At 42.4% G+C, this 72,089-nt stretch overlaps 1 protein-coding gene and 1 non-coding gene across 3 annotated transcripts; both read right to left on the bottom strand.

Annotated features, from left to right (window-relative positions):
• Positions 1–22,230: 22,230 nt before the first annotated feature.
• LOC116529658 lies at positions 22,231–22,371 on the bottom strand. The gene has a single exon (XR_004259589.1). It is a non-coding gene; the product is annotated as a U4 spliceosomal RNA (small nuclear RNA).
• A 2,394-nt stretch (positions 22,372–24,765) lies between these two features.
• AGO4 (argonaute RISC component 4) lies at positions 24,766–71,416 on the bottom strand. Of its 2 annotated transcripts, XM_032246921.1 has the most exons (18): positions 71,000–71,416; positions 65,288–65,453; positions 62,765–62,885; positions 58,289–58,470; positions 57,965–58,101; positions 57,724–57,858; positions 56,647–56,734; positions 51,950–52,097; positions 51,588–51,707; positions 51,333–51,461; positions 50,947–51,080; positions 49,662–49,846; positions 47,907–48,066; positions 42,658–42,973; positions 42,388–42,522; positions 31,861–31,962; positions 31,107–31,306; positions 24,766–29,038 (listed from the first exon to the last, which is right to left on the bottom strand). In XM_032246921.1, exons 1-18 carry the CDS (start codon positions 71,016–71,018, stop codon positions 28,930–28,932), a joined length of 2,586 nt encoding a protein of 861 aa, XP_032102812.1. In that variant the 5' UTR covers positions 71,019–71,416; the 3' UTR covers positions 24,766–28,929. The 2 variants fall into 2 exon arrangements, with proteins under 2 accessions (XP_032102812.1, XP_032102813.1); XM_032246922.1 differs by lacking the exon at positions 31,107–31,306 and having other exon boundaries at positions 28,952–29,038.
• Between the last annotated feature and the right edge of the window lie 673 nt (positions 71,417–72,089).

Here is a 72,089-nt window from a genome sequence, read left to right as displayed (position 1 = left end):
AATGAGTTAACACATAAAAACACTTTAGTGGTCAGGCGCAGTAGCTCATGCCTATAAACCCAGCACTTTGGGAGGGCGAGGCGCGCAGACCACCTGAGGTCAGGGGTTCGAGACCAGCCTGGCCAACATGGTGAAACCCCGGCTCTACTAAAAATACACAAATTAGCTGGGCATAATGGCACATGCCTGTAGTCCCAGCTCTTCAAGAGGCTGAGGTATGAGAATCTCGTGAACCTGGGAGGCAGAGGTTTCAGTGAGCCAAGATCATGCCACTAGACTCCAGCCTGGGGCGACAAAGCGAGACTCTGTCTCAAAAAACAAAACAAAATAAAAATACTTTACAACAGTGCCTAAAAAGAATGCAAGCAAAGTATCAGCTGCTATTATAATCATTACTTGCCTCTCACACTATATTCTTTTTTTGAGACAGGGCATTACTCTGCTGCCCAGGCTGTACTCTGCAGTCTCAACCTCCCAGGCTCAAGTAATCCTCCCACCTCAATCTTCTGAATTGCGGAGACTACAAGTGCATGCCACCACGCCTGACTTATTTATTTATTTATTTACTTACTTATTGTAGAGATGAGGGTCTCACTGTATTGCCCAGGCTGGTCTTGAACTCCTGGGCTCAAGCAATCCCCCTGCCTCCGCCTCCCAAAGACTCTTCTTATGGAATGCTGAGGTCCCAGTTCATTTACACTAGGGCAAAGGTCCCAGCTCAGTTACACCAGGGCAAAGGTGAGCTACCACACCTGGCCCCACACATAATCTAAGTTCCTTAAAAACAGGGACAATATCAAATGCATTGCTGTCCTCCTTTAGTGCCTGGCACAGGCTGTGCCTAGAATGATCAATAAATTTGGATTTACCTGAAATTTACCTGAATCAACAAGACGGCATCAAAAAGCTCTTGGAAAAACTCAAAAAAAAAAAAAAAAAAAAAAAAAGGTCTCAAAAAGACCTCTGCCCTGATGTAACTGAGCTGGAACCTCGGCATTCCATAAGAAGAGTGACTCCCCTATTCTAAATACCATCATACTTAACTTTGTGCAGACAGTAGTCACTATTCTGACCTATCTCCAAAGCAGCTAGTGAAGTGAAGCCTGGTCCCAGCCTCTCAAAGTCTTTCTGCAGCGCGTACTCATAATCAGGGATTTCACTCTCAGCTAGGTGAAATGGCAGAGTAAAATGGAAATCCGGATAGCATTTGGCTTTTTTTTTTTTTTTTTGAGACAAAGTCTCACTCTGTTGCCCAGGCTGGAGTGCAGTGGTGCAATCTCGGCTCACTGCAACCTCCACCTCCTGGGTTCAAGTGATTCTCCTGCCTCAGCCTCCCGAGTAGCTAGGACCACAGGCACACACCACCATGCCTAGCTAATTTTGTATTTTTAGTAGAGACAGGGTTTCACTATATTGGCCAGGCTGGTCTTGAATTCCTGACCTTTTGATCCACCTGCCTCAGTCTCCCAAAGTGCTGGGATTACAGGTGTGAGCTACCATCTACCATGCCTGGCCACATTTTTTTTTTTTTTTTTTTTTTTGAGAGATAAGTCTCATTCTGTCACCCAGGTTGGAGTGCAGTGGCAAAATCTGGAGTGCAGTGGCACAATCTTGGGTAACTGCAGCCTCCACCTCCGAGGTTAAAGCAATTTTCGTGCCTCCACCTCCTAAATAGCTGGGATGACAGGCACGTGCCACCATGCCCAGCTAATTTTTGTATTTTTAGTAGAGACAGGATTTCAGCATGTTGGACAGACTAGTCTGGAACTCTTGACCTCAGGTGATCCACCCACCCTGGCCTCCCAAGGTGCTGCAATTACAGGGTGAGCCACCGTGCCCAGCTGCATTTTCCTTTTTTTATGCTGACAAACTTCTTTCAGTAACCTCTGATGTATGTTCCCCCAAACCAATTAGCTCCTTCTGTTTCCATTTCATCCTTGCATCTCAGTCCAGAGCTAACTCACATCTAAGGGCCTCTGCTGTGTGGGCCAGAGTTCTCTATCTAGATATCTTCTCTATACCAAGAATTTCCTGGAGCCAAAACAGTAAGAATGGCCTGAGAAAACTTTGCATGCCCATCTATGTTTTCCTCTTTTTAATATTAAAAAAAAAAAACTGAGAAAAAGGGAAATCAATGTAGTATAACAGATTAAATAAGTAGAAGGATTCAAGAAAATAGACAAAAATCTGTAGCATTTACTGCTGGTACCAGTAAAAACGAATTAGAAACTATATGATAGCCGGGCGCGGTGGCTCACGCTTGTAATCCCAGCACTTTGGGAGGCCGAGGCGGGTGGATCACGAGGTCAAGAGATCGAGACCATCCTGGTCAACATGGTGAAACCCCGTCTCTACTAAAAATACAAAAAATTAGCTGGGCATGGTGGCGTGTGCCTGTAATCCCAGCTACTCAGGAGGCTGAGGCAGCAGAATTGCCTGAACCCAGGAGGCGGAGGTTGCGGTGAGCCGAGATCGCGCCATTGCACTCCAGCCTGGGTAACAAGAGCGAAACTCCGTCTCCAAAAAAAAAAAAAAAAAAAGAAACTATATGATAAAATATCCAGTTCAAAATTCTTAGAAATAAACTTCATGACATGTTTGTGATTTGTGTGAGAAAATCTACAAGAACCAATAAGAAGACATACAAAATAACCTGAATTAAGCAGAGAGAGAGGCCGAGTTCCTGGATGGAAAATAATGTAATAACATCTATTGGACATTTGCTCCTCCAGCCTCCAAGTTCTGAGGAGGAGCATCAGGTATCCCTACCCAACCCCATGTAGTGTGCCCCAGAAATTCAGATACAAGGATGTATTTGAGCCAGTCTGTAGTTCTAAGAAGAGAAAAATACATATATCAGTCTTGTCCAATAGGAGTATCATGTGAGCTAAATATGTAAGTTTAGAATTTCTACTAGTTATGTTATGAAAATTAAAAAAGAAACAGGTGAAATTAATTTTAATGATATATTTAACCCCTAAAATCAACGCATCAATATAAAAATTACTAATATTTTATATTTTTATCTAAGTCTGAAATTCAGTATAGATTTTACACATAACACATCTCAGTTCAGACTAGCCACATTGCAAATGCTTAATACATGTTGTTAGTGGCTACTGTTCTGGACAATATAGATAATTTCAATGCAACTTTTAGTGTAATGACAGAGGCACATGGGTGACATGGGAACTAAGAGGAGGTATGTCTAATCTAGTCTGGGATAATCAGGGTAGGTTACATCGAAGAGATATCTACTTAAACAGGCCTGTGAGGATGAGCAGGAATTAGCCAGGCAAAGGAAAGATGGGAGAAAGGTGTACTAAGCATCATTAACAGAAAATAGGAAGGTGAGAAATAGCACATTACACCATGAACTATCAGTAGTAATATTCTTGCATAAAAATGGAAGCAAGAAGCAGTGAGAAAAGAAGCTAGAGAAGTATACCATCACTAAATCTGCCCATTCTTTCCCTATCCAAAGCCAGGGGAGAGGCGGCAAAGGTGACAGGGGGAGCTGTCCCTGGTTCTGACACTCTATGGCAATTCACAGTTCAGTTCCACTCAATCTGAAACCTAACTGACCCAGATCAATTCTATTTTTCTGCACCTTCTGTAGCACACATGAAGGCCCCAAAACCCTAAACTTGGTCTGGCAGAACAGGAGAGCCTAGCAGCTTTGGACAGGCTGCCCTCAATGAGCACAGGCAACAGAGTGAGATCCCCTCTTTACAAAAAATACAAAAATTAGCCAGGTGTTGAAGGAGCATGTCTGCAGTCCCAGCTACTCAGGAGGCTAAGGCAGGAGGATCACTTGAGCCCAGCACAGGGGGATCAAGACTGCAGTGAGGCATGACCACACAACTGCATTCCAATCTGGGGGACACAGCAAAATCCTGTCTTTCTCTCTCTTTTTTTTTTTTTTTTTTTTTTTTTTTTTTGAGATATAGTCTCGCTGTGTTGCATAGTCTGGAGTACAATGACACAATACCGGCTCACTGCAACCTCCACCTCCTGGGTTAAAGTGATTCACCTGCCTCAGCCTCCTGAGTAGCTGAGATTACAGGTGCACACCACCACACCCAGCTAATTTTTGTATTTTTAGTAGAAATGGGGTTTCACCATATTAGTTAGGCTGATCTCAAACTCTTCACCTCGTGATCTGCACACCTCAGCCTCCCAAAGTGCTGAGATTACAGGCGTGAGCCTCCACGCCCAGCCAATTCTGTCTCTTAAAAAATAAAGTTATCTCAGGCCAGGCGCAGTTGCTAACGCCTGTAATCCCAGCACTTTGGGAGGCTGAGGTGGGTGGATCACAAGGTCAGGAGATCGAGACCATCCCAGTTAACATGGTGAAACCTCATCTCTACCGAAAATACAAAAAAGTATCCAGACATGGTGGCACATGCCTGTAGTCTCAGTTACTCAGGAGGCTGAGGCAGGAGAATAACTTGAACCAAGGAAGCTGAGGTTGCAATGAGTCGAGATTGCGCCACTGCACTCCAGCCTGGCAACAGAGAGAGCCTCCACCTCAAAATAAAATAAAATAAAATTCCCCATAGCATGCAATACTGTTTGATACTATTTTACCCACAGTAGAACTTCCCTCAAAATTTGAGTCAATCCTCTCAAATACTATCACTGCCTTAGGAACTAGGTTTATGTAACAGTCTAAATATTTTGTTGACATTTCAACAATGTTCACAGCACTTTCACAAGAGTCGATTTCATCTCAAGAAATCACTTTCTTTGCTCATCTATAAGAAGCAATTCCTCATCTGTTCAAGTTTTATCATGAGATTTGAGCAATTCAGTCACATATTCAGGCTCTACTTCTCATTCTAATTCTCTTGCTGTTTCCACCACATCTGCAATTACCTCCTCCACTGATGTCCTGAACCCCTCAAAGTCATCCATGACAGTAGGAATCAATGTCTTTCAAACTCTTATTTTTGTTGATATTTGGACCTCCTCCCATGAATTATGAATGTCAATGGCATCTAAAATGATGAATCCTTTCCAGAAGGTTTTCAATTTACTTTGCTCAGATCCATTATGGGAATCATTGTATATGGAATGTATTTCTTAAATAAAAAGACTTGAAAGTTGAAATTACTCCTTGGCCCATGGGCTACAAATAGAGGTTGTGCAAGTAGGTATGAAGCAACATTATTCTCCTCGTACAACTCCATCAGAGCTCTTGGATGACCAGGTGCACTGTCAAGGAGCAGTACTATTTTGAAAGAGCTCTTTTTTTCTGAGCAGTAGGTCTAAACAGTGGACTTAAAATTTTCAGTAAACCAGCTGGGTGCAGTGGCTCATGCCTGTAATCCCAACACTTTGGGAGGCTCAGGCAGGCAGATCACAAGGTCTGGAGTTCGAGACCAGCTTGACCAACATGGTAAAACCCCATCTCTACTAAAAATACAAAAATTTGCCAGACATGGTGGCGCATACCTGTAATCTGAGCTATTTAAGTGGCTGAGGCAGGGGAATCACTTGAACCCAGGAGACGGAGGTTGCAGTGAGCTGAGATCGCACCACTGCACTGCACTCCAGCCTAGGTGACAGAGTGAGACTCCGCCTCAAAAAAAAAAAAAAAATCAGTAAACCATGTGGTAAAAAAAAAAAAAAAAAAAAAAAACAATGTGCTGTTGGCTGGGTGAGGTGGCTCACTCCTGTAATCCCAACACTTTGGGAGGCCGAGGTGGGGACATCACCTGAGGTCAGGAGTTCGAGACCAGCCTGACCAACTTGGTGACCAACTTTAGTATCTACTAAAAATACAAAAATTAGTCAAGGCTACTCCAGAGGCAGAGGCAGGAGAACTGCTTGAACCCAGAACCCTGGGGGCAGAGGTTGCAGTCAGCTGAGATTGTGCCACTGCACTCCAGCCTGGGCAACAGAGCAAGACATCTCAAAAAAAGGGAAGAGGAACACTTCGTCACCCTAAAAATTAAAAATAAATATTTTTTTAAATGTGCTGTCATCCAGGCTTCGTTGTTCCATTTATAGAGCACAGGCAGAGTAGATATAGCATAATTCTCAAGGGCCCTAGGCATTTCATAATTATAGCAGAGCACTGGCTTCAATTTAAAGTCACATTAGCCCCTAATAAGAAAGTTAGCCTATGCTTTGAAGCCTTGAAGCCACACACTGACTTCTCTCTAGCTATGAAAGTTCTAGATGTCATCTTCTTTCAGCAGAAGGCTATTTCAGCTACACTGAAAACTGTTGTTCAGTATAGCCACCCTTATCAATTATTTCAGTTAGATCTTCTGACTAATTTGCTGCAGCTTCTACATAAGCACCTTGTACTTTTTTTTTTTTTTTTTTTTTGAGACGGAGTTTTGCTCTTGTTACCCAGGCTGGAGTACAATGGCACAATCTCGGCTCACCGCAACCTCCACCTCTCTGGGTTCAGGCAATTCTCCTGCCTCAGCCTCCTGAGTAGCTGCGATTATAGAAACGCATCACCATGCCCAGCTAATTTTTTGTATTTTTAGAAGAGACGGGGTTTCACCATGTTGACCAGGATGGTCTCGATCTCTTGACTTCGTGATCCACCCGCCTCGGCCTCCCAAAGTGCTGGGATTACAGGCGTGAGCCACCGTGCCCAGCCCAGCACCTTGTACTTTTATGTTACGGTGATGGTTTCTTTCCTTAAACCTGATGAACCAATCTCTGCTAGCTTCAAACTTTCTTCTGTGGCTACCTTACCTCTGTTGGCATTCACAGAATTGAAGAGAGTTAGGGCCTTGCTCCAGATTAGGTTCCGGCTTAAGGCAATATTATGGCTGGTCTGATCTTCTTTCCAGATCACTAAAACTTTCTCCGTATCAGATAAGGTTATTTTGCTTCTTACTATTCATGTGTTCACCGGAGTAGCACTCTTAATTTCCTCAAGAACTTTTTCTTTGTATTTACAATTTGGTTAGTTGTATTGTGCAAGAAGCCTACCTTTTGGCCTATCTCAGCTTTCTGTAGGTCTTCCTCACTAAGCTTAATCCTCTCTAGCTTTTGACTTAAAACAAGAGATATCCAACTCCTCCTTTCCACTGAATACTTACAGATAATTGCAGGGTTATTAATTGTCCTACTTTCAGTATTGTTGTGTCTCAAGGAATAGGGAGGCCCAAGGAGAGGGAGAGAGATGGGGGAATGGCCTGTTGTGGAGCAGTCAGAATACACATAAGGTTGGGCATGGTGGTTCATGCCTATAATTCCAGCACTTTGGGAGGCCAAGACAGGAGGATCACTTGAGTCCAGGAGTTTGAGACCAGCCTGGGCACCATGGTGAGACTACATCTCCACAACAACAGTAACAACAACAACTTTTAAATGAGCCAGACATGGTGGTACATGCCTATTGACCCAGCTACTCAGGAAGCTGAGGTGGGTAGACTGATTGAGCCCAAGAGGTCAAGGCTGCAGTGAGCCATGACCGTGCCACTGCACTTTAGCAGCCTGGATGACAGAATGAGACCCTATCTCTGAAATAACAACAACAAAACCCATGACACTGATAGATTAAATTTGCCATCTTATTTGGGCATGGTTCAGGGTGCCCCAAAACAATTACAATAGTAACATCACAGAATACTGATTAGAGATTGCCATATAGATACAGTAATAATGAAAATATTGGAAATATCATGAGATTTACAAAAATGTGGGACAAAGGCACAGTTTGAGCACACACTGTTGGAATATTGGCACCAATAGACTTGCTTGATGTACAGTTGGCACAAACCTTCCATTTGTAAAAAACACGGTATCTACAAAGTGCAATAAAGCAAACCATGATAAAACAAGGTATGCCTATATTTGATATAAGTGGTCAAGAAGTATGGAGGGATATTTGGAGAGCATTGAAGAAGCTGACAAGACTAGATTTGAAACTTTCCTGCAATTAGATAAAAAAGGATTGCAAAAACATCACTTTGATCTAGGAAAAGTACTCTTTCACAAGAGAAGAGGTGGAACTGATCAGGAAAACAGAGGCTTCTGAAAGAACGGTCAAGATAGACTGAAAAACCAGGAAGACTGATTTGCAGTTATATCACAGTGCTCTCAACAGACAGATGGGGCAACAAAGAATTGAAAGAGAAAATTTGCCTTTATTGAAAAAGCTTATAGCTATGAAACCAAGAGTTGGTATGAAATAGAACAACTGAGAGACTATCACCATGATATAGGTTATCTCAGCTCATCACCATCACTGAGATGAGTGAGATCTACTCTCGGTCAATATAGCCCATTAAGAAAAGCTTCCAGGACATCCAGTGCTACCAGTGGTCTCAGTTGCTAAAGTAAGCAATCAGTTTTTGACATATCCAGTGGCCTGTTGCTAAGACCTAAGCCCCCAATGTCCATACAGCTTGGTTATAAAACTTTTTTATACGAAAAACAAAACAAAAAAAAAGGTGATTCTTTTTTTAATGGGACAGAACTAAAATACTGGTCAACAGCATGTAAGTTGGAAGATGGGGTGATCAGAGATAAAGTGTACTAAAGGTCCTTGTACTGTTTAGGACAAGGATAAAGGTATTGATTAACTTTAGACTTTGGTAAGCATAGACAGTAATACTTCAATTAAAGAAACAAAATAGCCAGGCATGGTGGCATGATCCTGTAACCTTAGCTACTTGGGAAGCTGAGGTGGGAGGATCACCGGAGCCCAGAGCTCAAGACCAGCCTGGGCACATAACAAGGCCCCCATCACAAAACAAACAAACAAAACAAAACAAAACAAAAACTAAAAAGAACAGAAATAAGCCAGGCATGGTGGCTTATACCTACAATCCTAGTGCTTTGGGAGACCAAGGTGGGAGGATCACTTGAGGCCAGGAGTTCAAGACTAGCCTGGGAAACATAGCAAGACTCTGTTTCTACAAAAAAGTAAAAAATAAAAAAATTAGCTGGGCACAGTGCCACATCACTATAGTCCTAGTTTCTTGGGTGGCTGAGGAAGGAGGATCACTTGAGCTCAGGAGTTTGAGGTTATAGTGAGCTATGATCATATTACTGCCCTCTAGCCTGGATAACATAGAGAAACCCTGTCTGTACTAAAAATACAAAAATTAGCTGGGACTACGGGCATGGACCACCACACTTCACTAATTTTTTAATATAATTTTTGGTAAAAACAAGGCATCACTATGTTGCCCAGGCTGGTCTTGAATTCCTGGGCTGAAGCAATCCTCTCCCCTTGGCCTCCCAAAATGTTGGGATTACAGGCATGAGCCACCATGCCCAGACAAATTTGTTTGTTTTTTTTTGTTTTTGTTTTTTTTTGACACAGGGTCTGGCTATGTCACCTTGGCTGGAATGCAGTGGCACAATCTTGTCTTACTGCAACCTTTACCTTCCAGGCTCAAGCCATCCTCTGGCCTCAGCCTCCTGAGTAGCTGGGACTATAGGCGTGCACCACCATACTTGGCTATTTTATTTATTTTTTGTAGGGACGAGGTCTCATTATGTTGCCCTGGCTGGTCTTGTACTCCTGATTTCAAAGAGTCCTCTCACCTCAATCTCCCAAAGTATGGGGATTATAAGTGTAAGCCATCACACCTGACTTACATTTATTTTTAATAAATCACTAGATTTGGTTTCCTGCTAGTTAGGATTTTTACATGGTGAGACTGGCCTGTCATATTCCTTTCCTGTACATTTCTTGTTGATTTTGATATAAAGACTATACTGAGTTGGGGAGTGTTCCATCTACTGTCCTCTGGAAAAGTTTGTACAAGACTGAAGTGTTCCGTTATTCCTTGAACATTTGGCAGAACTCACCTATACCATTTGAATTTTATTTTTTGTGGGAAGATTTTTAACTAGCGACTCAAATTTTTCTTTTTTTTTTCCTGGAGACAGTCTCCATCTGTTGCCCACGCTAAAGTGCAATGCCACGTTCTTGGCTCACTGAAACCTCCTCCTCCTGGGTTCAAGAGATTCTCCAGCCTCAGCCTCCCGAGTAGCTGGGATTACAGGTACCCATCACCATGCCCAGCTAATTTTTGTATTTTTAGTAAAGATGGGGTTTCACTGTGTTGGCCAGGCTGGTCTCAAACTCCTGACCTCAAGTGATCCACCTGCCTTAGCTTCCCAAAGTACTGGAATTACAGGTGTGAGCCACCGTGTTCGGCCAAGGTAATTTTTTTGTTTTTTGTAGAGACGGGGTGTCACCATGTTGCCTAGGGTGGCAACTCAAACTCCTGGGCTCAAGGGATCCTCCCTCCTTGGCTTCCTAAAGTGTTGGGATTACAGGAGGGAGCCACCATGCCAGGCCAATCTTGTGTAATTTCTGAAAACACACAAAATGCCTCCATATCTCCTCACAAATCTCGCATTTCTTAAGGTGGGCATTTTAGGATTGGCAACATCACTGAAGGGATTTGACTGATGAATCCTAAAACAAATACCAAATATTTTTATATTTTCATTGTGCTTTAAAGGAAAGACCTCAACGTTTGACGACAAAAAGATCTAGATTTGAATCCTGGCTCTAACAAGCCGCATGACCTGAGATTAGTCAACCTCTTCAACAAAAACCACTGGCCACAGGTGGAGGGGTACACTTAGGGCAGAAACGCTTGGCTGATAAATATGAGGTCCTTTCCCTATAGAGTTCACAGTTTAAGAGAACGCTGACAGAAAAAAAAATTAAATACATTAAAAAAAAAATATATATATATATATATATATATGTAGATCTCCACAGTCTGCCAACAACAGGTCTTTCCCCACTCTCTTGAGCTCATTTTTCACACAGCTACAAACTGCTTCTTTAAAATGCACACTGGGTTAAATTACTTGCCTGAATATAGTCCTCCAATTGTTCCTCTACCTCCTCAGGATAAAAGGTCCCCAAGTTCGGCCTGGGCCTCACGCGCTCCCGCGCACCCGACGCGCTCGCTTAACGGGCTTCCCTCTCACGTGGCGTCCTCACGGGTCAACTTTGACTCCTCCCATGCCGAGTCACACAACTGGCATCTGATTGGTGAGCATGGAGGAAGGAGTGGGCATGCGCGATCTAGCTCCACCCTCCGCCCCTAAGTTGAGTTACTCGAATCAGCAGAAAGCTTGGGTTCGTCCCCTTCCCAAGCCCCAACTTCTATTGGAGCATAATTGTCATTAGATAAATTGCATATGGCTGGGCACGGTGTCTCAGGCCTGTAATCCCAATGCTTTGGGAGGCAGAGGCAAGTGGATCTCCTGAGGTCAGGAATTCCAGACCAGCCTGACCAACATGGCGAAACCCCTTCTCTACAAAAAATACAAAATTAGCCAGGTCATCCCAGCTGCTCGGGAAGCTGAGGCAGGAAAATCGCTTGAACCGGGGAGGCAGAGGTTGCAGTGAGCCAAGATTGTGCCACTACATGTAGCCTGGGCAACAGGAGCGAAACTAAAAACAAAACAACAACAACAAAAAAAGCAAACAAACAAAACTACACACACTTAATGTGTGCGGTCTGATGAGGTTTGACACAATTACACACACATGAAACCTTCACAGCAATCAAGATAACAACCTTATTCATTCCCTCCAAAACTTGACTCGGGCCTCTGTTTCCTGCCTCTCGTCCCTCTCTGCCCTTTCCTCTACAACTGCTAATCTCTTTTCTGTCGCCATAGATGAGTTTTCATTTTGTAGTATTTTATATAACTGGAATAATTTGGGGGACAGCGGGTCTGGCTTCTTCCACTCACCACAAGTATTTTTTCTGAGATTCACCCATGTTGTTATGTGAATCAATAGTTCGTTTCCCTGGACCTTACCATCACTTTTCACAACAAGAAAGGAAGAAGAAAAAAGGTTCTTTCCATTTTATTGCCGAGTGTGCTCCACTGTATGGCTATATGACAATTTGTATGTTTATTCACATGTTGATGGACATTTGGGTTGTTTTCAGTTTGGTATCGTTATAAATAAAATTGCTATGACCATTTGTCTAAAAATCTTTTAAACATTTCCTTATTTTTATTTTGGAGACAAGATCTCACTCTGTCACCCAGGCTAGAGTGGAGTGCAGTAGCGCCATCATAGCGCACTGCAGCCTGCAGCCTTGGCCTCTCAGGCTCAAGCCATCCTCCAGCCTCAGCGCCTGGAGTAGCTGGGACCACACCACCACTCCCGGCTAATTTTTTTTGGCACAGGTGGAGTCTTGCTATGTTGCCCAGGCTGGTCTTGAACTCCTGGCCTCAAGCATCAGCCTCCCAAAGCGCTGGGATTACAGGTGTGAGCCACCACATCTGGCAAGTCTCTAATCCATTTCCAGCTAATTTTTTTATATGGTAAAAAGTAAAGATCAACGTTCACTTTTTTGCTCATGGCTATCCAATTGTTCCAGCATGATTTGTGGAAAACGTTGCCTCCATTAAATTGCCTTGGCACTTGTGTTGAAAATCATACTGGTTAGGTATGTCTTGGGCTATTTCTGGATTCTCTTCTCTGTTCCACATATCTCTTTATGCCAAATACCATACTGTCTTGATTACTGTGGCCATATAATAAATCTTGAGATCAGATAGTATAATTGGTTATCTATTGATACATAACAAATTACTACAGATTTAGAGGCTTGGCCGGGCTCAGTGGCTCACACCTGTAATCCCAGCAGTTTGGGAGGCCGAAGTGGGTGGATCACTTGAGGTCAGGAGTCCGAGACAGCCTGGCCAACATGGTGAAACCCCATCTCTGTTAAAAATACAAAAATTAGCTGGGGGGTGGTGACATGTGCCTGTAATCCCAGCTACTCAGGAGGCTGAAGCAGGAGAATCACTTGAGCCTGGAAGGCAGAGGTTGCAGCGAGCGGAGATTGTGCCACTGTACTCCAGCCTGGGTGACAGAGTGAGACTCTGTCTCAAAATAAATAAATAAATAAATAAAATAATAAAATTTGGAGGCTTAACGCACACATATTTATTATCTCATAGTCTCTGTGGGTCAAGAGTCCAGGTTTAGCTAAATCCTCTGTGAAGCATCTCACAGACTGTAATCAAGATGTATGTAAGCCAGGGCTGGATTCTTATCTGGAGACTAGACTAAAAAATAATTCACTTTCCAGCTCACATGGTTGTTAGCAACCTGAAACTGAGAGCTTCATTTTTTTGTTGTTTGGCAACTGGTGGGCACCCTTATCTTCAAGGGCCCTCCCCAATTCCTTGCCACATGAGCTTCCTCAACATGGCCAGAAAGGTGAAGAGGAGGAGACTGTAGAGTGGATCTGGTAGCAAGAGAGTCTTTTATAACTTAATGTAATCATAAAGTGGCATCCCAGCATCTTTGACATATTTTATTGGTTAAAAGCAAGTCACAGGATCACCCACACTCACAGGAGGTGGGGGTCATGGGGCCATCTCAGAATCTGCCCTCCACAGGTAGTGTAAGTTATACAACTATGTTTTTCTTTCTAAAGTATTTGTGTGTGTGTGTGTGTGTGTGTGTGTGTGTGTGTGTAGTTATTCTAGGTCCTTTTTATTTCCATATAAATTTTAAAATCAAGCATAAATTTCTACCAAAAAAAAAAAAGAGCTCAAGTGATCCACCCCCCTTGGCCTCAAAAAGTATCAAAATTACAAGCATGGGCCATGGCACCTGGCTGGTGCTATTGTCAATGTTTGGTGGGGTTTTTTTTTTTTTCAATTTTATCTTACTGTGTTTAATCAGTAAGCTTAGAGAAGTAGGCTCCTTCCCTGTGTGATCTGTGTGATAAGCCAAGGTTGTCCTGCACTTACTGTGTCTAGGCAGGCAAAGTACATTAAATAAAAAGGAATACTAGCATTACCATTTGCCCTCACTTCTAAGCATGCCCTCTCATCTAAGTCTTATTAGCAATTAAGCCAACCTCTTGCTCTTCAGCAAACTTTAATTTTTTTTTTTTCTGAGATGGAGTTTCACTCTTGTCGTCCAGGCTGGAGTGCAATGGCACAACCTCGGCTCACTGCAACCTCCGCTTCCCAGGTTCAAGAGATTCTCCTGCCTCAGCCTCCCGAGTAGCTGGCACTACAGGTCTACAGGTGTGCTCCACTACACCTAGCTAATTTTGTATTTTTAGTAGAGACAGGATTTCACCATGTTGGCCAGGCTAGTCTGGAACTTCTGACCTCAGATGATCTGCCCACCTCAGCCTCCCAAAGTTCTGGGATTACAGGTGTGAGCCACCACACCCAGACTTTTTTTTCTTCTCGGCCCACTACAACCTCTGCCTCCCAGGTTCAAGAGATCCTCCTGCCTCAGCCTCCCAAGTAGCTGGGACTACAGGTGTGTACCACCACACCCAGCTAATTTTTGTATTTTTAGTAGAGACAGGGTTTCATCATGTTGGCCAGGCTGGTCAGGAACTCCTGACCTCAAGTGATCCTCCTGCCTCAGCCTCCCAAAGTTCTGAGATTACAGGCATGAGCCACTACAGCCACTACGCCCAGCCCTTCCTCCACCTTCTTGATATCTACTTTTCAATGTGTTCTGAACTGGTACAGAAAAGAGGATATGATTTATTAACACCCTATAACGTCAACATTTCCATCTGACTAGTGAAACCCACTTGTATTTCAAAACTCAGGTCATGCCTTCCTGCCTTCATGACAACTTCCTGACATTCCCTCCCCTATGTCCCTTCTTGCACTTCCTGTGGTGCAACATAAAATACTTTGCTGGTCTCCTTTGTTGACATAGCCTTCCTCTTCTTCATCCTCTTTCTCCCATTAAACGTGTAAATCTTAAAAGCATGAAGAAAACCATATATTATTTATCATTGTAGCCCCAGTGCCTACCACAGTATCAGGAAGGCCATAGATGTTCAGTAAATGCTTGCCAAATAAATTGTGACCACATGATCTCAGTCTTGAAAGGCAATGACTGCTCATTATTTGGCAGTTAATGCAAAATCGGAATATAAAATTCTAAATGTATTAACATTACAACTATATAAAATATTATGTATTGAAAGATCACATGTAAAATAAATTGTCATTGCATTTGGGATCTTTTTTTTTTTTTTTTTTGAGACAGAGTCTCGATCTGTGGCCCACGCTGGAGTGCAGTGGCGGGATCTTGGCTCACTACAACCTCCAACTCCCGGGTTCAAGCAATTATCTGCCTCAGCCTCCCGAGTAGCTGGGATTACTGGTGCCTGCTACCATGCCTGGCTAATTTTTTTTTTTTTTTGTATTTTTAGTAGAAATGGGGTTTCACCATCTTGGCCAGGCTGGTCTTGAACTCCTGACATCATGATCCACCCACCTCAGCCTCCCAAAGTGCTGGGATTACAGGCCTGAGCCATCGTGCCTGGCCGCATTTGGAATCTTTTTTAATAAGAATTTTAAAACTCTTCATTATTCCTAGTGTATGGATTCTCTTCCCAACAGCCCACACACTTGGGGGGCTGCAGGGTTAATATCACATGAGACACTAAGACCCTGAAGGCAGCTGGAGGAAGCAAGACTAAATATAAGAGAAACCAAGCACAAATGCCAAGTGCAGGGGCCAAGAGGCAGGACAAGGAAAGAGATCGCAAGGCCTGGAGTTCAGGATTCAATGAGACAGTATTACCAGAACAGCAAGGTTTAGGGCAGAGAGAAGTTGGAGCATTGCTTCTTTTTTGTTGTTGTTGTTGCGGGGGACGGAGTTTCGCTCTTGTTGTCCAGACTGGAGTGCAATGGTGCAATCTTGGCTCACCACAACCTCCAACCTCTGCCTCCTGGGTTCAAGCGATTCTCCTGCCTCAGCCTCCCGAGTAGCTGGGATTATAGGCACGAGTTGCCACGCCCTGGCTAATTTTGTATTTTTAGTAGAGATGGGGTTTCTCCATGTTGGTCAGGCTGGTCTTGAACTCCCGACCTCAGGTGATTCACGTGCCTCGGTCTCCCAAAGTGTTGGGATTACAGGCATGAGCCACCACGCCTGGCCCCAAGCATTGCTTCTATAAGTATCTGTGGAACCCTATGGATTTCATTTGTTTACCATACATTAAAAAGCAGAGCATCTACTATATGCCAGACACTGTGTGCTGGTTTCACAAACATGAATGAGACAGTCCTCAGAAGGATAATACAAAAATACCTAGGCCTATTATAGTAAAAGTGTTGCAAATCAGAGAGTAAAAGAAGATGTTAAAAATAACCAGAGGAGGCCGAGCATGGTTGGTGGCTCACGCCTGTAATTCCAGCACTTTGGGAGACTAACGTGGGTGGATCATGAGGTCAGGAGTTCAAGACCAGCCTGGCCAACATAGTGAAACCCTGTCTCTACTACAAAATACAAAAAAATTATCCGGGCATGGTGTTGTGTGCCTGTATTCCCAGCTACTGGGGAGGCTGAGGCAGGAGAATTGCTTGAACCCAGGAGGTGGAGGTTGTAGTTGAGATCGCGCCACTGCACTCTAACTTGGGCAACAGAGTGAGACTTCATATTTAAAAAAAAAAAAAAAAGAAAACAGAGGGAAAAAGGAAATTACCTTCACAGGAGCTTGTAGTTACATTTCCAATAGAACAACAGAAGCTGAAAGACAATAGAATAGCAGCTTCAAAGTGCTAAAAGAAAAAACCATCAAACGATATTGCTTATTGAAATTGTCATTCAGAAATAAGGAACTAGAGTCAGGCATGGTGGCTTATGCCTATAATCCTAACACTTTAGGAGACCTAGGTGTGATATCACTTGAGCCCAAGAGTTTGAGATAAGCCTGGGCAACATAGCGAGACCCCTGTCTGTACAAAAAAAATTAAAAAATTATTAGCTGGGTGTTGTGCCATGCACCTGTAGTCCCAGATACCTGGGAAACTATGGCAGGAGAATCTCTTGGGCTCAGGAGGGTGAGGCTCTAGTGCGCTATGATCATAGCATCACATTCCAACCTGGAAGACAGAGATTCCATCTCAAATACAAAACAAAACAAACAACAAAAACAGGCAAAAGAATTGAATAGATATTTCTGCAAAGAAAACATACAAATGGCCAATAAGCACACTAAATTATGTTGAATAACACTAACAGTTTGAGAAATGAAAATCAAAACTACAAGATACCATTTCACATTCATTAGGATGATTATTATTAAAAACATAAAAACAACAGAAAATAACAAGCATTGTTGGGAATGTGGAGAAACTGGAACCCGACCTACCCTACATGCTGGTAGGAATGCAAACTGGTGTAGCTGCTATAGAGAACAGTATGGCAGTTTCTCAAAAATCAAACCTAGAATTACCATATAATTCAGCAATTCTACTTCTGAGCATATGCCTAAAAAAATTGAAAAGGGGCTTTGAAGAGCTATTTGTACACCCATGTTCACAGGAGCATTATTCACAACAGCCAAAAGATAGAAACAACCACAGTGTCCAAAACCTGATTAATGGACTGTGGCCTATTCATATAATGGAATACCATATAGCAACAAAAATGAACACATCTCTGTTATATACAACATGGATGAATCCGATAAATATAAAATTGAGCAAAAGAAGCCAAAACCAAAAGATTCTATTTATATAAATTCAAAACAAGCAAAACCACCTGTGGTGTGACAAATTAAGACAGTGTTTTTGTTTTTGTTCTTGTTTTTCAGATGCACAGCCTTGACCTCCCAGCTCGATTGATCCTTCCACCTCAGCCGCCAGAGTAGCTGGGACTACAGGTAGGTGCCACCATACCTGGCTAATTTTTTAATTTTTTTGTGGAGACAGGGTCTTGCCACATTGCCCAGGCTGGTCTCAAGTTTTTGAGCTCAAAGGATCCACCCACCTTGGCCTTCCAAAGTGCTGGAATTATAGGCATGAGCCATGGAATCTGACCTGTTTTGTTTGATTGTTGCGTTTGTTGTTGTTGTTTTTTTTTAGACAGAGTCTTGCTCTGTTGCCCAGGCTGGAGTGCAGTGGCACAATCTCAGCTCACTGCAACCTCTGCCTCCAGGATTCAATTGATTCTCCTGCCTCAGCCTCCTGAGTAGCTGGGAGCACAGGCGCCCTCCACTACACTTGGCTAATTTTTGTAGAGATGGGATTTTGCCATGTTGGCCAGGCTGGTCTCGAATGCCTGACCTCATGATCTGCCAGCCTCGGCCTCCCAAAGTCCTGGGATTACAGGTGTGAGCCACCACACTCAGCCTGTTTTTATTGTTTTTAACAGACAAGGTCTCACTCTGTTGCCCAGGCTGGACTGCAGTGGCTATTCACAGGTGTTATCATAGTTCACTGCAGCGCTGACCTCTTGGCTTCAAGAGATCCTCCTCCTTCAGCCTCCCAAGTAGCTGGGACTACAGACTTGTGCCATCAAACCCAGGTTAAGACAGTGGATATGTTTGATTTTGGTCATGCATATGTTCAAGCCCATCAAATTTTAACATTAAATATGTGCAGCTTTTGTGTATCAATTACACCTCAAAAAACTGTCTTAAAAAAAGATAGTGGCAAAGACAACATGCACACGTATGTTCATTGCAGCCCTGTGTACAATAGCAAAGACCTGGAACCAACTCAAATGCCCATCAATGATAGACTGGACAAAGAAAATATGGTGCATGTACACCATGGAATACTATGCAGCCGTAAAAAACGATGAGTTCATGTCCTTTGTAGGGACTTGGTTGAACCTGGAAACCATCATTCTCAGCAAACTGACACAAGAACAGAAAGCCAAACACCACATGTTCTCACTCATAGGTGGGTGTTGAATGATGAGAACACGTGAACTCAGGGAGGGGCGCATCACACACTGGGGGCAGTTGCGGGGGGAGGGTGCGGAGGGATAATGTGGGGAGAAATGACAGATATAGTATGCACCTAAAGTAAAAAAAAAAAAAAAAAAGATAGTGGCTATCTTTGCGCAGAACAGGCTCAGGTAATGACTCAGAAGGGGTTCTGGAGGGCTTCTGTTTTTAAATCTGGGTGGAAGTTACATGAATGTCTTTGCTTGTGAAAAGTTGAGCTCCACATTTGAGATTGGTATATTTTAGGGCCAGGCACAATGGCCCATGCCTGTAATCCCAGCACTTTGGGAGGCTGAGGCAGGTGGATCACGAGGTCAGGAGTTCAAGACCAGCCTGGCCAAGATGGTGAAACTCATCTTTACTAAAAATACAAAAATAAACCAGGCATGGTGGTGCATGCCTGTAATCCCAGCTACTTGGGAGCCTGAGGCAGGAGAATCACTTTAATCCAGGAAGTGGAGGTTGCAGTGAGCCGAGATCGCACCACTGCACTCCAGCCTGGGCAATAGAGCAAGACTTTGTCTCAAAGAAAAAAAAAAAGGCCAGGTGCAGTGGCTCACACCTGTAATCCCAGCACTTTGGAAGCCTGAAGCAGGCAGATCATGAGATCAGGAGTTCAAGACCAGCCTGGTCAATATGGTGAAACCCCGCCTCTACTAAAAATACAAAAATTAGCCTGGCATGGTGGCAGGTGCCTGTAGCCCCAGCTACTCCAGAGGCTGAGGCAGGAGAATTGCTTGAACCCAGGAGGCAGAGGTTGCAATGAGCCAAGATCATGCCACCACACTCCAGCCTGGGCAACAGAGCAAGACTCCATCTCAAAAAAAAATTGTATATTTTTCTATATGTATACATCAAAAAAAGTTAGAAAAGGGATACAGTAGTTTTCTCCCACTCTTTCCTCTTCCAGTTTTTTCCACTTGTACATCAGATCTCATTCCCTTCCACTTCCTTCAAGTTTGCCCTCTATCATACGTCTTTGCTCTTTCCAGTATTTCCAATTTCTCCCTCTTCACTGACTTGTTCCCTAGTGCATAAATGTGCTCAAATCTCTCCCATTCTGAAAAATGAACCATTTCCCACTCCAGCTAATATCAGAATTCATTCTTTTTATAGCCAACCTGCCAATGATAGTACTACAGGTCCTTCAGATCTCTATAGCCAAGCTTCTGCCTTCTCCAGCCACAGACATTCCTTCCACCAGGGTCACCTATAACTTCCTTGCTGCAAATTCCAATGGAAACTTTTCAGATTTTGTCTTTTTAGATCACTATTGGATAGTTGGCCACTTCCTTCTTCTTTGTAGCTTATGTTTACATGTTTCCAAGCCTTTACATATATGATCGCATCTAATCCTTCTAACCCCGGAATGTAAGTACTAGCACTATCTCGATTTTATGAATAAGAAAACTGAGGCTAAGAGAGGTTAACTTGCTCAGTGTCACACGGCTAACTCCTACACAGCCTATCCTGTACATACTTGATGAAATGCTCTTTTCCCTTGATTTCTAGGACAACTTGTTCTCTTTTATCCATTTGTCCACGGTTTTTTGTTTGTTTTGTTTGTTTCGTTTTTGTTTTTGTTTTGAGATCCAGTCTGTCTCCCTCTGTTGCCCGGACTGAAGTGCAATGGCACAATTTCGGCTCACTGCAACCTCTGCTTCCCGGCTTCAAGTGATTCTCTCGCCTCAGCCTCTTCAGTAGCTGGGATAACAGGCGCCTGCCACCACACCTGGTTTTGTATTTTTAGTAGAGATGGGGTTTCATCATGTTGCCCAGGCTGCTCTGCAACTCCTGATCTCGTGATCCACCTGCCTTGGCTTCCCAAAGAGTTGGGATTACAGGTATGAGCCACTGCACTGGGGCCATTCATGTTTTATTTCCTTTGGACATTCCCCTTCCTCTGTCTACCCTTTAAATATTTGTGTCCCCTAGGCTTCTATGTTTCTCTTCTCTTCTTGGCCTGCATGAGCTTTCTGGGCACACATTTGAATGGTTTTAATTACCACCTATATATTTATGGCTTCCAATCTGTTTTTCCAGTCCGTAGGCACCAGTTCTCATCTCCAGCTTGTACAAAACTGAACTTACCACCTTCTTCCTTCCTAAAATCTGCTTCTTCTCCTGTGTTTATTCTCTCAGTGGCAATATTTTTTCCCCAGCTGCCCAAGCCAGAAACCTCAGAGCCCTTCTAATGAGTCTGCCTCCTTCCCTCACTCTCTGTATCTACTTTGTCACCAAGTTCTGCTTTTTCTATTTTCTGACTACCTCATGTGTTCACTCCTTCTCTTCAAGGGCAGTATCACTGCTTGAATTCAAGCCTCATCATCTTTTGCTTGGCTATTGCAGTAAAACTTGAACTTCTCTTCAGCAGAACTTCAGCTTTAATCTACTCACAATACTGCTGGCAAAATGAACATGGATCAGAGTCTGTTATTTCCCTGTACCTATGAGATAAACTCTGAACTCTGTAAAATGCCATTTAACTTCTGTCCTGTTCTGTCAGGAATTGGTGCCTGCCTTGAGTCCAATTCCTCCCTCACCCCTTATAATTAAAGACTACTAAGATTACTTGAAATTCAGACATATCATGATCTTTTTCTTTTTTTGTCTGTGACTTTGCCCATGACCAGAATTCCTGGAATGCCTTCCTTCACCTTGTTCATTTATAAAACTCTTATTCTTTATGAGGCAACTCAGTTATTAGTTTTTCTAAGAAGGCTTCCTTGATCCCCTAGACTGGGCTAAGGACCTCTTTAAGTGATACCATGGTTCCATGTATACATTTTTCATAGCAGCACTTAACTCTCAAAGCGACCTTTTTATACATATGGCCCCAGGTTTGCAAGTGAACCCCTTGATGGCCAGAACCTTTGTCTTTCATCTTCGTATTTCCTAGCACGTAATAGAAACTCAAGAAATGTTTGTTAAACTAAATTTATTTTCTTCCAACCCACTTGCCCCTGATTTTGTCCCTTTTCTCCCTAAAGACTTGCCACTAGCGAGGGCCAGGCGCGGTGGCTCACGCCTGTAATCCCAGCACTTTGGGAGGCCGAGGCAGGTGGATCACAAGGTCAAGAGATCAAAACCATCCTGGTCAATACGGTGAAACCCCGTCTCTACTAAAAATACAAAAAATTAGCTGGGCATGGTGGCGCGTGCCTGTAATCCCAGCTACTCGGGAGGCTGAGGCAGGAGAATTGCCTGAACCCAGGAGGCGGAGGTTGCAGTGAGCCGAGAACGCGCCATTGCACTCCAGCCTGGGTAACACGAGCGAAACTCCGTCTGAAAAAAAAAAAAACTTGCCACTAGCTAGGCGTGGTGGCTAGCACCTATAACCCCAGCTACTTGAGAGGCTGACGATGGGGGAATCACTTGAGGTCAGGAGTTTGAGGCCGACATAGCATGATCTCATCTCTTAAAAAAAATGTCAGCCTGGGCAACATAGGAAGACTACATCTCTACAGTTGTTTTTATTTATTTATTATTTATTTATATATTTATTTTTAAAATTCAGTCTCCGTAGAGACTGTCAAAAATTGCCAATGCCGACTATATTTCAAGTTGTCATGGCAGGGTATTGGGAAAAGTTTTTAATTACCAATAATCGCGCCTCGGATAAACCTCATTGGTTACAATACTGCCACTGCGCAAAGCTACAGTTGTTTTTTTAAATTAGCTGGGCATGGTGGCATACTCCTGTAGTCCCAGCTTCTTAGGAGGCTGAAGCAGGAAAATCACTTGAGCCCAGGAGTTTGAGGTTGCAGTGAGGTATGATAATACCACTGCAGTTCATCCTGGACAACAGAGCAAGAACCTTGTTAAAAAAAAAAAAAAAAAAAGACTTGCCACTAGCTTCTGGAGAATAGTCAACACAGAAGAAATCAGAGGCAAGAGACAGAGAAAAAGAAACAGAGAAACAGAAGGAACACATGACTTGCGATGGTGCTGATCAGTCTGTCATTGCCTTACTTATTGGCCACCACCCCACAAACACGAGTGGGCACACGAGCCATTCCTGATTGATGTTAGACATTCCCCAGAAATTCAGGGACGGACATGAGCATGGCACAAGTGGTGAGGGGTGTGAGGTGGGAGTAAGGCCATTTGGACACACCTGAATCATACAAAATGAGGTTTCCAGCTGGGCATAGTGGCTCATGCCTGTAATCCCAGCACACTGGGAGGCTGAGGTGAGTGGATCACCTGAGGTCAGGAGTTTGAGACCAGCCTGGCCAACATGGTGAAAGCCCTGTTTCTACTGAAAATACAAAAATTAGCTGGGTGTGGTGGCCCACACCTGTAATCCCAGCTACTTGGGAGGCTGAGACAGAAGAATTGCTTGAACCCGGGGAGGTGGAGGTTGCAGCGAGCTGAGATTGCACCACTGCACTCCAGCATGGGTGACAGAGTGAGATTCCATCTGAAAAAAAAGATTCTATCTCCCAAAATGAAATTTAAAAAATAAAAAATATTCTATCTCCCAAAATAAAAAAAAAAAAAAGAGGGATTCTATCTCTCAAAGAAGGAGTAAGAGAAAGCATTTGACCCAGCTTGCCAGTCACTTTATATTGATATCTTTATTACAGCAACACTAGTTTTTTTATTTTCTGACTACCTCATGGTTTCTGACGGCAAAATGGTTAATCAGTAACAAGATCTTTTCTTTAATTTTACAAGGAAAAATTCTTGGAGTTGAAGCAGTATTGATACAATGCCCAGCAACACTCTGTTGCTGGGATAAAGATGTCAATAGAAAATGACTGACAGACTGGCTGCAGTGGCTCCCAACTATAAGCACAGAGAGGCCAAGGCGGGAGGATTGCTTGAGCCCAGGAGTTTGAGACCAGCCTGGGCAACATGGCAAAACACCATCTCTACAAAAAAATACAAAAATTAGCCAGGCATGGTGATGTGCACCTCCTGTAGTCCCTGCTGCTCAGCAGGCTGAGGTGGGAAGATCGCTTGAGCCTAGGATGTCAAGGCTGCAGTGAGCCATGATCCTGCTACTGCACTCCAGCCTGGGTGATAGAGCAAGACCCTGCCTTAAAAAAAAATAAAAAATAATAAAAAAATAAAGTGACTGGGCCGGGCACGGTGGCTCATGCCTGTAATCCCAGCACTTTGGGAGGCTGAGGCGGGCGGATCAAGAGGTCAGGAGTTCAAGACCAGCCTGACCAACATGGTGAAACCCCATCTTTACTAAAAATACAAAAATTAGCCGGGTGTGGTGGCAGGCGCCTGTAATCTCAGCTACTCCAGAGGCTGAGGCAGGAGAATCGCTTGAACCTGGGAGGCAGAGGTTGCAGTGAGCCAAGATTGCGCCACCGCACTCCAATCTGGGAGATACAGCAAGACTCCGTCTCAAAAAAAGGAAAAAAATAAAGTGACTGATATATAGTAGGCACTCAGTGTTAATCTTACTGCCTCTTCCTCCATCCCATTCTAAATTAAAATGAATTCTTTGAAGAATTAAGTTTTTACTCCTCTGTGTTCCCAGAACCTAGGCAGAGCAAGGCATGCACCCAGTTCATGATAAATGTTTGATAACTGATAAATATGGAGGAGATAGTATACAGATGGAAAAAACAGCTACCTTCTAGTAGAGTTATATGCAGAACTTTCTCCTCTGGCGAACTATAAATTCCCTAAGGAATTGTCCCTGCCATAACTTAGCAAAAGGGCTTTGCTGGTGGGAATTTTTATGAACATGAGACTGGAGAGCCCCAGGTTTGATGAATTTGAACAGCTTCTCCTCTGGAGAAGTTAAGTCTTATAAAGTGTGTGGCCACGCTGCCCTCTTGGAGACTGAAAATTCTTCTCAAGCATTGCTTAAATAGATCTTCCCATTAAGAGCCATATCCAGAACTCCAATCTTGTAAAAGTTTTCATATGTGAAATGTTACTGAAAGCTCTTCTAAAATTCCCAAATAGCAATTTCTTTTTTAAAAGTTTTATTTTAGTTTTAATTGACACATAATTGTATACCAAACAGCAATTTTTAAAAATAGGGAGACCCAGGAGTTAAAAACACAAAGTTCTTCCACTGTTCTTTGTAAAATTTCTCATATTGAGAAAATTGTTTTTAAAAAGCAACATGTATGTTGCCATTACAGTGTACTGCATATTTATTAGACAATTGACAAGAAAAACAATTTTTGGCACAAGAATGCCAATTTATTCCTTTTTTGGACACATACACACAAAACATCCCTGCAGGCCAAAAAAAAATTGCAAAATTTAAACGATCATCATCTTATCTCAACATGGGGATACAACCCCTCCCTTAATAGTTTAGAAAGTACCTCGTATTGCTAGAGACATACATCCAGTCCAAATTTAATAAAATACATTTTAAAACATTACAGGTCTAATATAGAAACAAAAATCACACCATTAGTCAAATGAACAAATGCGAACATTTTCAGCCACTAGACATAGAAAAAGCATGAATATGTCAATAGCAAGGCATAAGAAAATGGTGAATCAACAACAAGATCTTTCCTTCAATTTTACAAGGAAAACTTGGAGTTGAAGCAGTATTGATACAATGCCCTCAGCCTCCACTTTCTTAAAATGAAAGCAGAGCTACCACCTTGCTATTGAGCAAGATAATCCTACAGCACATTCACAAAAGATCGTTAGGACAGGGTGGAGAGAGTAAGCCTTGTTATACAGTGGATTATATTTTCCCACTCGAAGGGTAGGCAGCTTTGCCAGGTAGATAGGCTCTGATATAGGCCGGGCACCAGATCCTAAAACACAGACCATATGGAACATGTCTGCTTGAAAATCATCACCTTTGGAAGCAGCAAATAGAATTTACAGTAAGAATGAATATGTTCTGCTGCCCAGAACACTGACTACATTCAGCCAGCTAATTCACTTTATAAACCATTCAGGATTCAACAGCTAACACCACCACCACCAAAACATAATTGGTTCAACATTTGGGTCATCACCACTCTCATAATGTCCCCACTTCTTTTTATTTATTTATTTTTTTTGAGACAGAGTTTCACTCTTGTTGCCCAGGCTGGAGTGCAGTGGCGCAATCTAGCTCACTGTACCCTCTGCCTTCCGGGTTCAAGCGATTCTCCTGCCTCAGCCTCCCGAGTAGCTGGGATTACAGGCATCCGCCACCATGCCCAGCTAATTTTTTGTATTTTTAGTAGACATGTGGGTTTCACCATGTTGGCCAGGCTGGTCTCGAACTCCTGACCTCAGGTGATCCACCTGCCTCGGCCTCCCAAAGTGCTGGGATTACCGCACCCGGCCAATGTCCCGACTTCTTATCCCCAAATGGTTACTCTTTAGCGTTGTTACATTTAAATCTTTCACACCACATGACAGTGCCTAAACAGGATGCATTTAAAAAACAAAAACAAACCAAACCAGCCTAAAACTACTTCTAGAGAATGCACACCTCCCATTGATTGACACATGCATAACGATTCAGTCAGTCCCAAAGGGGTTACCTATTCAAATTGTCAAGCCGAATTAGAGTAAAACTATGCATTCAGACTTGCTTGCAATCGTATTGCTGCAACTCTGATTCTGCAGTGATTAGCTCTTAAAGATTCACCCCTCAGCAAGTTTTTGCCAATAATCCCAGTTCTCCCAAATTTCTTTCCTTTTGTCCAAAATGACAGCATTGCACCTTTAGTGGTACTATTTTCCTATAAAAATAGGCCTCCCGGCTTTTCTTCTACCACCACACTGATTCACCCCAGTGTACCAGGACTGACTGAGGTCTTACAAGCGGTATTGTTCGAGGTCGAGCGTAGAGCAAGGCAAGCTAATCAGGGCTTTCTGGCACGTGGCCTTGCTCCCTGCTCCACACATGCCAGGAGATGGTGAGAAGTGATGCTTCTTCTGTGCGTTATTAATAAGCAAGCCCGAGGCACTCAGGTGCAGATGTGGTGCCCGCTGGCCGGCCAGCCAGCCACCAAGAGTTCTTCACATCTCGGACTCCAGTGAGTCCTCCTTCTCCTAAAAAAGCTTCCGTTTTTTTCCTCCTCTTGGGTCCAGAGTGGCCATGCTGAAGGGTATTCTTTGTGCTCTCCCTGAACAAGTACGAATAAAAGCAGCAGCCAGCCCCTCACCAACATGTCCTGATTTGTATTATCCAAGTGAGGTATTTGCAAAAAAAAAAAGGACATTTTAAAGAAATTAACATCTGCCATCTCTTCACTCCTGCCTATGTTGTGCTTCAGTTACAGAACTTGCTTTCATCCCACTGTCTGCAGGGATTAAGGACGTCTGCACTCATCCTAATGAGAAACAGGCCTCGATCAACAACATTGTAAAATTCTCTCGGAGACCAGTCTCAGCAAACACAGGTGGCGCTGCTGATCAACAGCACATGGAAATGTAAACTTCAATGTATTTACAAGTTTGTTTAAATGACTGAAGAAAAACAGTGCTTTATATTGCTGGGATTTTGAGAAGGCTAGTTCATGAGATTTGGACCATCTAATGAGTTCAAGCAAACACCCTTCACCATCATTTCCCCGCCAGCAGTTTCCAGACAGGGGTGGCAAAATTGTTTTCACCACATTGTGTCTATCTCTTTCCCTAGCACCTTCCTCAGCTACATGGAGTGTGACTCCAGGCCTCTTATCCCCCTTTCCATCTCTCACTCGTGATGTCCTGGATAGAGAATTACAAGTCAGTAAAATCTGGGCTGGGAAACACTGGCTGGAGCTACCAAGACACTATGTAACTGTTGTCCATTCACAAAGTATTATCTACACTACATACAGAATACATTTTCCCCTACATTTTAACGGATGCTGGCTGTAGAGCAACTCCCTTTGTTTGGAGAAAGAAGGAATCCCATCTCCCTGTGAGGGGGATCCAGAATTTATTAAGAAAAATCGACCTTTTCCACACAGTTTTAGTTTAATAAAAGGAAAAAAAAAAACCACCAAGCACATTTCAGGTCGAAAGAGAAGCAAAAAGTTTGTTCTGCAAGTAGTCATGTGAGTTACCTTGATTCCCAGGAAAAGAAATTTTAAATGCTGGTACATTTTTGCAAGTTGCAGCATCACTCAATGTACCTTAAGGACTGGCAAAGCCTTTCCAATAAGGAAGCATCCTGGTTCTAGCTTATTTTAAAACAAAGTGACAGGGCACCAACTGTGAATATAAAACAGGTAAAAATAATTCTTGAAAAAGGCATGGAAATATATGTCTTTTCTGACTGGTTTCAGAAATTGCCAGATTATGATATATAAGAAAGAGCTGATAAAATCATACCGAAATCTCATCTAGAAAACTACACTGTTGGGGAGGGAAGAGGAGAGACCTTAAAAAATGTTTATTGCCAAAGTTAAGCTTCTATGAGAAAAGTTTAAAAACCATTTAGATCTAACAAACCACACAGCAGCATAAAATGGGCACTTTTGAAAACTTGGAAAAATACTAAAAACTAATTTTTTTTTTCAAATAGGGGGAAACATGAGTACTTTTACCATGGCAGTGTTATCTCTGTCACTGTGACATGCATTACATCTGTTTATGTCACACATTCACAAAAGTCAACCAAATAAGAGAACTGCCTATTTGAATCTGCAGCCAAATATAGTGCAAATTGCCTGGCAGCATGTTCTTGCACCAGCACAAGTCTGCAGAGATCAATAAGATAAAGTAGTAAAACTAATAAAACTCTGTAAAACTTTCAAAAACTAATGCTCGTTAAAGGCATTTACAGTGGCAAAGTCAGAAATCTTCATTAAAAAGTCTATGGACCCACACAATTAAATAGTTACACTGAACTTGAAGTAGATTGTTTGGTTTTTCTCTCCCACTTATGCATACACCCCACTCAATGACTACAGAAAAAAGGAATAATCTTCTCTTCTAAGACTAGAGGGATGCGGTGAACACCACAGCTAGCAAAATATTCCATAGAAATCCTTCTTGTAAAGTCCTTTAGAAAGTTCAGGCTCATTAGCCTTTGCACATTGAGGTAAAAATTCAGTCCAGTGCATCAGAAAAGATAATCTATGAGTATCTATTACTTTAAAAAAAATGGCTCAATTTTGTTGACGCATCAGACAGTGCTGCAAAGTATAGATTCAGTGCAACTATTCCGAGCTGCTGGTAGAAGACCACCTGAAGTCAACTTGGCTCCATCTACAGGCGGTAGGCATTTGAAACATTTTGAGGCTGCATGGGGTGCCAAACTGGTTGAGTTCTTTTTCTGAAACTGTCAGGCAAAATACATCGTGTGCTGGGTATCGTGGTGGATTTGCACAGCCTTAGCCAAGGCCTGAGGATCCCGGCCGTTGCTTTGTCCTGACACATGACTGCCTTCAGCACTGTAAAGAAAATAAAACAAAACAAACAAACAAAAAAGAACAGCTGTAACAGAAGACCACTTCAAACTTCACGTTTCAAATAGCACAAACAGTACTAGATTCTAAGGGATCTTAGGCTCAGGCTTTGGCTTCTTAGAATAATTTGTTATGTCCCTCTAAATATCAGTTGACTCAACTGAACTTTAATGGGCTGCTGCAAGAATTAGATAATAAAATGTCTGCAAAGACACAAATCCTTAATAGTATCTGTGTAAAGATTTCTACTGCCCATTACGCCTGGCCAATTTCTTTAGGCTTCAGTCAAATGTCATTTTTCCCCATAGAAATCTTCTTTGACTTTAAGGTCCGGGTCAGAGCCACCTGGAACATGCTCTCACAGAATCCTATATTTTTCTTTCATGGTACCAAACACAATTGAAATTAAATTTTTACTTCGGTAATTATTTTCCCACCAGGATGTAAACTCCAAGAAAGCGGCAACTTTGTCCCCCTTGCTCACCACTGTATCCTTAGTGTCCAGCATGTAGCAACAGAGTCTCAATAAACCATTAGTTGAATGAATGCATCTATGTACCTGGCAGAGTGATGGAACATAGGAGATTCCCAGCATATGCTACTGTGCCACCAGTCTCTTCTTGTCTTCCCCTCACTAACTATATAACCTTGGATACGTAATAACTCCTCTGAACTTTGGTCTTTTGGAGTAACAACAACTTCTAAACATACTACTTAAGGATACCATCTGATATAAAGGGCTTGACTAGCTCTTCCCTCTTCTGACTTTCTCTTTAAGTGATTATTATCCTTATCGTCTAGGCTCAAAATCTTAGCCATCTTTTACTTCATCCTCTCCTCCACCACAAATATTCAATTAACTGTTAAGTCCTATCTGTTCTATCCTACGAATAGCATTTTACATTTAACAAACACAGTCTTGCTCTAATATACTTGTCCAGCCTCATGCCTGCTGTTCCCCTTTAATATCCTCCAGCCAAAGAAAACGTGCTACTGTACAAACATGTCACTTGCTTTCTCTCCTTTGTGTCCGTTGTTCTCTCTGCTCTGAAAATTCTTTTCTCTTTTTTATAGAGCCAAATTCTACCCATCCAGCTATGAAATCTTTAAAAGCCTCTCCTCTGGTGTCCCATTGCACTTTTATCTACAGTGACTTGGGCTACTAGTTAGTTGCATATTTGCCTGCTTCGTCTCCCATACTGAAACATAAAATCCCTGTGGACAAGAAACATGTCTTACTCATGTTAGTATTTCTAGCACCTAGCACAATGCTGGGCACATAGTCAATACCTAATAAATATGCTGAATAAATGAAAGCACGTTGCAGTATGGAAGGTACAAGGCCACAGCTGGACATTTTCCATAACAGTGTATTTTCAATCCTTACAGAAATAGACTTGCAGTGGAATGTCTACTATTTAGCAGCTGAATTCAGACTTGGGGAAGAGCCCAGAAACTGCTACACTTCACAGATGGTCATTTGGAAAAGAAAATTAATGTAGAGAGCTTGTTTAGCTATTTAATAGTAGCTTAGGAATAGGTCAAAATATCAGATTCTCTGATTCTCTTGCGATGCCTATTTGAGAGAGAATGGGCTGCATCCCCTCTCCCACACACACATCCAGATTCACTCTAGGGTATTTTTCCAGAATGTACCAAAAGCAAAGTGAACTGGTCAGGCCTTCCAACTTGCATTATGTGGAATCCACAGCCCTGTGACTGCTTTGACTGGAGCCAGGGTACTATGCTGACCACTTTTTGAGGCTACTTAGGACCTGAGCGGAACTGAAATGCATTTTACTCTGTGGGAAAACCACAGGCAGCTCCAAATTAAACTCCTTTAGAGACACAATACAAGTATAAACAAGCCTGAGCACTTCTTGGACCAAAAGACACATTATAAGCTCTCAGAGGCACATGAATTTTATTTGTTCCTTACAATTTAAACCCTGAGAAGAAGTTTAAATCCTTAAAAAAAATTTTTCTGTAGTAGCTCATTGTTTTAACATGCTGCTAAAATATAAAGAGACTTTATTGTGCCTAAGAAACTTGCCTGTCATGATCTTTATCCACCAGATGATACCTTGCCCTAAATGCTACAAGCCGGGCATAATATGCAGGGGCTGGAATAGAGACGGAGCGAGTGCACCTCACATAGGTGTGACACAGCTGGTAAGTCAGCAGCTGGAGTTCATCTGCAGTGAAGCAGTTGTCATCCCACAAGACCTGGTAATGTGAGGGACGGCTGGTTCCCTGGGGAGAGAGTTTTATGATTAATTTTTTTTGAGATGGACTGTTGTTCTGTCACTGAGGCTGGAGTGCAGTGGCACAATCTTAGCTCATTGAAACCTCTGCCTATGGGGTTTGCAATTCTCCTGCCTCAGCCTCCCAAGTAGCTGGGACTAGAGGTGCATGCCACCATGCCCAGCTAATTTTTGTATTTTTTAGTAGAGACAGGTTTCACCACATTGCTCAGGCTGGTCTCAAACTTGTGACCTCAGGTGATCTGTCCACTTCAGCCTCCCAAAGTGCTCAGATTACAGGCATGAGCCACCGCACCTGGCCTGATTAACATATTTCTGACATGACACAAGAGGAGAAAATAATTGAAGCCTATTCCTTAAACTCAGAAATACTTCTGCCTAGCACACCTACAAGCAGATACCTAGACCAAAAGATAACAATTCTAGGATACAAGCATTAACAAAGTTGGGCACAGTGTTAAATAATAAGTCTGCTCAAGCTAGTTGCTGAATTTGCAAACATCTCCATATCAAGTCAAAGATCTGAACCAGCCTCCAAATTACCTGAATTCCTGCATGACTACAGAGGTAAAAGTCAAACTCAGATGGATGTGTGATGGTACTATCCACTGTAGTGCCTGCTGGTACATTCCCACTTTTCCCTACCTACAAAAAACAAAAAAGTAATTAGTCATCAAAGTGCCAAACTGTGCTCAGGCCATTTTTTTCTTTTGTGTGTTAATTGGGAGCAAGTTGGTAAATATCTCTTAAATGAAGTGTTGAAAATCACTTTCATTCAAATGTTGAATCTTCTGTAACTTTCCGCCCAACCATTTTAACCTGAAGTATTTTCACAAATATGCTCCAGGATTTCTTCAGGGGATTCAGACAAAAAAAAAACTTACCCGTGGCTTTGGGCTACAACATTATCATGTATTTACAGATGACACAGCGGTATGTTCACAAAGGGAAAAAAAAAAAACATTTAACATTTAAGATAGATACACTCTCTGAGAAGTTTTATTCCTTACTTGGAATAAAAAAAATTCACAACTTTCAGTAAAAGTAAGTCTAAGGAATCTTTAAACTGATTTACCAGGTTCAACAAAACTAATACTTTTTTCTTTTCTTCCTTTTTTTTTTTTTTTTTTTTTTTTTGAGACAAGGTCTCATTCTTTGACTCAGGCTGGAGGGCACTGGCAGGATCATAGCTTACTGCAACTTTGGACTCCTGGCCTCAAGGGATCCTTCCACCTCAGCCTCCTCGGTAGTTGGGGTTATAGGCACATGCCATCATGTTTGGCTAATGTTTTCTTTGGAGAGACAGGGTCTCATTTTGTTGCCCAGGCTGGTCTCAAACTCCTGGGCTCAAGCACTTCTCCCACCTTGGCCTCCCAAAGTGCTAGGACTACAGGTGTGAGTGACCACAAATGGCAATAACGAATACTTTTTTTTTTTTTTTTTTGAGACAGAGTCTCACATTGTCACTGGGACTGGAGTGTAGTGGTGCGATCTTGTCTCAATGCAACTTCCACCTCCCACCTAACTTCCCAAATAGCTGGGATTACAGGAGGCCACCACCACGCCCAGCTAATTTTTTTGTATTTTTAGTAGACATGGGGTTTCACTCTGTTGGCCAGGCTGGCCTCAAACTCCTGACCTAGTGATCCCAAGTAGCCTCGGCCTCCCAAGTAGCTGGGATTACAAGCGTGAGGCACTGTGCCCGGCCAATACTTTATTTAAAAAAAAAAAAAAAAAGTCACTGGCAAATGGTTATTAGGAAGAAAGCACTTAAATGAGAACTAAAAAACAGTTTCAGATCTAGGCCCAGACTTGCAACTACATACCATGAACAAAGCTTAATATATTTAAACCTCAATCTAATCATTTATAAAATTAGGTGACACTCTCTTACCCTTTTAAAACTCCAAGAAAAACTCTACAGACAAAATTTGAAAATCAAATTTCTAGGAAGGCACGAGGGGAACTTCAGAAATGCATTACAAGGGAAGGAATTCCATCTTGCTATTTGGTCACCCTCTTCTGCTGTATAGCAGGGTTCAGTATGAACATGTTTATTTAGCATATAGGCACAAATTTGATGGGAGTTTACTTGGCTCCATTTTAACTATTGTTAAATTGCATTTGTTTCCCAAAGTGTGTTCTTTGGGAAAATTAGTTTTGCAGGATGTGTGTAGGTATTTTATGGTGAGACAAATCGGAGAAACATGGGGCCAAACTAAAGTTAAAAAGGTTTTTTCTAATGTATGACTTTTCAGAACCTTTATTTTGTCATGTATAATCTTTAAGAGGGATATGGAGTATATAGCACTTTCTAAATTTATTTTATCCTTTAAAAAAACCAAAAAACAAAAAACTTCTCTGTTTCTACATATGACAGCCTGAAGAGGTGGTGCCTTGGAAAAAAGAAAATCCAGGCCTTTCAATTCAGCAGTTATTGCTTGAGTACCCACATGACTGCTAGGCTCTGCAGCAGATGTTGGGATGACAGCCAGTGGCATCAAGATAACTAATAAACTTGCCTTCATGCCTTCGTGAAAATTACATACAATAAACTGTAACACAATGTGACAAGGGAAGATGGGAGGCATTGGGAAAAGCTGATGAGTAGGTGAGCTATGCCTTCTAAGAAGTAGGAGCTGAAAAGGGAAGCTGAGTAAAAAACAGGAAACACTCCAAATACCCCTAAACTCAGAAATAGATAAGCAAACTGTGGCTCATCCATATTATGAAATACTACTCAGCAATAAAAAAGGACAAATTCCTAATATATACACAACTTAGATGAATCTCAAATGCATTATGCTAAGCAAATAAGGCCAGACTCAAAGGCGATGATTCTATTTATATGATGTGGGAAAAGGCAAAACTGTCAGAACAAAACACATATCAGTGGTTGCCAGGGGCTGGGAGTGAAAGAAAGATAACTACAAAAGGATACATGAGGATTTTTTAGTATGATAGAATTATTATATAGTCAGCCCTTGGTATCCATAGGTTCTGCGTCCAGGAATTCAACCAACTGTGGATAGTCTTTAAAAAGGTTTGGATATACTAATTACCCTGATTTGATCACTATACATTATATGTATGAAAACTCACTATGAAACCCATATATATGTACAAATTATTATGTGTCAATCAAAAAATATAAATATACATTTTAAAGACCTGACACATATACAAAAAAATTGTTAACATGTTTAAAAATTTAATTTTAATATGAAAAAAATTTAAAACAGTAGAACATAGCATTTACATTGCATTCGGTACTAAAGCAACCTAGAAAAATATTTAAAATAACAATTCAACAGTAAAAACTTATAAGAATATTAAAATACAGTAGAAAAACTATTTAAGCCTTTACATTAGGTATTAGGTATTATAAGTAATCTAGAGATGTTTTAAAGCAAGCTTTTCCAACCCGCAGCCCATGGGCTGCATGCGGACCAGGATGGCTTTATTTTTATTTTTATTTTTATTTTGAGACGGGTTCTCGCTCTGTCATCCAGGCTGGACTGCAATGCACAATCTCAGCTCACTGCAACCTCCACCTCCCGGGTTCAAATAATTCTCCTGCCTCAGCCTCCTGAGTAGCTGGGACTACAGGCGCAGGCCACCATGCCCAGCTAATTTTCATATTTTTAGTAGGGATGGGGTTTCACCATGTTGGCCAGGTAGTCTCCATCTCCTGACCTTATGATTCACCTACCTGGGACTCCCAAAGTGCTGGGATTACAGGCGTGAGCCACCACGCCCAGCCCCAGGACAGCTTTAAATGTGGCTCAATACAAATTCATAAACTTGGGCCTGGTGCAGTGGCTTTCATGCCAGTAATCCCAGCACTTTGGGAGGCCAAGATGGGCGGATTACTTGAGGCCAGGCATTCAAGATCAGCCTGGCCAACATGCTGAAACCCCATCTCTACTAAAAATCCAAATGGCAGGCATGGTGGTGGGTGTCTGTAATCCCAGCTACTTGGGAGGCTGAGGCAGGAGAATCACTTGAACCTGGGAGGCAGAAGTTGCAGTGGGCTGAGATCAAGCCATTGCACTCCAGCCTGGGTGACAGAGTGAAACTTGGTCTCAAAAAAAAGAAAAAAAGAAAATTGTAAATTTTCTTAAAACATTATGAGATTTGTTTGTGATTTTTTTTTAAAGCCCATCAGTTACGGCTAGTGTATTTTATGTGTGGCCAAGGACAATTCTATTTCCAATGTGGTCCAAGGAAGACAAAAGGTTGGACACACTAGTTTTTTTTTGTTTTTTTTGTTTTGTTTTGTTTTGTTTTGAGACGGAGTTTCACTCTTGTTACCCAGGCTGGAGTGCAATGGCACGATCTCGGCTCACCGCAACCTCCGCCTCCCGGGTTCAGGCAATTCTCCTGCCTCAACCTCCTGAGTAGCTGGGATTACAGGCATGCGCCACCATGTCCAGCTAATGTTTTGTATGTTTAGTAGAGACGGGGTTTCACCATGTTGACCAGGATGGTCTCGATCTCTTGACCTCGTGATCCACCCGCCTCGGCCTCCCAAAGTGCTGGGATTACAGGCTTGAGCCACCGCGCCCGGCTGGACACCCTAGTTTTAAAATATATGGGAAGATGTGCACAAGTTATATGCAATTACTACACCACTTTTTTTTTTTTTTTTTTTTAAAGATGTAGTCTTGCTGTGTTGCCCAGGTTTGTCTCAAACTCCTGGGCTCAAGTGATCCTACTGTCTCAGCTTCCTAAGCAGCTGGGACTACAGGTATGCAACACCACACCTAGTTTACTATACCATTTTATATCAAGGACTTGAGTATATGTGGATTTTGGTATCTGCAGGAGATCCTGGAACCAATCCCCCATGGATTCTGAGGGATGACTGTGTATTTTTATCGTGATGGTTAGAGAACTGTATGCATTTGTCAAAACTAGGGCCAGGTATGGTGGCTCTGCCCATGAAACACTAAACAAATATCAGTGTTTAATGGGCAGAAGGAGAAAGAGGAATCAAAAAAGTCAGATCACAGGCCAGGCACAGTGGCTCATGCCTGATTTCCCAACACTTTGGGAAGCCAAGGCAGGAGGATCGCTCGAGTCCAGGAGCTCAAGACCAATCTGGGAAACAAAGTTAGACCCTGTCCCTAAAAATGTGTGTGTGTATATATATATATATATATATATATTTTAAGTAGCCAAGTATGGTGGCACTGGCCTGTAGTCCCAGCTACTCAGGAGGCTGAGATGGGAGAATTGCTTGAGCCCAGGAGGCCGAGGCTGCAGTGAGCCATGATAATATACATCATTGTACTCCAGCCTAAGTGACAGGACAAGACTATCTCAAAAATATGAAAAATAACAACAAAAAGCTTAAGTATGCACTCAACTAAAACTAGATACTAAAAAATTAGGGTGCATTTTACTGTATCTATATTATACCTTAAAAAATAATGAAAACAGTGGATGGAAGGGATGTACTCATTCTAGAGATAAGAATGTAGAGTGGATATGGGAAATGGAAGATGTATAAGGTCATGATGGAAGATAAAATGCAAATGTTGTTTTGGCCACTTTGGGAAAACACTAAACACCACAGGAAAGCATCTGGTAAGCAATGGGGAATACCTGAAGATTTCCAAGCAGCAGAGTAGCACAATAAGATCTGTGTTTTCGCAGCAGGGTAGAGGATGCTCTTGCGAAGGAAGAATGGAGACAAGGAGACTTCCTGGAGTCTCCTGCAATACAAAACAATTCTGCCTAGCAGCAGAACACACAAGAGGAAGAACTGAGACCAGAGAGATTTCAGGGCAGAACACAGAGACTATGTTATAAATGTGTATGAAGGGACTGGAAAAGGGGAAAAGAATTTAAAGACAACTCTGAAGTGTCTAGCTTGGTTGACTTAATATACAGTGATGCCAAGTAATAGAATAAAAGGAAAATTGGGGGAGGAATAGGCTTTGGATGGGGATAAAACAACAAATAGAAGGTTTAGACATGTTTTGCTTGAAATGCCTGTGGTAGAGCGTATTACTGGCGCCAAATATTCCCATGCCCCTCCCTGGGGGAGGATTATACATCCACACCCCATTATCTCAGGAGTGACTTCCTTTGGCTGATAAAATGCGGCAGGAAATGTGTTACTTCTGGGCCAGCACATGGCTTGTCCTGTATCTTTTCTCCCCTCTGCCAGTATGACTGGCAAGGTTCCAGCTAGATGCTTCTTTGTCAGCCTAGGTTCCAAAGGGAGGACAGCAGGGTCACAGCTGCAGCAGAGCCACAATGAATGTGTAATGTGAGTAAGAAACAAGTCTTTGTAAGCCACTAAGATTTGGGTTTTTGTTGTTGTTGTTAGCACAGCCTGGCCTATCTTGACTGACACAGTGCGTAGAGAATCTATGCAAATATGTGTGGTAGATAACTGCAAGTACAGACCAGGAGCTGAACAGAGTGATTGGGACTAGAAACACAGATTTAGAAATCTACAAGCAAAGAAATTAGCCCAGAAAAATGGATGACACTAAAGAGAGAAGTGAAATTAAGAAGAGAAGAGGGAGAAGTATGAAATGCCGGGAAATATCAGTGTTTAATGGGCAGAAGGAGAAAGAGGAATCAAAAAAGTCTGATTACAGGCCAGGCGTGGTGGCTTCATGCCTGTAATCCCAGCACTTTGGGAGGCCAAGGTAGGTGAATCAATTGGGGTCAGGAGTCCGAGACCAGTTTGGCTAACACAGTGAAACCCATCTCTACTACAAATACAAAAATTAGCTGGGCGTGGTGGCACACAACTGTAATCCCAACGACTTGGTAAACTGAGGTAGGAGAATCATTTGAACCTGGGAGGCAGAGGTTGAAGTGAGCCGAGATCATGACAGAGTAAAACTTTGTCTCAACGAAAAAACAAACAAAAAAAAGTCTGATTACAGAGATGGGTAATAAGGCTGAAAAGTCATTTTGCTAAGGTCAAATAAGGCAATCATTGTCTTGAGTGCTACAAAGGAGTCAGTGTGGGAATATGACAAAGTATCTCTAGATTTGAAATGAGCAAGTCATTGAGAGAACAACTTCAATGGAGTCACTGAAATTGAAGTCAGGCTACAGAAAATTAAAGTATAATGTGAAGGTACAGATAGAAAGTTAAATGATTGTTTTTCTAAAAGTTTAGTCATGAAAGGAAGAAAAGACAAGGTAGCAGTGATACTGAGGGAGAAGCAGGGTGAGGGTAACTCAGGGAGATTTAAGCCACTTTTTTTTTTCGAGACAGAGTCTCGCTCTGTTGAGCAGGCTGGAGTACAATGGCACAATCTCAGCTAACTGAAACCTCCGCCTTTCAGGTTCAAGTGACTGTTCTGCCTCAGTCTCCCAAGTAGCTGGGACTATAGGCATGCACTACCATGCCCGGCTAATTTTTGTATTTTTAGTAGCGACAGTGTTTCACCATATTGGCCAGGCTGGTCTTGAACTCCTGACCACCACACCTAGCCTAAGCCACCTTTATAGGGTGAGAAAGAGGCACCAGAATGTGAGAGTGAAATTTTGAAAAATAATGGGTAATTAATCAAGTGAGGCTCTAGAGAAGTCATGAGGGATTAGGATTAAAAGTGTGGGAGGGGGCTGGGCACAGTGGCTCACATCTGTAATCCCAGCACTTTGGGAAGCCGAGGTGGGCAGATCACGAGGTCAGGAGTTCAAGGCCAGCCTGGCCAATATGGTGAAACCCCACCTCTTCTCAAAAAATATGAAAATTAGCCAGGTGTGGTGGCATGAGCCGGTAGATCCAGCTACTCGGGAGGCTGAAGCAGGAGAATCTCTTGAATCCGGGAGTCGGAGGTTTCAGTGAGCCAAGATGGCACCACTGCACTACAGCCTCGGGGTGACAGAGTGAGACTCTGTCTCAAAAAGAAAATAAAGCAAGCACAGAAGGGGAGGAAAGAAGGTTGGAGAGATATGAGGAAGGAGATAAGAAAATACAAGATGTAACTGAGTTTGAAAGTAGAGGAGAGGCAGCTGAGAAAATTCTTGTCTTCTAAATCTGGTTTTCAGAGGAAAATAAATGATAGGACTTTGTTGGCAATAAAGTCGTCATGAATAGGGTAGGGGACTTGAGAAGAGTATAAAAGTGTGGAACAGATGCTATGGGTAACAGGATAAATGAAAATATGGCAGCATCCAAGGCCTGGCTGAGATCTGCTATCATACATTTATACTATGGTTCTTTATTAAACAGATACTTTTGGCCAGTTGTGGTGGCTCACACCGGCAATCCTAGCACTTTGAGAGACTGAGGGGAGCCAATCAATTGAGCCCAAGAGTTCAAGATCAGCCTGGACAACATGGTGAAATCCCGTCTCTACAAAAAATACAAACAAATTAGCTGGGAATGATGGTGGGTGCCTATAGTCCCAGCTACTGGGAAGGTTGAGGTGGGAGGATCACCTGAGCCTGGGGGATCTAGGCTGCCATGAGCTGTGATCATGACACTACACTCCAGCCTAGGTGACAGAGTAAGACCCTGTCTCAAAAAAATAAAAAATAAAAACCACTACTTTTCCCCCAGCAATTTCTACCAGCCTAAGTGTAGAGGCAAAATAAATGGGCAAGTGGATTGGCAAGAGGCATGCTTAGAGAATTGAAGATATTAGTAAGTGTCAGCATACAAAGTAGACCAAGAACTGGGACTGTCAATTTTGAAAGGTTTAAAGAACAAAACTATGAGGTAGCTTAATAATAGCTTAATAGATCGCTTAGGAAAACAATCCTAAAGAAGAAGATCCTAAATCTACATGGATAACAAGTTGACAGGCAGGTGGAGAGGTGACAACAATTAAGGAGAAAGTGGCTGGAAGTTTGGTGCCCAGAGCTCAGTCAACAGTTCAAATAAATTGTATTAGCAAAGACTAAGAAGTACTTTTTTTTTTTTTTTTTTTTGGTACAGTCTATCTTTTATTTATTTATTTTTATTTGACATGTGCTGGTCTACTTTTTATTTAGATTTTTTAAAATTTTTACGTATTTCAGGGGTACAGGTATAGATTTCTTATATGTGTATGTTACAGAGAGGTAAAGTCTGGTAAGAACACTATTAACTCATGGTTTCAGCAATTTAAAGACAGCCCTTTTAACTTAAGACAGCCCTTTTAAGACAGCCCTTTTAATCTAAGCTAATTGGATCTGGAGACCAATGAGATCATAACCTTGACTCAGTAGACAAAAAGAAACAGTTCAGGCCGGGCATGGTGGCTCACACCTGTAATCCCAGCACTTTGGGAGGCCGAGGCAGGTGGATCACCTGAGGTCAAGAGTTCGAGACCCACCTGGCCAACATGGTGAAACCCTGTTTCTACTAAAAATACAAAATTAGCTGGATGTGGTGGTGGGCATCTGCAATCCCAACTACTCAGGAATAATCCCAGCTACTTCACCCATGGCACTGAAGCCTGGGTGATGAGCAAAACTTTGTCTCAAAAAAAAACAAGAAACAGTTCATCCTCGGATTAGAGACAAAAAAACTAAGAGTGTACTAGAAAATAATGGGAGCGGCAAACAAGATTACATCATCAGGCAACAGAAAGATCTGGTCCTCCTACGGGTGGATCAGAGAGGGCCTGGACAAGATAAAGTCAAGTCATTACAAAATATCAAAAAGCAAAGTTATCTATTAATAATATAGTTCGGGCATTCTTTATCTGAAATGCCTGGGGATCAGAGGTGTTTTGGATTTTATTTTATTTTTTTTTTTAATTTTTTTAAAGGCAGAGTCTTGCTGTGTCACCAGGCTGGAATGCAGTGGCACAATCTCGGCTCACTGCAAACTCTACTTCCCGGATGCAAGCGATTCTCCTGTCTCAGCCTCCTGAGCAGCTGGGACTATAGGTGCGCACCACCATGCCTGGCTAATTTTTGTATTTTTAGTAAGATGAGGTTCACCACGTTGGCAAGGCTGGCCTCAAACTCCTGACCTCAAGTGATCTGCCCACCTCGGCCTCCCAAAGTGTTGGGATTACAGGCATGAGCCACAGTGCCTGGCCAGATATTGTTGTTTTTGTTTTTAAGATAGAGTCTCACTCTGTCACCAGGCTGGAGTACAGTGGCATAGTATTGGCTCACTGCAACCTCCGCCCCCCAGTTTCAAGCAATTCTCCTGCCTCAGCCGCCTGAGCAGGTGGGATTATAGGCGCACGCCACCATGCACAGCTAATTTTTGTATTTTTAGTAGAGACGGGGTTTCACCATGTTGGTCAGGCTGGTCTCAAACACCTGACCTCAAGTGATCCACCCGCTTCGGCCTCCCAAAGTGCTGGGATTACAAGCATGAACCACCATGCCTGGCCCAGATATTGTTCTTAATCACATTTTACAGATGAGAATATTATGGCTTAGAGAATTTGAGTAATTTGACTGTGGTTTAAATGTGACACTATAAATATGCATAGTTTGTGCCCTAAGGATCTCTTATGCCATTAGTCCTCAACCTTTTTGGCAGCAGGGGCAGGTTTCATGGAAGACAATTTTCCATGGATGGGGGTGGGGAAGGAGAGGGGAGATGATTTTGGGATGAAACTGTTCTACCGCCGCTGATCTGACAGGAGGCAGAGCTCAGGTGGTAACGCTCCCTCACCCACTGCTCACCTTCCGCTGTGCAAGCCTGATTCCTAAGAGGCCACAGACTGTTACCAGTCCACGGTCCGGGGGTGCGGGCTGTTCTCCTATGCTAATATAAAATTATTTGGAAGAAATTCTTCTTTATGCCCTAGAACTGTGCAGCAAAAAGTAGCAAATAACAAAACCCCTCAGAAGGTTGCATATATCATCGCAATGTACCTGACATGTTTCTGACTTCCTCCCCCTAACACAAAACAACTAGAAATCAGCATTTCTGTTACACAAGAGAAATAAAATATTCAGTCTCAAAACTCGTGTCATTCAGAATTGGTCATCTAAACTCAACTGCAAGTATTATATTTATTAAGTTATCAGGTATTTCTGCTTTTAAGAAAAAAATTGTATAAAAATTGTATATATAAGTGTATGTATCCATCACTTGCCAGAGCCTCAGATAACGAAGCATATACTATATTTTCTTACCCTTTCTGTTTTATCTGCACAGAAGAGTCTTGTGTGATGTCTTTTTTGCACCACAATATATGTTATTCCTGGCCGGTAATCTTCTTCCAAGCTAATACATGCCTTTCGAATTGCTATTAGTTCTGGCCACGCGACCTAGAAGACAGAAATGGAATTATGTTCAATTGAGAATTTGCTTAGTATCTCTCAGATCTACCCAGAATGGCAGATGAGAGGAATCTCCCTCGGACTCCTAGAGGCCCTGAAGGGCAACAGGGATAACAAGAGTACCTGCTTCATTTGTCCCTCGGATACCCCTCCACGGTAATAGATGATCCGAGTGGGTTTGAAGCGTGTGGATTTGTAGAACTGAATCAGCAGCTCCCGAACCATGTTAGTCAAGTCCTGGATGACCTCTTGACTGTAGAGGAGCTCTTGGGAGATCTCCTGCCGGGAAGTCTGCACCCGAACGGTGGCACAGTACCGGCTAGGGTGGCCATCCATGCTGCCAACCACAGCAGCAATGGAGGGCTTCTTCCCATCCCCTGCTGGTGGGTGTGTGACATCCGCTCCCAGGAAGATGACAGGCTGCTGGAACACCGAGGGCCTGCTCAGATTTAAGGAGACGTTGCCAGTCAGACATATAAGTGAAAATGTTCAAGTTTAGTGAGATTATATCACCAGATATAATCAGATATAACCTTATAAGAGACAACAAGACTTTAGCCCGTTGGGAGAGAACACTACGGACCACTGAATATCGATGTCACCCAGTGCAATGAATCTGAACTGACTGAAGAAGTGAACATGGCTCTTCTATAACAGTAAAAAGAAAAGATTTAAAAAACAGAACCTAGGCTGGGCACTGTGGCTCACACCTATAATCTCAGCACTTTGGAAGGCCAAGGAGGAAGGACTGCTTGAGCCTAGGAGTTCAGGTCCAGCTTGGGCAACATATCAAGACCCAGGTCTCTACAAAAAATCAGAAAGCCCAGCGTGGTGGTGCCTGCCTGTGGTCTCAGTTACTTGGGAGGCTGAGGTAGAAAAATCATTTAAGCCCAGGATTTTGAGGCTGCAGTAAGCTATGTACTGTACTCCACTGTACTGTGTCATGCCACTGTACTCCAGCCTGGGCAACAGAGTGAGACCTTGTCTTTAAAAAAAGACAAGAGGCTGGGCCCGGTGGCTCATACCTGTAATCCCAGCACTTTGAAAGTCCGAGGTGGGAGGATCACCTGAGGTCAGGACTTGGAGACCAGTCTGGCCAACATGGTGAAACCCATCTCTACTAAAAACACAAAAATTAAAGCCAAGCATGGTGGCTCACGCCTGTAATCTCAGCACTTTGGGAGGCTAATGTGGGCAGATCACTTGTGGTCAGGAGTTTCAGACCAGCCTGGCAAACATGGCAAAACCCCATCTTTACTAAAAAATATAAAAATTAGCCAGGCGTGGTAGTGTGTGCCTATAATCCCAGCTACTCGGAAGGTAGAGGCAGGAGAATCACTTGAACTCAGGAGGTTGAGGCTGCAGTGAGCCGGAATCACGCCACTGCACTCCAGCCTGGGTGACAGAGTGAGAATCTGTCTCAAAAAAAAAAAAAAAAAAAAAAAAGCCAGGCATAGTGGCATGCACCTGTAATCCCAGCTACTTGGGAGACTGAGACAGGAGAATCACTTGAACCTGGGAGGTGGAGGTGGCAGTGAGCCAGGATCACGCCACTGCATTCCAGCCTGGGTGACAGAGTAAGACTCCATCTCAAAAATAAACAAACAAAAACAATATCTTTTTTTTTTTTTTGAGACAGGGTCTCACTCCGTCACCCAGGCTGGAGTTCAGTGGCATGATCTCAGCTCACTGCAGCCTCAATCTCCCGGACTCAGATAATTCTCTTGCTTCAGGCTCCCAGGTAGCTGGGATAAATTCTTAAAGGTAGGATTTGGGACTTCGAGTGTTAATTCTTCAAGTGTAATTTACGAGGCATCCCATATTTGACTCTCATATAATAGGTACTAAAGATGAGGTTCCATGGGAGAAGAGGTTGTGTCCCATTTATCTCTCTGTATCATCACAGAACATAAGCCTGGCACAGAGAATTTAATAACAGTAGCCATATATAGGCAATATACATATACATAACACAATAACAACTTACATATACAATGTACCAGCCACTATGCTAAGCACTTCACATGTGTTAACTCATTTAGTCCTTACAGTTTTATGAGGGTTGTACCATTATTTATTATCTCAATTTTTCCTGATAAAAAAATAAGACATACGAGGATAAAGAATGTTCCTAAGTTCACACAGCTAGGAGTGGGAAAGCTGGAATCCAAACCCAAGAGGTCTAACACCAAAGTATGTGCTCTAAGCCACAATGCTATATTGTCTCAAATGTTTGGGGTAAAATTAAATGATGACAGACTTTAGGTTAACTTTCCCTATGGCCCATATAGCTCATCACTAATGTTTAAGGAGGGATTTATTTACCTAGAAGTTTCATTCAAGGACAAAAATGAGAACTGTGTTGGGAGGCTGAAGTGAGTAGATCGCTTGAGCTCAGGAGTTTGAGACCAGCATGGGTAACAAGGAGAAACCTCGTCTGTACCAAAAATACAAAAAATAAGCTGGGTATGGTGGTACATGCCTGTGGTCCCAGCTAGTTGGGAGGCTGAGGTGGGAGGATTGCTTGAGCCTGGGAGGTAGAGGTTGCAGTGTGCTGAGATTATGCCACTGCACTCCAGCCTGGGTGACAAAGTGAGATCCTGTCTCAAAAAAAATTAATAAATCAACTGATCTAGTTGATAAAATATGCTAAGATTTTTTTTAGAAGAGAATTGTGACATGATTGTATAAGACCAAGGCACTCAATTTCATCTTCAAGTACAGCAATGACTAATACCACGGCCCTAAATTTAACTCTTCAAATCATTTTCACACATAGGATTGCACAGAAAAACAACACTTTTGAGTTAACGAGGAAGATATCTTGATAGATAAGGAACTGAGGGCCAGAGATATTAGAAATTCACATGAGAAACAATATTCAAATCTCTCAATTCCCAGCCAGCATTTTGTCTATCATATCCCTGACTTGCTTTGGTGTTTGTTACTCTAGAGACAATCTGACAAATTCAAATTTAAACAAAAAAACCTATGAAGGGAGGGGCAGACAGGATTTCCTAAAAGGACATAAAAAGATTGATTCAACTCAGTCTTTTTAACATTTTCTGTTCATCAAAAGCCACTGTTGACCAGGCACAGTGGCTCCACTGTTGACCAGGCACAGTGGCTCACACCTATAATTCCAACACTTTGAGAGGCCAAGGTGGGAGGAACATTTAAGCCCAGGAGTTCAAGACCAGCCTGAACAATACAGCGAGACCTCATTTCTATAATCCCAGCACTTTGGGAGGCCAAGGTGGGAAGATCACTTGAGATCAGGAGTTTAAGACCATCAGCCTGGCCAACATGGTAAAACCCTGTCTCTACTAAAAATACAAAAATTAGCCGGGTATGGTGGTATTTGCCTGTAATTCTAGCTACTTGGGAGGCTGAGGCAGAAGGTGGAGGTTGAACTTGGGAGGTGGAGGTTACAGTGAGCCAAGATCACACCACTGCACTCTAGCCTGGGTGACAGAGCAACACTGTCTCAGAAAATAAATAAATAAATAATAAAAAATTAAAAAATTGGGAAGGCACGGTGGCACATTGCTGTAGTCCCAACTACTCAGGAGGCTAAAGTGGGAGAATTGCTTGAGCTGGGGAGATTGAGGCTGCAGCAAGTCGTGATTGCCCCACTGCACTCCAGCCTGGGTGATAGAAGGAGGCCTTGTCTAAAACAAACAAACAAACAACAACAACAAGGCAGAATTTAGGAGAGTGAAAGGGCAAAACACAGACTAGGAGAAGATAATCCGGCTATCCTGTTTGCCTACCGGATATCTATATCTTGTGAAGGACCAGAAATCACAAAAAACGACTACAAATTAATGAAAAAGATTCACAACTCAATATAAAAACATGAGCAAAGGAATGAACAGATCCATTATGAAAGAAGATGTTCAGGCTATGCATGGTGGCTCATGCCTGTAATCCCAGCATTTTGGGAGGCTGAGGCAGGAGAATCGTTTGAGCTCGAGAGTTTGAGACCAGCCTGGGCAACAGTGCAAAACTCTGTCTCTACAAAAAATAAAAACATTAGCTGAGCATTGTGGTATGAGCCTGTGGTCCCAGCTACTTGGGAGGTTGAGGTGGGAGGATCGGTTGAAGGCCATGAGTTCGAGTCTTGTCTTCAGTGAGCCATGACCACACCACTGCACTCCAGCCTGGAAGACAGAGACCCTGTCCCAAAAAACAAAAAAGGCCAGGTGTGGTGGTTCACACCTGTAATCCCAACACTTTGGGAGGCCGAAGCAGGTGAATCACTTGAGGTCAGGAGTTTGAGTCCAGCCTGGCCAACATGGTGAAACCCTGTCTCTACTAAAAATACAAAAAAATTAGTGAGGCATGGTGGTGTGCACCTGTAATCCTAGCTACTCAAGTGGCTGAGGTGAGAGGATTGATTGAACCTGGTGGGCAGAGGCTGCAGTGAGCCTAGATAGTGCCATTACACTCCAGCCTGAGTGACAGAGACAGACTCCATCTCAAAACAAAACAAAACAAAAAATGAAGATTTCCAAATGGCCAATGAGCATATGAAAATGTGCTTAACATCATTACTAATAAAGGGAATGCAAATTAAAACCATAATGAGATACAATTATCCCCAACCAAAATGGCTAAAATTAAAAGGACTGATACTACCAACTGTTGGTAAGAATATAGAGCAACTAGAACTCTCAGTGGAAGTGTAAATTGGTACAACCACTTTGGAAAACTATTTGACTGTATCTATTAACACTAAATATATGTATTCTCTATAACTCTATTCTCAGAAATCACACTCCTGGAATACCATACAAGAGAAACAGTGCTTCAGTTCACCAAAAATATAGAATTGTTTAATGAATGTATGAGAATATCCATCAATAGTAGAATATATTAAAATTGTGTGGTTTATTCATGTAATGAAATCATACAAAACAATGAAGAAGAATAAACTACTCCTAAGTGCAACAACACAAATGAATCTCATAGACTTAATGCTGAGCAAAAGAAGACCAACACAAAATAGTACAGACTGTATGATTCCATTTATGTGAAGCTCAAAAATGGGCAAAACTGATCTAGAAAGGTGACAGACATAAGAATGGTGGTCCCCTTTGGGGGCTATCTATTTGGAGGGGCTATAAGGAAGTCTGATGGGGTGCTGGAAATGTTCTATATCTCTATCTGGTTGGTGGGTATATGGGTGCCGATATACATACATACACACACACACACACATATATATATATATATATATATATGCACACATACACATACATATACAAGAGAAAAAGTAATCTAGATGCAAATATAATATTTGTGTGCTTTCCCATAAATTATGTAAGTTAGATCTGAAACAAAAGTGGGGAAGGCATTCAGAATCTTACCTTTGATGAGGTACAAGCACATTGTTAATTCCTCCAAGTTTTGCATTTATCTTCAGGCAAAGATTGGAAAGGGTTTGAGGTGAGGTCTTCACGACATTTTTTACCTGGACACACTGTGTGGCCATACCTAGAAGGGTATCTCCAACACGTTTCACCTCCGCTACAAAAATAATTAATTTTGACATGTGTAAATGTCTCCTAATTACTAAGAGTAAAGGGGGAAAAAAAAACCCCACATATGAACTTTCTAAACTACTATATACTGTATACTGTGCTAGATGCTTGTTATGTGTCTTCCCTTTCATCTGCTAAGCCCCCAGGGCAATTTTTCCCGTGTTTGGATAGGCCCTCCCTTCTCTCCTTTTTTCCCTCCTGCAGGCCTTGCAGCCTGCTTCCTTTAATCTTTGTGCTGCCTGCCACGACTTGCTCAGCTCCTTGATGCTCCTCTTCCCACATGACTGATTTGGCAAAAGAATCTATCTTCCCAGTTCCTCCCTCTCAGTACACACACCAGCCCTTTGAATTTTATTTATTTATTTATTGCTTTATTATTTTTTTCTTTAAGAATGAGAGATTAACTGTAGAGAGAAGGTTAAAGACATTTTATAAAGTTTAAAACTGGGGCCAAGCATGGTGGCTCATGCCTGTAATCCCAGCACTTCGGGAAGCCGAGGCAGGTGGATCACTTGAGGTCAGGAGTTCAAGACTAGCCTGGCCAACATGGTGAAACTCTGTCACTACTAAAAATACAAAAAATTAGCTGGGTGTGGTGGCACGTGCCTATAGTCCCAGCTACTTGGGGGGGCTGAGGCAGGAGAATCACTTGAACCCAAGAGGCAGAGGCTACAGTGAGCCGAGATCACACCACTGCACTCCAGCCTGGATGACAGAGCAGAACCCTGCTTCCAAAAAAAAAAAAAGAAAAAAAGTTTAAAACTGGCTGGGCATGCTGGCCCATGCCTGTAATCCCAACACTTTGGGAAGCCAAGGTGGATGGATCACTTGAGCCTAGGAGTTCAAGACCAGCCTCGGCAACATGGCAAAACCCCATCTCTACAAAAAACACAAAAAGTAGCTGGGCGTGGTGGTGGGCGCCTGTAGTCCCAGCTACTCAGGAGCCTGAGATGGGAGAATCGCTTGAGCCCAGGATTTTGAGGCTCAGGTGAGCAGGGATCATGACACTGCACTCCAGCCTGGGTGACAGCTGAGATCCTGTTTCAACAACAATAATAGTTTCTTCATTCTTTACTTAAATACTAGCCAAAACTTTGCATCATTCTTCTTATAATAGATACAAACTAAGCAAATTCTCTTCTCCAAGCGGCAGCTTCCCCACTCTCATACTCCTAAGTGCTGTTCACCAAATATTTCCAGTTCTCTCAGCTTCCAGGACTGTGGTAATATCACACTGCATTCTCAGCCCCCATCCCCACTGCTCCCACGCAAGTTGAGTAAGGCCATATGGCTGGTTGTGGCCGAGGAGTTGCAGAAAGAAAAAAGAATGTGGGGCCAGCAACATTCCAAATAGCAGCTGCTCTACCAAGCTGGGTCCCCAAGTGGAGATGACATGATGACACAGAGCAGAGGCAGCAGTCTACCTCAATGGATGCATAACAGAAGCAAGAAACAAATCTTTGTTGTTGTGAACCACTGAGAATTTGTGGTTGTTTGTGACTGCAGCATAACCTAGCTTATCCTGACTGTTAAATCTACTGCTTGAAATCATCCCTCATTCAGCATGAAAAGGGTCCATACCATATACTGGTGTCTTTCCAGGCAGGATAACCACGATTAGCTGTAGGCCCACATACGTCATTTTCAGGTGTTTAAACATGGGCTCCACGCTGTCTGCACCTTGTGCATACTTGCAAAAACATGGCTGACCCTGGATGGGCATTCCTGCATCCTTAGAGATTTTACGCAGCTGGTCAGTGAAACTCCTGTTAAAATAGAACCAGTAGCACAGTTTTTTCATTTCGGAGTACGTTCCTTGCATTAATTTTCCTCTGAAATACTTCTTTCAGTTTTGTAAATTCTTAGCCAAATTTAGTAACAAATAAACAAATAAAAATCTTTAACTGGTTGTCAAAAAATAAACTGGCAATTGCAATTAAACTTGCAATTTAACTTGCAATTAAACAGAGAAGAATCTGTATTATTAAGCTATCAGATTATCAATTGAAATTTTTAAATAATTATGCCCAGCTGGACTAGAATGGCATTGCTGTTCAAAGATCTTTTAAACATTCAAATCAATAATTCTAGACTGAAGAAAAGCAGGGTCAAAATTTCAGGTAACATGCTTTTTGGTAAGCCTGGTACAGAAATAGCTGGGTAAGCTTGTGCTCAACTGAGAACACAGAAACATGCTGTTACAGAATCAGTGTATTTAGGACTACATTCAAACTTAGAATTGATTTGGTTTAATAAAAATGTCAAAAGAAATCATCACTCAATAAAAGCAAAATTCACTTGGAAGTTTTAAAAACTAGATTTAAGAAGTTACTTCAATCTATGTATAAAGCTTTCGGAATATTCCTTTGGTGTATTTGCCAATATTTTATAGAATTCCTTTTTTCACTCTAGTTCCCTTAATTTTTTTTAACTCTTCTCACTAACATCTTTTATATAGATAGCTGCATCTGTAAGCTATGAACCTACTCTTAGTCAGTGACTTTGCAATACAACAAGCTCATTAGTAAATTATCATGATTGAAAGTAAGCTAGTTTTTATCTTAGCTGAAAAGATACAATTAATAGCAAAGGGAGCTTAACTAAGAACTCAAGAATTTGCTGACCAACATTGCCTCAGCCTTCTTGCTCTCCAATTTCTGCTTTACATGTAAGGAAGCTGAGTCAGATTCTTAATGTAATTCCCAAGTTTGCAAATTACTATAATACAAGGTCTTTTTCATATAGCCAGATGGTGTCACTATGGGAGTCAGGGATTTAGTGCCAGTGTACACAGCACATTCACATAAAGACAGTATTTTCATATCTGGAAGGGATACTACTAAGCTGAAAATATGAAGATACTCACTTTAGTAAATCTTCCCTACATTGTTTCTGAGGTGCAAAACAAGCAACTGCCCAAACTTTAATTTCAATGCCAGCATAAAACTGCTTTCCTCGCATGTCCCAGACACCCTGGTTGGGTGTGGCTACTGTTTTATTCTTTGAAAAAAAAAAAAAAAGAAGAAGAAGAAGAAGAAAAAACAAAAGAAAGAGAAAAGACATTACAATCTAAGGCCATTTTACGGTTGACGGGTGAATAAACAAAATTCCATTAGGTATGAGCCAGAACACAAAAGGCAATAGTGAACAAAATTACGGGTAAATTCAGTAGTGGTGCAGTAGAAAAACCCTGGATTATTCTCTTTTTGATTGGTGGTGGGAGAAGCTTGCTGAATAAAATAAAAAGCTTACCCGGCCTCCGTATTGCAGCATTGGTGCTGGAAGTACCCTGCCTGTGAGCTCTGTCATTTCATTGTGGACAACAATACCAAATTCTTTAAGGTATGGATCAGGTCCACCCACCATACTGTTGCTCTTCACCTAAAGAACAGGAAAGCCTGCATATATAAAAACCAAAGAGTAACTGTGTCCCAGGAGGAGTTTTCTATTCTTTTGTTTTTTTGTCATCTCAAAGCTAGCTCATCTTGAAGACCATGCCTTACTGACCAGTCTACTGATCTCTTCCTGTCTGTCAGGAGCAGATCTTGCTGTAGCTTTGATCATTGTGGAAGTCTGATTGTCTGTGAGCTTCTTTATACATCGCTGTCCTGCCACTATGTTACAGACCTGCCAAGAGGCAAAGAGAAGTGAGTTTGTGTAAAGGGTTCTACATCTTAAGCCTTTGCTAAACCATATATCGCATCCTCCATTTCCAGAAAAATAAAAATTTGGTTATATGGTGAAATCATCTGCTAAAAATATTTTAGAAATTAACACTAAATTTCACTGCTAGTTTAGAACTCTACTTAAAAATATGTACGCATTCAAGAGATCAGCAAATTGGCAAAAGAAAATTTAATTTAGCTTACCTCGAGTGGCAGGTATGTATGCTTTTGTTCTTGTCCCACTTGGAGACAGGGAAGATGGGGGTATTTCAGCTGCAGACTATACTTTTGCTTAAAATATTGAGCTACTGTACATTCCATAGCTTGACCGTTTTCTAGCTGTAAAGGAAAACTATAGGAGAGAATGTCTTTTTTAGAATATATATTTCTTCACGTTCTTTTTTTTTTTTTTTTTTTGAGACAGTGTCTCACTCTGTTGCCCAGGCTGGAGTGTGTGCAGTGGCACGATCTCAGCTCACTGTAACCTCCGCCTTCCAGTGTCAAGCGATTCTCCTGCCTCAGCCTCCCGAGTAGCTGTAATTATAGGTGCCTGCCACCATGTCCAGCTAATTTTTGTAGTTTTAGTAGAGATGGGGTTTCACCATGTTGGCCAGGCTGGTCTTAAACTCCTGACCTCAAGTGATCCTCCCACCTCGGCCTGCCAAAGTGCTGGGACTACAGGCATGAGCCACTGTGCCCAGCCAAGTTCTTTCTTTTCTAAACAATAAACAAAGCCTACTAACAATTCCTACCTTCATCAGTCACTTAGAAAACAAAGGTCAATCTTTTTTTTTTTTTTTTTTTTTTTGAAACGGATACTGGCTCTGTTGCCCAGGCTGGAGTGCAGTGGCATCATCTTGATTCACTGTAATCTCCGCCTCCCGGGTTCAAGCGATTCTCTTGCCTCAGCCTCCCGAGTAGCTAGGATTACAGGTGTGAGCCACCACACCCAGCTAATTTTTGTATTTTTAGTAGATACAGGGTTTCACCATGTTGGCCAGCCTGATCTTGAACTCCTGACCTCAGGTGATCCACTGGCCTTGGCCTCCCAAAGTGCTGGTATCATGGCCAAAAAACAAAAGTTAATATTTATTTGAGCATTTTCACTTAAGTAAGTTTAGTATCTAACTAGAACGACAATTCTATTGAAATTTTCCATGTTTGTTAAAGCTAGGATGAAAAAAATTTAATTAAAATTTAAAAAGAATTTTAAAAAAATAACTTTAAACAAAAAGATACTGCAGAACCAGAATACACATAGACTCACTTGAGGTCAGGTAACACCTACAGGTACAAATACAACCTCATGCTGCCTTCAAATTAACATAAGGACTTGGCATAATCCATGTAGGTGTTTTGTTCCCTTAAGATAACTTTTTGTAAGATGAGTGTAGCATAGTTATTGGGACCACATTTTTAGATTCCTTAATTTTCAGATCCTAAAACTAGAGGAAATACATGTGGATCTGGAGATAACAAGACCAAATACATGAAGTTGAGACTGTGCCAGAATAGTTGGCATAATTAAGAGACTCTATTTGGCTTTTCCAGTGGGCAAATTATCTCAAATACTTAGCACAATAATAACTTTAATCTTGCTTTCTTTTTTTTTTTTTTTGAGACAAAGTCTTGCTCTGTCAGCTAGGCTGGAGTGCAGTAGCATGATTTTGGCTTACTGCAACCTCTAACACCTGGACTCAAGCAATTCTTCCACCTCAGCCTCCCAACTAGCTAGGACAAATGCTCGGCTAATTTTTTGTGTTTTTCGTAGAGGGGTTTCACCACATTGCCCAGGCTGGTCTTGAACTCCTAGACTCAAGAAATCCTCCTTCCTCAGCCTCCCAAAGTGTTGGGATTATAGTCATCAGCCACCATGCCAGGTCTTAATCTTGTTTTCTCTCTTTTTTTTTTTGAGATGGGAGTCTTACTCTGTTACCCATGCTGGAGTACAATCTCTTGGCTCACTGCAACCTCTGCCTGCCAGGTTCAAGTGGTTCTTCTGCTTCAGCCTCCTGAGTAGCTGGGATTACAGGTGTCTGCCAATGTGCCTGCCACCATGCCTGGCTAATTTTTGTATCTTAGTAGAGGCAGGGTTTTACCATGTTGGCCAGGCTGGTCTCAAACTCCTGATGTCTAGTGATCTGCCTGCTTCGGCCTCCCAAAATGCTGGGATTAGAGGCATAAGCCACTGTGCCTAGCCCATTAATTTTGCTTTCTTAAACGTCACAGTCTTACAAAGTAATTGTGCAGTAAGGGTCATCTATGTGATTATTTCAATATGTGTACTATAATCTTTCAGCAGAGATTATCTATAAGTCTAATTATTCTGATAGGGTTATGTGAAATAATTACACAATGAAAAGGGCACAGTTCTTGAACAAATGCTACAATTCTCAACAGTGACTTCATAAGGTTTTGGTAACTTTTTTTTTTCTGAGAAAGAAGTCAATGGTATAATATAAATAATACATGAAATACCACTTTACAACTGTTAAGAGATTCATGTAGTGGGTACATGAGGTCGTACTGAAGAATTTGTTCAACTCAGACTGAAATAACATACTTTATTTATCCAGAAGTCATCTGACAATTTCAACTATCTAGACAAAGCCCTAGATTTTGATATGCACTAACGTTTGAAAATTAAGAATCATGAATCTAAAACAAAGTCAGCCTAGAACATAAGCAAAAAACGGTGTATGGGTGGAGGCTGAGTAACCAAAATAATGTAAATTGTAGTAAAGTATATACTATATATTTAACTCTTTATTTAGAAAAGCCAATATTTATGTTTATGTCAGACATAAGTTTAATGATCTTGATTACAAGAACAAGACACAAATACACAGTAATTTTTAAAGCACTTTCACATATACTGTCTGTCTCACTTAGGCACCACTTTTAGTAGATTAGAAATGTTGGGTGGAGCTGGGTGCGGTGGCTCATGCCTATAATCCCAGCACTTTGGGAGGCCGAGGCAGTTGGATCACGAGGTCAGGAGATCAAGATCATCCTGGCTAATACAGTGAAACCCCATCTCTACTAAAAATACAAAAATTTAGCCCAGTGTGGTGGCACGCGTCTGTAGTCCCAGCTACTCAGGAGGCTGAGGCAGGAGAATCACTTGAACCCAAGAGACTGAGGTTGCAGCGAGCCAAGATCACATCTCTCCAGCCTGGGTGACAGAGCGAGAATCCGTCTCAAAAAAAAAGTGTTGGGTGATTAGGAAAATGAGATTTGGGAAATGGGAAGGAGTATGCCGCTGGAGCATGCCACAGATACCCCGACAGCTGGGAGAAGTGACAGCTACCTACAAAGGGAGGGAGAGAAATCTACACAAAACACAAAGCAAGAGATGTCTTCTCCCAGCCTGGGCAACACAGTGGGATCCCATCTCTATTAAAAATACAAAAATTAGCAGCTGGGTCCACACCCAGCTGTAATCCCAGCACTTTGGGAGGCCGAGGTGGGTGGATCATCTAAGGTCAGGAATTCAAGACCACACTGACCAACATGGAAAAAACCCCCTCTACTAAAAAAATACAAAATTATCTGGGCATGGTGGTACATGCCTATAATCCCATCTACTCAAGAGGCTGAGGCAGGAGAATAGCCTGAATCCATGATGCAGAGGTTGCACAGAGCCTAGATCTCACCATTGCACTCCAGCCTGGACAACAAGAGTGAAACTCCATCTCAAAAAAAAAAAAATATTAGCCAGGCATGGTGGCACATGCCTGTAGTCCCAGCTACTCAGGAGGCTGAGGTGGGAGGATTGATTGAGCCCAGGAGATTGAGGCTGCAGTGGGCCATGATGGTGCCAAGCACTGTGTGTGTATGTGTGTGTGTGTGTGTGTGTGTGTGTGTGTGTATTTGTATTTTTTTAGAAGAGAGATATATATAATGCCTTCTCATATTTTATTTACATATATGTCTTCTCTTATAGCCTTTATATGATATCTAGGCCTTTACATGATATCATGACCTTTTGGGCCATGTGTTAAGAATTACAACAGTAGGTTGCATGTGCTGGCTCATACCTATAGTCCCAGCACTTTGGGAGGCTGTGGGGGGTGAACTGTTTGAGCCCAGGAATTCAACACCAGACTGGACAACATAGCGAAACCCCACCTTTACAAAAAAAATTAGCCGGGTGTGGTAATACACACCTGTAGTCCCACTACTTGGAAGTCTGAGGTGGGAGGTTCACTTGAGTCCAGGAGGTGACAGAGTGAGACCCTGTCTCCAAAAGGAAAAAAAAAAAAAAGAATGACAACAGTATAATAAAAAAAAAACACTTAAAATGACTCTGCATTATTAAATAAAAAGATTACATAAAACATAAATTAAAGTTAATTTATGTTTAACAGACTCTACTTAAGAGGTAAATTGAATTAAAGGCATGGAATGTGTTTTATAAATATCTCTACCAAAAAATATTCAGAAAATATTTTAAAACTTTAGTGTTAAAAGCAAAGATTCTGCTGATCTTGAAAATTTCAGTATGAGGTAATCAATTTCTTTTTTTTTTTTTTTTTGAGATGGAGTTTTGCTCTGTCACCCAGGCTGGAGTGCAATGCCGTGATCTCGGCTCACTGCAACCTTTGCCTCCCGGGTTCAAACTATTCTCCTGTGTCAGCCTTCCAAGTAGCTGGGATAACAGGTGCCTGCCACCACATCCGGCTAATTTATGTAGTTTTTAGCAGAGATGAGGTTTCACCATGTTGGCCAGGCTGGTCTTGAACTCCTGACCTCAGATGATCTGCCTGTCTCAGCCTCCCAAAGTGCTAGCATACAGGTGTGAGCCACCTTGCCCGGCCAAGATACCCAATTTCTTAAGTGATTACAGTAGCTCAGTTACTAAAAACGTAATTATATTATTTTAGATGTGGTTAACATACGTTTGATGACTGGCTGGCCGTCTAGTCACATTACAAACTCGGTATTTTCGTTTCATCTGTCCACAGTGGGTCACCTCAACTTTGAGACCTGAAATTTTTTTTAAAAGGCAAAACATCAGTTAATTAAAATCACAGTGACAAAAACAGATTCAAATTTGTCTTCAAAATGGCATGACATTGTACAGTATAAAAACGGCAGGAATATGGGGATAATTTCATCATTACAGGCAAAAAACCTGAGCTAAGCAGAATAAATTAAAACTCAGCTGACCTAAGATGTTCAATGTGCTTTAGTTTATTAATTCATCCAATAACTTTTTTTTTTTTTTTGAGGCAGAGTTTTGCTCTTGTTGCCCAGGCTGGAGGGCAATGGCACAATCTCGGCTCACCACAATCTCTGCCTCCCAGGTTCAAGCAATTCTCCTGCCCTCAGCCTCCCGAGTAGCTGGGATTGCAGGCATCCACCACCACGCCCGGCTGATTTTTTTTGTAGAGACAGAGTTTCTCCATGTTGGTCAGGCTGGTCTCAAACTCCCGACCTCAGGTTATTGACCCGCCTCAGCCTCCCAAAGTGCTGGGATTACAGGCGCAAGCCACCATGCCCAGCCCCAATAAATATTTATTAAGCATCAACTATGTTCTAATGCTTATTCTCAGGTCTGGAGACAGCTTTCATGAAGCTTATATTCTAATGAGAGAAGCTAACTAATGACAAGTAAAGAAGAAAAGAAATTCCGAAGGATAATAAATGAATTTGTTACTTTATCAAAATGGAAGATTTTAAGTGGGTAAGGGTAGCATTTACTGAGTGCCTGATATGTGACAAGTACTATGCTAGAAAGCTTTATAATCCTAATTGCATTTGATTCTCACAACAGCTCTATAAGGTATATATTATTATCTTTACCTTAGAGATGAATACACTAAGGTCCACAGTGGTTAAGAAACTTGACCACGGTCCCACTGATAGAACTGGTTGGCCTGAGACCGAAGCCCAGGTCTGTTTCACTCCAAAGCCCAGGCTCCTTGCAGCATGCTAAGCTACTTCTCCAAGACTACATTAATGCAAACACTTACCTCTGATTTCTTTGGTAAACTTGACACGCTGGGAATCTGTTAGAGGTTTGGTCTGTTCATTGATATTTTGAATGTCTAAAACCTCACACATGAACTCAATGATAGGCTGGGCCCGGTAGAAAGCAGTTGCAGATACTAACAAACAGAGAAGGATACTTAACTTCAGGGAAAAGGGAAAGGCCAAAACAAATGAACAAAAACCAGCCCAAAGAGTTAATGGATAAAGAGAGTTCCAGCCTACCATCAATGTTGAGCATCATATTCCACATAGCAGGTCTCACAGACTGATGAAAACCAAACCAGACCTCCCTGCCGCCTCCCAGAGGGTGGTAGTAACCTTCGGGGGGTGAGAAAAAGGAACGGCCCACAGGGGTGTACCTGAAGAAATAAGAGTTTGCATGTGTCACATTAAACAGGCAAAAGATCTTTCGTTTTGCTCTCAACTCTGGGAACTGAAATCAAATTTGAACTATGACTTATGCAGAAATTTTTCAATGGCTCCAGTGCAACCTACCAAAAAAATCTGACATCATTTGTAGGAAATAAGCCAAACCAAGGTACTAACCTCATGGAGGGAAGGTGTCTTGTGATAACGTCAAGTGCTTGTACTGAGTCATCTGGGACTTCATTCAAGTGCCCAGCCAAAGCTTCTAAAAGCAACTGAAGGCTCACAACTGACACCCACTGAACAGATACTTTAAAGGTTTGATCTTTACCCTCGCCTGGAAGAGTCACCTCCATATCAACCTGAGGAAAAAAATAGATGAATAAAAACATAATTTTTTTTTTCTTTTGAGAAAGTCTCTCTGTGTCACCCAGACTGAAATGTAGTTGTGCGATCTCAGCTCACCACGACCTCCGCCTCCTGGGTTTAAGCAATTCTCCTGCCTCAGCCTCCCGAGCAGCTGGGACTACAGGCAGGTGCCACCATGCCTGGTTAATTTTTGTATTTTTAGTAGAGATGGGGTTTCACCATGTTGGCCAGGATGGTCTTGATCTCCTGACCTGACAATCTGCCCGCCTTAGCCTCCCGAAGTGCTGGGATTACAGGCATGAGCCACGGTGCCTGGACAAACATATATGTTTACAATGGCAGTGGGAAAGATCTCAAGAACATGCAGTGTGATATACACTTAAAGATATTTCTTTTAACTTTTTTTTGCAACTGGATAACATTGGAAACAACTTAAGTGTCCATGAATAGGGGGGTAATTTAATATGTAATATTATACAGCAGTAAAAAAATAAGGTAGATGTTACAACATGGATGAACCTTGAAAACATTATGGTAAATGAAACAAGCCAGATACAAAAAGGCAAATATTATATGGTCAGGCACAGTGGTCACACCTGTAATCTCAGCACTTTGGGAGGCCGAGGTGGGCGGATCATGAGGTCAGGAGCCTGAGACCAGCCTGACTAACATGGTGAAACCGCATCTCTACTAAAATACAAAAATTAGCTGGGCATGGTGGCACGCTTGTACTTCCAGCTACTCAGGAGGCTGAGGCAAGAGAATTGCTTGAATCTGGGAGGCAGAGGTTGCAGTGAGCCAAGATAGCACCACTGCATTCCAGCCTGGGCAACAGGGCGACACTCCCCCTAAAAAAAAAAAAAAAAAGGCAAATATTTCATGATTCTATTTCTAAAAAGTACATTGAATAGTCAAATTTATAGAGACAGAAAGTAGAATAGTGGTTACCAGGGACAGTAGGGTGTGGGGAATTATTGTTTAATAGGCACAGAGTTTCTGTTTGGAATGATGAAAAAGTTCTGAAAATGGATAGTGATGATGGATGCCCAACAATATGAATGTACATAATGCCATTAAACTGTAACATAAAATTGTAATTTTTTTTTAAGACAGGGTCCTGTTCTGTCATCCAGCTGGAGTGCAGTGGTGCAACAATAACTTATTGCAGCCTCAAAGCCCTGGACTCAAGGGTTCCTCTCACTTTAGCCTCCCGAGTAGCTGGGACTACCGGTGCATACCACCACGCCTGGCTAATTAGAAAACTTTTTGTCGAGATGGGTCTCCCTATGTTGCTCAGGCTGGTCTCAAACTACTGGCTTCCAGCAATCCTCCCATCTTGGCCTCCCACAGCACTGAGACTTTTGGCTGGGTGAAGCACTATACCCAGCCCAAAATAATAAATTTTATGTTATATATTATTTTACAACAATAAAAAACTTAAATTTGGAAAAAATAAGGTATATATAAATGTACAGAAGTGGAAAGATCTTTCAGGCATATTGTTAAATGAAAAGCAAATCATAGAATGACATGCAAAACAATAAGAATGCACATAAACATATGTATAAATTGCTAATATACATAACACCTAAAAAGATACATACCAAACTGCTATAGTAGTTTCCTTTGAAAAGAAAAATGGAATTGAGGGTGCAGATAAGTGGGGGAGGCAGTAAATCACAGCATTTCTAGATTGTCTGGATAAGTTTATGATGAGCATATGTTCACACAGTACTTTTCTAATTAAAAAAAATAAATGTTTAAAAAAGTATTGTGCTACTATAATCTATTTTCATAAGTGGGTATTATATAGTTTTCTATAATTATAAAGCCCTGTTGTTCAGATTCAGGTAATACTTTGTTAAACTGCATTGTTAATTGAGAAATTATATAAAGATGACATAATCCACCTAAATCCTAATGCTCATCTCATTTTCTTTCTTTTTTTTTGAGATGGAGTCTTACTCTGTCGCCCACCCAGGCAGGAGGGAGTGCAATGGTGCGATCTTGGCTCACTGCAAGCTCCACCTCCCGGGTTCAAATGATTCTCCTGCCTCAGTCTCCTGAGCAGCTGGGACTGCAGGCGTGTGCCACCACACCTGGCTAATTTTTGTATTTTTAGTAGAGACAGAGTTGCACCATGTTTCCAGGATGGTCTCAATCTCCTGACGTCATGATCCACCTGCCGTGGCCTCCCAGAGTGCTGGGATTACAGACATGAGCCACTGTGCCCGGCTCTCATTTTCAATTATCAGTTAACTGAGACAACAGAATATGGACAGAATAACAAATCTATCACTATAAAAACAACTCTGGCTGGGCACGGTGGCTCATGCCTGTAATCCCAGCACTTTGGGAGGCTGAGGCGGGTGGATCACCTGGGGTCAGGAGTTTGACACCAGCTTGTCCAATATGGTGAAACTCTGTCTGTACTAAAAATAAAAATTAAAATTAAAAAGGCCAGGTGCAGTGGCTTATGCCTATAATCCCAGCACTTTGGTAGGCCAAGGTAGGTGGATCACCTGAGGTCAAGAGTTCAAGACCAGCCTGGCCAACATATAGTGAAACCCCTGCCTCTACTAAAAAATACAAAAATGTTCATTATCACTGGTCATTAGAGAAATGCAAATTAAAACCGCATTGAGATACCATCCATCTCACACCAGTTAGAATGGTGATCATTAAAAAGTCAGAAGACAACAGATGCTGGAGAGGATGTGGAGAAATAGAAACACTTTTACACTCTTCGTGGGAGTGTAAATTAGTTCAACCATTGTGAAAGACAGTGTGGCGATTCCTCAAGGATCTAGAACTAGAAATACCATTTGACCCAGCAATCCCATTACTGGGTATATACCCAAAGAATTATAAATTGTTCTATTATAAAGACACATGCACAAATATGTTTATTACAGTATTGTTCACAGTAGCAAAGACTTGGAACCAACCCAAAAGCCCATCGATGATAGGCTGGATAAAGAAAATGTGTCACATATATACCATAGAATACTATGCAGCCATAAAAAAGGATGAGTTCAGGTCCTTTACAGGGACATGGATGAAGGTGGAAACCATCATTCTCAGCAAACTAACACAAGAACAGAAAACCAAACACCGCATGTTCTCACTCATAAGTGGGAGTTGAACAATGAGAACACATGGACATAGGGAGGGAAACATCACACACTGGAGACTGTCAGGGGGCAGAAGGCTGAGGGAGGGATAACATTAGGAGAAATACCTAATGTAGATAATGGGGTGATGGATGCAGCAAACCACCATGGCATGTGTATTCCTATGTAACAAACCTGCATGTTCTGCACATGTACCCCAGAACTTGAAGTACAATTAAAAAATAAAAAAAGGCCGGGCGCAGTGACTCATGCCTGTAATCCCAGCACTTTGGGAGGCAGAGGCAGGCAGATCACAAGGTCAAGAGATCGAGACTATCCTGGTCAATATGGTGAAACCCCGTCTCTACTAAAAATACAAAAAATTAGCTGGGCATGGTGGCATGCGCCTGTAGTCCCAGCTACTCGGGAGGCTGAGGCAGGAGAATTGCTTGAACCCGGGAGGCGGGGGTTGCAGTGAGCTGAGATGGCGCCACTGTACTCCAGCCTGGCGCCTGGCAACAGAGCAAGACTGTCTCAAAAAATAAAAATAAATACTAAAAATAAATACAAAAATGAGCTGGGCGTGGTGGCATGCACCTATAGTCCCAGCTACTTGGGAAGCTGAGGCAGGAAAATTGCTTGAACCTAGGAGGTGGAAGTTGGAGAAGCCGAGATTGCTCCACTGCACGTTAGCCTGGGCGCCAGAGCAAGGCTCTGTCTCTCAAGAAAAAAAAAATTAGACAGGGGTGGTGGCACATGCCTGTAATCCCAGCTACTCAGGTGGCTGGGGCAGGAGAATCACTTGAACCTGGGAGGGGGAGGTTTCAGTGAGCTGAGACCACGCCACTGCATTTCAGCCTGGGTGACAGAATGAGATTCCATCTCAAACAGAACAAAACACACCAAAAAACCCTAAGAATTGATGTGTTATCAGAGAAACTTTTCTTTCTGCTCACATACAGAGTTTTGAAAATTGATATGTGATAGTTCTACATATTTTTGGGGTACATGTGACATTTTGGTATCAGTACACAACGTGTAATAATGAAATCAGGGTAATTAGGGTATCATCACCTCAAACATCATTTTTGGGTGTGTTGGGAAGAAAAGGAAACATTTTTGTCATGTAAATTACTACTAAATGAACTAAGAATTTCTTGCTTTTAACACTTACCCTATCCCGTCCAATTGGCAGTGGATGCGCTGTGTACATGTTTCTTTTGCCATCATACCCAGGCTGCCGATCACCAAATATTTGCATCTTGAAGTGCCGCACCATTGTATCTACTACCTCCCTTCACAGTAATGGAGATAATGGCAATTAGCTTTCAGAAATGGTGAACAGTAAGAAAAGCATCATCATACCTAAATCATTTAAATTTCAGTTCAATATTACTTAGAAAAAGTAAGAGTTAAGGTTACAATTAATTCAAGTACTTTAAAAAATAGTTAACTAAAGAAAGGTTGCGACAAATATACAAAAACAAGGATATGATATCAGAAGTGGGGAATAAAAAGAAAAAGAGAATAACATTTATAGTATTCTTTCAATCTCCTCTTTCCAAAATTCTCTCCTATGACAAACACAGCCTTATAAGAATAACCTGGCTGGGCATAGTGACTCATGCCTGTAATCCCAGCACTTTGACAGGCTGAGGTGGGTGGATCACTTGAGGTCAGGAGCTTGAGATCAGCCTGAGCAACATGGTGAAACTCTGTCTCTACTAAAAATACAAAATTAGCCAGGTGTGGTGGCACATGCCTGTAATCCCAGCTGTTTGGGAGGCTAAGGCAGGAGAATTGCCTGAACCTGGGAGGTGGAGGTTGCAGTGAACAGAGATCGTGCCATTGCACTCCAGCCTGGGCAACAAGAGTGAAACTCAGAAAGGAAGGAAGGGAAGGAGGGAAGGAGGGAAGAAGGGAAGCAGGGAAGGAAGGAAGGAGGGAAGGCGGGAAGGAGGGAAGGAGGGAAGAAAAGAGGAAGGGAGGGAGGGAGTTTGACATGGATGTACATCACTGAATGACGACAAGTTTGTCATCAAATCAGTATCCTTGCTGGGTGCGGTGGCTCAGACCTGCAACCCCAACACTTTTGGAGGCTGAGGAAGGTGGATCACTTGAGGTCAGGAGTTTGAGACCAGCCTGGCCAACATGGTGAAACCCAGTCTCTACTAAAAAAAAATACAAAAATTCACTGGGCATGGTGTAATCCCAGGTATTTGGGAGGCTGAGGCATGAGAATTGCTTGAACTCAGGAGACAGAGGTTGCAGTGAGCCGAGATCGCACCACTGTACTCCAGACTGAGTGGCAGAGTGAAACTCTGTCTCAAAAAAAAAAAAAAAAAAAAAATCAACATCCTTATTCAAGTATATTGGTTTTGGGAAAGAGAATCAGCAGGAATTCAAAAATCTGAGGATCAGTAAATCTAAGATGCATGACATTCAAATAAGTAAGTCACCCCTTTGCCTAATGCTAGTGATTTATTATTCTGTATACTATCTTGTCTTATTCCAAAGTTCTTGTCTTATTCCAAGCAGTGTAGACGAGGGAATGTTGTAAAACAGTCTCATTCCAAAAAGATTATTAATATAGCTTCTTTGGTTTTAGAATGAAAGTCTTTTTCTCAATCAAGCATGCAGAGCTTTACTTAAGTGTTCTTGCATATATGCCAGATCATACTGTATGCAGGCCGTGGAATAAATGCAGTGGCAAGGAAAGTGGTGTATAGAGTTTAAGATACGGACAGACCCAAGTTTGTGAGATTTTTGAATGCTAGAGTCAATGAAAAGTTAGGTGCTTTGACTTACCAACATTAATGAGTTTAATGTGTGGGAACCATATCTTAAAAGCCAAAATACATCACAACAAGCTAACACATTTATATCACTACAAATGAAATCTGTGGGAAAGTCATGTTTACAAACCAAATCATGTGACTGAAAAAAATTGATGGAGAGACGTGGTATCGTACATTCTCCATTTTAAAGAGCTAACTTAAGAACTATACATTTTCATACCAGAAAAGAGTAATTTCTCATCTTATATTCTTAAATTATGACCAAAGAGTTTTACAGTGAAGAGCTACTTTCACCTCTATTTTCATTTAATCTTCACGGCAACCTTGTGAAACAAGTAGGAAAATGATTATGATACTCATATTAAAGAAAAGAAAAATTCAGAATGGTCGAGTGACCTGTCCCTGGTCACACAATGACTAAGTGGCAGAACTGCATGACCTTGGACAAGTTACTTAATCTGTCACATGTCTGTTTCTTCATATGTAAAATTACGGTAATAATAATACCTCCCTCAAAAAGTGGCTAAGCGAGCAAATACACCAAATATTTATTTATGTATACCGTGTTAGGCATAACCCTGACCTACTCATGGATATCATTCCAAGAATTGTCGTCTCTCTTACATCATCGAATTTTTCCTCTTTACTGGATTACTCCCTTCAGCATACAAATATGCTCTAACTTCTCTCATCTTAAAAAAAAAAAAAAAAAAGTAAACTTTCTTGGGACAGGTGCGGTGGCTCACACCTGTAATTTGGGAGGCAAACCTGCTATTAAGGAGCCTATTATCTTAGAGAATAACAAACCCTACATGTTGGATGAATTTAGAGAACAATATGACACAGAAATAAATTGCATACACTTAAATATACAGAAGTCCACTCTTTCTAATCCTTACCTGTTAACTCTACGAGGCCGTTTTTCGGGTTTAATATCCACATCATAGTGATACACATCTATTTTAGGAATCTGAACCTGAAAATGATTGGCTAACAGTCGAATTGGTTTTCCAACAGTTCCAAGGCCAGGACGACGAGGTGGCTGAAACAGGCTAGCCGGAGGTCCTAAAGAGATTGAAAGACATTTGCTGTGCTACTTTTTTTTTTTGAGACAGAGTTTCGCTTTTCTCCCAAGCTGGAGTGCAGTGGCTGATCCCCACTCACTCCAACCGCTTTCTAGTTTCACGCGATTCTCCTGCCTCAGCCTCCTGAGTAGCTGGGATTACAGATGCCTGCCACCATGCCCGGCTAATTTTTGTATTTTTAGCAGAGACGGGGTTTCACCATTTTGGCCAGGCTGGTCTCGAACTCATGACCTTGTAATCCGCCAACGTCGGCCTCCCAAAGTGCTGGGATTACAAGTGTAAGCCACCATGCCTGGCCTGCTGTGCTATTTATTCTTCTTGTTGTCGATGATGATGATGATGGCTGCAATTATGGAGATCTTATTATTCACTGTATGTACTCTAAAGAGTTTGAGATGTCTTTTGACCTAAGGTTCTCTAGATTTCTAAATATTTTGCCATGTTGCTATTATTTTTAATATGAGGACATCAAGATTAGAATGATGAATTCCTCTTAGACATAGGCTACAGTATAAAATCTTGCATGACCATTAGTAGTTCTATAGCTAGGCTTACAAAATTATATGCATTGTTAAAACCATCTCTAAACTCTGGGGGCCACCATCCCAGAGTTGGAAATTATTTATTAATCTCTTACAAATTAGCCTGCATTATCATAGATTGTACATATAGGAGAAGATTAAACCACTGCTCTATTATGAATTTATTTGCTAATTTTGATAGTGAAACAATACCAATAAAGCTAGACCTTCTCCTTTATAACTTGATATTTTTAGAACCTAGATAATCTGAGATTTCTGGCTCATAAGGTCTAGTTTATTCCACAGACATTTATTCAATTACAACATGCCTAACCTGTGCTATGGACTCAGAAAGAAGACAGAGCCCCTTCTTTCAAGGAATGTACAGTCTAGACCAGTGGTCCTCAATCTGGGGCAATTTTGTTCCCCAGGAAACATTTGGCAAATGTCTGGACACATTTTTGGTTGTCACAACCTAAGTAGTGCTGCTAGCATCTAGTGGAAAGGACCCAGGATCCAGCTACACATTCTACAATGCATAAGACAGCCCCCACAACAAAGAATTACCCAGTCCAAAAAATATCAATAATACTGAGAAACAGGTTGAGAAACCCTGATGTAGACAGAGTAACCTTTCCAAGCTATTTTTAAAAAGAAAAGATTCCAAGTTAAAGAAACCTTGCACACTCTCTCCCCTCAAAAATTTCAATATACATTATATTAAATTTTCTAAAAAGTCATGTAATAAATAAACCTGGTTAACTTTACCTCATCAATTAGCTAATTCCCCCGCCCCCACCCTACAGAACTCTCTTTCTCTTTAAGATTTGAAAATCTATTAATACTCAGCAGAAAAGGATCTTGTGGAGCATAGTCTGGGAGACACTTGTTTAGAGAAAATCCTATGCCTTTTTGATGATAATATCTAGTGGATACTGGCCTAAAAAATAAACATCTTTTCTGGTATGAATAAGCATTGAGCAAAGTGGGCTGTGGTTACAAGGGAAGGTTACAACAGTAACTATTACTGGAATGGCATTTCGCTGAGAACAAAGGCTTCACTAAGGAGAGAAAACTTTGAAGCAAGTTATTTGGGCCAGGCATGTTGGCTCACGCCTGTAACCCCAGCACTTTGGGAGGCCAAGGCAGGCAAATCATCTGAGGTGAGCAGTTTGAGACCAGCCTGGCTAACATGGTGAAACTCCATCTCTACCAAAAATACAAAAGTTAGCCAGTCATGGTGGTGGGCACCTGTAATCCCATCATTCATAAAGCTGAGGCAGTAGAGTCGCTTGAACTGGGAGGTGGAGGTTGCAACGAGCAGAGATCGCCCCCACTGCACTCCAGCTTGGGCAACAGAGGGAGACTCAGTCTAAAAAAAACAATAACAAAAAGAAGTTGTTCTGGTCCAATATCACTTAGGAAAATTGAGCAAATTATGATATTTATGGTGACAGATCACCACATTCTAACACTTAAAGTATTAAAAATAGTTTTACATATTAATCATTCATTTTCCCACTATATTCTACTTATCCTTCAGAATTTGGTTTAGATGTAACCTCTTTGGAAAGCCTTTCCTTATTCTCCCAGACTAGAGGATCTGTCGTCTGTGTTCAAAAGACTCTCTGTATAGGGGAACATGTAAAGCAAGTATAAGAAACCACTTCTCGTTAAGTTACTCTGTCTCCTCCACTAGACTACAAGCTCTTATAAGAAATGAACCTCCTGTTAATCTTCTCAATATCTAATGCAACAGCCATCATGTTGTAAGAATTCAATAAATGTTGAACTGAACAGTATCAATAATCCCAGATAGAATCTAAACACAGAAATAATAAAAAATCTCTCTCCTCCCTTCTTTCCTTCTCTCTCTCTCTCTTTTGTCTTTTCTTCTTCTTCTTTCTTCTTTCTTCTTCTCCTTTTTTTTTTTTTTTTTTTTGAGCCAGGGTCTTGCTCTGTTGCCCAGGCTGAAGTGCAGTGGCTGAATCATGGCTCACTGCAGCCTCAACCTCCTGGACTCAACCAATCCTCACAATTCACCCTGTCGAGTAACTGGGATACCATGCCTAGCTAATTTTTGTATTTTTGGTAGAGACAGGGTTTTGGGTTTTGCCATATTGCCTAGGCTGGTCTTGAACTCTGGGGCCCAAGCGATCTGCCCACCTTGGCCTCCCAAAGTACTGGGATTATAGGTATGAGCCACCGCACTCAGCTGACAATTATTTTTTAATGAAGCAAAAGCACATAATTTATACTAAAAGTATTCTTACTGCTTGGCGTTGAGTTCTACTTCTAGTGTACAAGGGGACCTATCAATACAATTGATAAGACAATTACAAACAAGGTAACAAGGTAAGAAGTAAATCGTAAATAATGTGAGAGGTGATAAACATACTGAATTAACCCAATTAAATCATATAAATAAGTCAACTCTGCATATTTCAAGATACACTTAAGCAACTCACTTCATAAAGTTGCAAGAGGCTGGGCACAGTGGCTTATGCTTGTAATCCGAGCACTTTTGAAGGCTGAGGTGGGCAGATCACCTGAGGTCAGGAGTTTGAGACCAGTTCAGTCCCTGAGTTTTATTTTTGGGGTATCCCCAAAATGTGGTGACAAAGTCAGATAACTGCATTCTCTGAAAGGGCAACAAATGTGACTTAACATAGAACAGAAGAAGTCAGCCTTAAATGAAGAGGAGATGATTAGGTTAGAAGTCAAATGACCCAAACTCTGGTCTTTATTTCACCACTTGGCCTTTTGAAACCCTGATGAAGTCACTTCATCCTTTCTGAACCTCACTTTTCTCATCTGTAAAATGGGATAGCTACTTGACTTGCCTACCTCCCAGAGGATCAAATGAGCTTATAGTTATAAAAGCACTTTACAAACTATAAAGTACTGCAAACAACAATTGCCAGAATAAGTGGTAATCTAATTAATTACATTTCTGAGTGCTGTCAGAAACTGAACCAGGTTGGGGGGTGAGGGGGACAGAACAAGACGAGAATGCATCAGGGACTGTTCAAGTAAGGCGGGTACAAAGCACTAGATCCAGGTGTGCTCTGCCAGAGAAGCAGGGAGATTCTCTAGGTTCTAAAACAGCCTGGATGAATCATCCCACAAGATGATCAACTCCCTTTCCTTTGATTCTATGCTGAGCAGGCAGCTACTTATTAATTGGGTTTCTAAGGTACTGCAACACCAAAAAAGGAGTTTGCTAGAGAGCAGACAGGAAAATATTCCACTCAACAGAAAAGATCTATGTGACATTTTGGCTTATTCATTAGTGTCGTATAAATGTGGTTAGTGAGAATTAATTTTCCACAATCTGAACAATTCTGAGTGAACTGCTAAGTTCTCAAACCTTCGAAAGCCAAAATCAAACCCAAAGAAAATAGAGTCCCTGGGCAGTGCCTAACATCACCAGGTTGATCCTTTCAATGAAATTCAGTTTATGCACACAGTTACACAGTTTCTTATGATACCAGCTCATAAATGCAACAGTTGCTTCATTTACGAATTACTAGGGGGAGGGAAGAAACATTTGTTGAGCATCTACAGGCACTAGTCTCTGTAATAAGACTTCTCGTACAGTCTCATTTCATTCTCTCAACAATCTTACAGAACATAATTATTATTACCCTCCATTTATAGATGAGAAAATGAAAGTTCAAAGAAATTAAGTAATTTGCCCAGGGTCATATAACTATTACATTACTAGACTGAATTTGAACAGAAGTCTGTTACATTCCTAAAGACCTGATCATGTCTTTAGCCAGGGGACATACCTGAAGTTAACCTAGCATAATACACTGAAGTTTATCAAGTAATATTAATGCGACAAGTCAATTTATTCTTAAAAGGCAGATGAAATTTGATTAGGAGGGCCTTTAAACAATACTTTAAGAAGCAAATTAGAGTGGGGTTTAATCACTCAGCTATGCAAACAAGTGCTAAGTCAACATACCTGCCAACTTTCCAAACTCAAATGGCAACCCAAATTTTCTATGCACTAAAAAGATGAAACACTCTAAGATTAAGTCCATTATGTAGGTAAGGTTTGAATATTAAAGTTAATTCTACCATAGCCCCTAAACCCTGCCCTACTTAGCTAAGGCATTAGAAACCTGTTGGGCTTTGAGGTGGAAGCACCAGGCCCCAACACTCAGGGCACTTGTTACAGCCTGGAATGGTTCCCCTGATTTGGATAGAGTGAGAGAACCAGAGGCCATCCATATCCACAACAAATTACAGTTTCCAAAGCACTTTCTCCTTCATTTGATCCTCACAACCACTCATAACCCAATTAGAAGAGAACGCAGGGTACTGAAGCCTGTGCTGGAGCAGACTGACAGTCAACTCCTCTGTCACTCAAAGGCTGGCCTGGACCACTCTGGGACTAACACACAGACTGGGTGACAGATAGAGGCATAGGACCATGTACTTCGGGACATCAGGGCCTTTCAGAAAGGGTGGGCATTTTGTCCCTTGGCCTTCAGAGATCATGAGAGGTGTTCGGGTGAAGTTCTTCTTCCTCTTCTGAAGGCTCTGGACCGTCTGCCAGTGCAAAGAAAAATAGGGGTGCGGCCCCAAACCAGGACTATCAGCTGGTAGTAGGTGGCGGGGCCCTTCCTGCTCTGGGCCAGGTCTCCGCATGCACTGGGCAGCGGATCGCCCCTTCTGAGGCCCAAACTACCCTCGCCGCGACCCCGGGCACAAACCATCTCCCTGAGGTGGGGCCAAGTCTGGTCTCCGTCTGGCGGCAAGGGTCACCTTCCCGAACCTCCCCGCCAGACCTCGGGATCCACCCCAGCTCCGGGCTGGGGCGCGGTCACCGCCCCCCAAGGCCCGGGTCAGCTCCCACAGCCTCGTGCCACAGGGCTCGGGTCCCCTTCCCAGAGGCCTGGCGGCCCGAACCCGGCGGGGCGACCGGGCAGCGAAAGTCCCGGCTACCGGCCTCGGGCCCCGGGTCCCGCCCCGACCCGAACTCGTTTCTCACCGGGTCCCAGCGCCTCCATGGCGGCGGCGGGGGCCGCCTCACCCCGGTCCCCGGCGCCTCCCGCTCCGGGCCCCGCCGCCGCCGCCGCCGCCGCGTAACGCTTGATCTCCGGAATATTGGCGCTGGGGTGGCGCCGCGGAGACGCGGGCGCTGGGCAGGGGGCGGCGGCGGCTCCCGGCCCGGGAACAGGGACCCGGCTCCCGCGGCTCTTCCGGCCTCAGCGATAACAAAAACAATCCCTGCCGCTGCCGCCGCCGCCGCCACCAACGGGAGCGGGAGCGGGAGCCAGCGCGCGCACCCGCCGGGAGGGGAGGGGGCGCGGGGTGCGCGGGCCTGGGGTCCCAGCAGGCGGAGGGGGCGTGCGCAGCCCCAGGCAAGGGGATCCACCGAGCCCGGCGTGGGGCCAGACAGGTCGGCTGGACGAGCGCGCACCCGGAGGGGGCAGTCCCCGGTGAACGTGTCGGGCACGCGCCCGCTGTCCCGCTCTGCCCCGTCCGCCCGAGGAGGCCGTCCGGTGGCTAACGGCTCTTGGGGGGCTACATGCCATCCCCCCAGGGCATCCGGCAAAAGATCTGGATTCCAGTCTCGCTGACCCAGATTCAGTTTTCCACTTCTGCGGGTGGAAAGCGTACTGAAATTCACAGGAGCCACCTCTCCTCCCTCCTCCCACCCCAGATCGCTTCTGTCATCCTGTCTTTCGGGGTCACCTTAGACGCAGCAGTCCTTCTTCATCCCTTCAACCAATACCACACACCCAACTTCGTCCCTCTCCGTGCAGCCGGAAGGCACCACGGGAATGGACCCTGATAAATGATGCATTCCCTCCCTGGTCCCATGACAAGCGCCTCAGGTCAGCAAATCACCAGTCACTTTAGAAGAGAAGGGTCTTGGCAGGGCATGGTGGCTCACACCTGTAATCCCAGCACTTTGGGAAGCCGAGGTGGGTGGATCACCTGAGGTCGGGAGTTTGAGACCAGCCTGGCCAACATGGTCAAACCCCGTCTTTACGAAAAATACAAAAAATTAGCCGGGCGTGTTGGCGGGCGCCTGTAATCCCGGCTACTTGGGAGGCTGAGGCAGGAGAATTGCT

This window comes from Sapajus apella, unplaced genomic scaffold (assembly GCF_009761245.1).
Source record: "Sapajus apella isolate SASKATOON/1434 unplaced genomic scaffold, GSC_monkey_1.0 scaffold62, whole genome shotgun sequence".
Lineage (NCBI taxonomy): Eukaryota > Metazoa > Chordata > Mammalia > Primates > Cebidae > Sapajus > Sapajus apella.
The sequence above is the reverse complement of the archived record's forward strand: the minus strand, read 5'-3'. Positions and strand labels throughout refer to the sequence as shown.

Coding starts and splice junctions, on each gene's coding strand:
- AGO4 (XM_032246921.1), bottom strand. Junction 62,886..65,287: donor CGGCCTCGTAGAGTTAACAG/GTAAGGATTAGA, acceptor ATTACTGTGAAG/GGAGGTAGTAGATACAATGG. Junction 42,523..42,657: donor CCGAGGGACAAATGAAGCAG/GTACTCTTGTTA, acceptor TCTGTCTTCTAG/GTCGCGTGGCCAGAACTAAT.